The 68,813-nt window shown below is 35.9% G+C and overlaps 7 protein-coding genes and 1 pseudogene across 11 annotated transcripts; 4 read left to right on the top strand and 4 right to left on the bottom strand.

Moving 5' to 3' along the window:
- LOC109505339 (pentatricopeptide repeat-containing protein At1g07590, mitochondrial-like) overlaps positions 1 to 8,586 on the top strand; it is a 17,010-nt pseudogene extending 8,424 nt beyond the window's left edge.
- A 7,561-nt stretch (positions 8,587 to 16,147) lies between these two features.
- On the bottom strand, positions 16,148 to 24,160 carry LOC105034810 (uncharacterized). Its single transcript, XM_010910108.3, is given in 6 exon segments — positions 16,148 to 16,619; positions 18,272 to 18,348; positions 19,973 to 20,068; positions 20,071 to 20,200; positions 22,988 to 23,080; positions 23,919 to 24,160. Coding segments are annotated over 6 exon segments (729 nt in total). The 5' UTR covers positions 23,982 to 24,160; the 3' UTR covers positions 16,148 to 16,349.
- Positions 24,161 to 25,674: 1,514 nt separating this feature from the next.
- LOC109505272 (mitochondrial protein pet191 homolog) lies at positions 25,675 to 29,469 on the top strand. Of its 2 annotated transcripts, none has more exons than XM_073259611.1 (3): positions 25,675 to 25,882; positions 28,514 to 28,622; positions 29,201 to 29,469. In XM_073259611.1, the coding sequence occupies exons 1-3, from the start codon at positions 25,814 to 25,816 to the stop codon at positions 29,203 to 29,205; spliced, it is 183 nt and encodes a 60-aa protein (XP_073115712.1). In that variant the 5' UTR covers positions 25,675 to 25,813; the 3' UTR covers positions 29,206 to 29,469. The 2 variants fall into 2 exon arrangements, with proteins under 2 accessions (XP_073115712.1, XP_073115677.1); XM_073259576.1 differs by having other exon boundaries at positions 25,677 to 25,882; positions 28,514 to 28,618.
- LOC105037367 (thioredoxin-like fold domain-containing protein MRL7L homolog, chloroplastic) lies at positions 29,391 to 31,126 on the bottom strand. The gene is given in 7 exon segments (XM_073259635.1): positions 29,391 to 29,632; positions 29,701 to 29,779; positions 29,782 to 29,821; positions 29,908 to 29,989; positions 30,077 to 30,521; positions 30,524 to 30,581; positions 30,675 to 31,126. Coding segments are annotated over 7 exon segments (1,002 nt in total). The 5' UTR covers positions 30,852 to 31,126; the 3' UTR covers positions 29,391 to 29,511.
- Positions 31,127 to 33,116: 1,990 nt separating this feature from the next.
- Positions 33,117 to 46,202, bottom strand: LOC105034802 (poly(ADP-ribose) glycohydrolase 1). Of its 2 annotated transcripts, XR_002163654.3 has the most exons (13): positions 45,845 to 46,194; positions 45,410 to 45,595; positions 45,051 to 45,154; positions 43,357 to 43,561; positions 42,890 to 42,994; positions 40,170 to 40,288; positions 36,823 to 36,966; positions 35,610 to 35,733; positions 35,017 to 35,232; positions 34,490 to 34,552; positions 33,953 to 34,149; positions 33,543 to 33,869; positions 33,117 to 33,436 (listed from the first exon to the last, which is right to left on the bottom strand). XR_002163654.3 is itself a non-coding variant. In XM_010910097.4 (12 exons), exons 1-11 carry the CDS (start codon positions 46,091 to 46,093, stop codon positions 33,985 to 33,987), a joined length of 1,680 nt encoding a protein of 559 aa, XP_010908399.1. In that variant the 5' UTR covers positions 46,094 to 46,202; the 3' UTR covers positions 33,117 to 33,869; positions 33,953 to 33,984. The 2 variants fall into 2 exon arrangements, 1 of the variants encoding a protein (XP_010908399.1); XM_010910097.4 differs by having other exon boundaries at positions 33,117 to 33,869; positions 45,845 to 46,202.
- Positions 46,203 to 48,299: 2,097 nt separating this feature from the next.
- On the top strand, positions 48,300 to 51,535 carry LOC105034772 (uncharacterized). 3 transcript variants are annotated; one of them, XM_010910058.4, is made up of 4 exons: positions 48,300 to 48,523; positions 48,619 to 48,734; positions 50,297 to 50,677; positions 50,769 to 51,535. In XM_010910058.4, exons 1-4 carry the CDS (start codon positions 48,385 to 48,387, stop codon positions 51,342 to 51,344), a joined length of 1,212 nt encoding a protein of 403 aa, XP_010908360.1. In that variant the 5' UTR covers positions 48,300 to 48,384; the 3' UTR covers positions 51,345 to 51,535. The 3 variants fall into 3 exon arrangements, with proteins under 3 accessions (XP_010908360.1, XP_010908369.1, XP_010908352.1); XM_010910067.4 differs by having other exon boundaries at positions 50,294 to 50,671; XM_010910050.4 differs by having other exon boundaries at positions 50,294 to 50,677.
- A 445-nt stretch (positions 51,536 to 51,980) lies between these two features.
- On the bottom strand, positions 51,981 to 55,497 carry LOC105034789 (pentatricopeptide repeat-containing protein At4g14170). Its single transcript, XM_010910079.3, has 2 exons — positions 55,099 to 55,497; positions 51,981 to 54,413 (listed from the first exon to the last, which is right to left on the bottom strand). Exons 1-2 carry the CDS (start codon positions 55,108 to 55,110, stop codon positions 52,959 to 52,961), a joined length of 1,467 nt encoding a protein of 488 aa, XP_010908381.1. The 5' UTR covers positions 55,111 to 55,497; the 3' UTR covers positions 51,981 to 52,958.
- A 6,781-nt stretch (positions 55,498 to 62,278) lies between these two features.
- LOC105035803 (inactive glucose-1-phosphate adenylyltransferase small subunit 2, chloroplastic) lies at positions 62,279 to 67,585 on the top strand. The gene is made up of 9 exons (XM_073250919.1): positions 62,279 to 62,287; positions 62,447 to 62,737; positions 63,584 to 63,853; positions 64,111 to 64,269; positions 64,465 to 64,568; positions 64,687 to 64,798; positions 66,147 to 66,245; positions 66,683 to 66,799; positions 67,336 to 67,585. The coding sequence occupies exons 1-9, from the start codon at positions 62,279 to 62,281 to the stop codon at positions 67,450 to 67,452; spliced, it is 1,278 nt and encodes a 425-aa protein (XP_073107020.1). The 3' UTR covers positions 67,453 to 67,585.
- Positions 67,586 to 68,813: the final 1,228 nt, after the last annotated feature.

The following is a 68,813-nucleotide window of genomic DNA, read 5'->3' as shown; positions in this document are numbered from 1 at the left end:
GCTAAAAGAGCTGGATTACCCCTATCAAAAAAAAAAGAGCTGGATTACTCTTATCTTCTTATTTCACAACTTGGCTTCATGGCATTTCACATAGTGAGAGTCTTTTGTTAGATAATTTTAATTTTTGTTATACTTGGATCATGCTCTTATATTCATGCAAAAAAAATTAAATCATAAATAAACCATACCTTACGCCATTGTTTATGCAATGCAACGATCATGTAGACTATACGATGCTTGGTCTTCTTCCATGGGGCGTCTAATCTTCTCTTTCCTCACCCTTCTCTTTAACGTAGATGATTGATAGGAATCATTACATCTTTCTGAGAGTTGGAGAAAGAGAACAAGGCACTTCTATTTATACATGCACTTGTCTTGTCCCATCAAAAGACTAACTTTTAATTAGAGTCAAACTTCCAGTTCAAATCTTATTAAGAATAGATCTTTTAATTAATTGGGCTCACCATAATTGATTCAGTATATATGACTGACCCAAGAAATTAAATCTGACTAAGTGATAATTAGGCCACACATTAGGAGTCAAATCCAACATTCTTCCACTTAGCCTATATTATTACTTAAAATAACTCTTTAGTTTTTAAAAATATTTTAAAAATAAAATATTTTAATTTTCAAAACAACAATCCTGAATCAAATTTGAAAATGAACTGACGAGTGCGCACTTATTTTTAAAAAAATTATTCAATTATCTATTCCTTAAAAGATCTTTTATACTTTGATTAAGTAAAAACTATTAATGTAGATTATGGTAGTTATGCATCTCAATTGACATATTTCTTTTCATTTATCATGATATTAATAATTTTTACTAACCTAATCTTATATACAAGAGTACATAGACTATCAAAAATCATAATATCTATGATAATAGTCCCACTGTTATGTCATATGAATGATACTTCTGTTTACTTTAATTTTGATAAAAAATAATCATAATATATGTAAATAATAATTAAACAGAAGAATAGCAGTAATTAAATTATTAAAAGATCTCAAAATAAGTATCTATTATAAATTAAATATCCCAATGACAAATGTCCATAACTTTTACATGCTCTTGAAATTTTTAGGCACAAATCTTTAGTCAAAGGATCAACTATCATATAAGCAGTATCAATAAAATCAATAATATCTGATGATTACTAATTCTCTCATTTACAACAAGATATTTAACATCAATGTGCTTATTTGTATTGATCATCTTGTTACTATTAGAGAAAGAAATTGCAGTAGAATTGTCATAATAAATTCTCATGACTTAAAAATAGAATCCATAACTCTGAGTCCTAAGATGAATTTTTTCAACCATAGAGCATGTGAGGAAGCCTCGTAGCAGCTTATATATTCAGCTTCCATAGTAGAGCAGACAATAATGCACTATTTTATGCTTCTCCATGAAATTACTCCACCAACTAATAGAAAGATGTAACCTATAATGGACTTCCTACTATCGAGGCAACCAGCATAATCCGCATCTGAATAACTGATCATGTCCAATTGATCAGTCATCCTATAAGTAAGTATATAGTCCTTAGTCTCTTGAAGATAACGTATCACCTTCTTGAAGCTTTTCAGTGGTCCATATTTAGATCACTCTGATATCTACCAAGCATTTTCAAAGTAAAATAATATCAGGATGAGTACATACTTGAGCATACATCGACTATCCACTGCAGATACATAGGATATATCCTTCATCTGATTTCTCTCAATCTCATTTCTGAGATACTGAAATTTACTGAATTTATCATCTTTAACAATTGGTCCTCCACTTGATGAGCAGCTAGACATTCCAAACCTTTTTAGATCCTAATAATGAAAGTCCTTTGAGATAAACCAAGCAAGAGATCTAAATCATTGTAAAAGATCTAAATCACTGCTAATAATAAGATATCATCCATATATTGAACCAAAAATATAAACTTACTCCACTCACCTTCAGATATATACATTGATCAGCAATGCTTTTCTTAAATTTGAAAGAAACAATAATATGATTAAACTTTAAATATCATTGCTTAGAAGCTTGTTTAAGATCATATATGAATTTCTTTAATTTACATATCAATTTTTTATTTTCTTGCACTGAAAATCCTTCAGGCTTTTTATATACATCTCTTTTTTAAATCCCTATTCAAGAACACTGTCTTGACATCTATTTGATGTAGCTCTAAATCAAAATAAGCTATTAATGCTATGATGATTTTGAATAATTCTTTCTAAAATAGAAAAAAATATTTATAATAATCAATGCCCTCTTTTTGAGTGAATCCCTTTGCTATAAGTCTAGCATTATATCTTTTGATATTATCTTTGGAGTTCGTTTGGTTTTAAAAATCTATTTACAACCTACAGGTTTAAATTTTCAGATAATTCGATAAGTTTTCAAACTTTATTTTTAATTATGGATTCTATCTCATCTTTCATGGTATCTAACAAAAGTTCAGAATCATTGTCATTCATGGCATCCTTAAAAGAGACTGAATCATCTTTTATCCCAATATCATAATCAATTCTTATAGGTATCGATCTTCTATTTTTAGTAGATCTCCATAATATTCTAGATTTAGTATAATTATTTAATTATCTTCAATCAAATTAGGTTCATTGGCAATCTGTTCAGGAAGTAGTGTATCAACCACATATTGATGTTCCACAATCTCAGGTTGAACATATTCATGTGGAATATCTTTAAGTGTTACTGTAGTAGAAAAAGATTTCTTATTTCTTCTAACACATATTACGTAGTTCACCACTCTCACTATTTTCACTATCCTCATGAACTAGCTGTTCCAGTTTCAATAACTCTAATGGTGTGCAATGGACAATAAAATCTAAAACCTTTGATCTTTTTGGATATCCTATAAAATAACAACTAACAATTTTAGGATCTATTTTTTTTTGTTGTGAGTTATATAATTGAGCCTCTGTAGGATAACCCCAAATATATAAATGCCCTAAACTTAGTTTTCATCCGTCCATAACTCAAAAAAATTTTAGGAACGATCTTACTAGGTATCTGATTTAGGATATATATAGCGATTTTTAAGGCTTCTCCCCACAAATTCAAAGGTAATGAGGAATTACCAATCATACTCATCATCATATCCATCAAGATGCGATTATGCCTTTCAGCCATACCATTTTGTTGAAGATATTTTTATAAAATATACTTTGCTACAATGCCATGCTGTTCAAAAATTTGACAAAAGATTTGGGATTACGACTAGATTCATCGTATCTACCGTAGTATTCACCACCCCTATCTTACAACTTAATTTTTCTATCCAATTGATTTTCTATTTCAGTACACTTTAACGATTTTCAAAGCTTCAGACTTTTCATGCAACAGAAAAATATAATCATAACGTGAAAATCATTAATAAAGGTGATAAAATATCTTTGCCCTTCGAAGCAAGATGAAAAATAGCAACAAATATCGATATGTATCAATTCTAAAAGTCCTTGATTTCTAGTGGTATATTTTTTATGATTTTAATTTATTTTTTTAATGTAATCTATATACATATCAAAATCATTAAAATCTAGATTTGGTAAAATATCTTCTTTAATCAATCTAGTCATCATTTTTTTTGATATGTGACCTATTCGTCTATGCCATAATATTGAAGAACTCTCATTTACAATACCACATTTCATTCCAATATTGACATTCAAAATAAGTAAAGATTATGCAAAAGAAGAATCCAAATTTATTTTATATAATCCATTACACAATGTTTTAGTACCAACCAAAATAAATTTTTTTATTAATTTAAAATTTAAATTTATAAAAATAAATAAAAAACCTTCTAAATCAAATTTTGATAAAATAATTAGATTTTTAGATACTGAAGAAATATAAAAGACATCATGTAATCTAATTGAAATTCGATGTTTGTAATAAGTTTGTAATAAGTAAATGAAAAAATTTTAAACCTTGAACTTCATCTGATTTCCCATAAAGATCCATCACTCTCTATCATTTGATTTCTGACTTGAAAGAAATTCTTGGAATGAATTAGAAATATAAATTGCAGCACCCGAATCAATCCACCAGATATTAAAAGGAATATCAATGAAATTGATTTCGAAATAAACAAGTGATAAGAAAATATCCTTCTTTTGGATCATTTTCTTCTTTTCTTACATCCTTCTTGATATGTCCCTTCTTGTTATAGAAGAAACATTTCAATTTATGAGAATTTTTTTTGGTGTATTGCAAGATTTTTATTTTCTTTCTTCATTTTCTTTCTTTTAGGATGCTCCTCTAAAATTACGTGAACAATTGGAACCCTTCCTGTTTCAATCTCTCTTCCTCTTGCACACACTGGGAGTTGAGTTCATTTATTGACCATGATTCCTTATGTGTGTTGTAGTAAATCTTAAATTCAATAAGCTAGAATGAAAGAGAATTAAAAAAAATTGGATAAGAAAGCTTTCAGATATTGTCATACCCAAGTCATTCAATTTTTTAGCTATATCACTCATTTCATACTGTGCTTTCATACTCCAGAAAATCTATTATATTTCATAGAGGTTAGCTTGTTTATTAGAATACTAGCTAAAGCTTTATTAGATTTAGTAAATTACTGTTCTATAGAGAAAAAATATTCAGAGGTCAATTCATTATCAGAAATAGATTTCTTAATATCTCTCGCTATGAAGCTCTTAATGATCATGAGAGACAATCTATTAGAATACTTCTACTTTTTATATAATTCTTTCTGATCAGGAGAACTAGTGGGAGTAGGTGGATCAGGCTGAAGCTTATGAAGGGCCAAATCTAAGTCTAGGCATTCTAAGATAATGAGAAGCTATTTGTATCAATCAAAATAATTAGATCCATTGCAGAGCTCATAGCTGTAAATTTAAGGACATGTTTACAATTACGATTATGAGACAGATTCTATAACACAAGTCCGTTAATAATACTTATTATACAACTATAAAACATCTTTGGACAAGAATCATAGCATATAATAAGTGTCGCAACTAATTTAATCATAATTTTAAACATAATAAACAATACCAAAATATGCACTACATAATTTTTATAATCAATAATAATATAAAATATGTAAGTAAGAACAATAATTATAGTATGAATACATAATTTATGTTTAAACTGTGATCCATTATATTAGTTATACTTTCAGTGGTTTAGCTAACTATAATTACAAAAATCCGAGGTTATTCCCATCTTTGGGTGTAGAACTCTCTGTTTAGCTAAATGTTAATTTTGTATCTTATTACAATTACCTTTGGATCAATTATAATAGACACATCTTTATATAATTTTAAATTTATAATGAGAGAGAAAATCATTATTGATCCGTAGACTGCTCTGAGCTTTTTGGGGCTATGCAAAAATATGCTTGAACATTGCAATAATGAGCGAAATTATTAAATAAATAAATTATTTAAATATTTTATTATTATGAAGAATTGAACCAAAATGTTCTCAAGCTATCACACATCTAACGGTTCAAAAAACACTCAAATCGGATGAAAAACGAATAAGTTACAGCGATTTTATCAAAAACCTTAACAAGAAAAGACTCAACCGTAAATCCCAAACGAAAAGGGGGTTTTCTATAAAACGGTTATTTTAAAACTAAGTCTGTCAAAAAAAAAGGCATCTGTCTGTAATCAACTATTCGTCGGGGGTTTTATTGCAAAACTGGTTAAATTAACTCACATTAACGGGTTCGAGTCTGATCCAAAACCTTAACGGATCAAAACCCGAAACATGAAACCCGATAGCCATAATGGGTTTGGATCTTGAATGGGTTCGGTCAGACCTGTTAGGATCCGAACCCGTATCCATCATCCCTTCCAGCCCGATCAAGAGGGTTCTCCCATGCGCCGTACGGGCGGCCGAACGGCCGCCCCTTGCTGCCCCGGCTGCCGGAGATAACACCGGGGAGGGCAACGGACTGCCGCCGTCGCTGGAGCGGCAGCCAAAGGTCCGCCGTCTTCCACCGAGGTGGCAGAAGCCGCTGGTTTCCGTGGCCATACGATGGCGTGCGGGCGGTGGATCCCACCGTCGGGAAGCTGGATGCTCCCCCACCCCCACCCCCCCGCCCCGCCAGCGATCCGCCGCCGTCGCCGGCATGGCAGCGTGGCCGCTGCCCCATTCGCCGGACGGCGTGGGTCGTTCTCTGCGGCCGTCCCAAAGAAAAACTTTTATTTTTTCAGAAAATTAATAAAATCTTAATTTAATTTTTAAGCTTGATTTAATTCGAAAATTTAAAAAAAAATAATTTTAATATTTCGAAAATAAGTCATAAATTTTTTAAAAAAATTTTGCATCAATACGAAGCATGAAATCGAGATTATGATATTTAGATAATTTTAATTTTTATTATGCTTAGATTGTACCCTTATATTTATGTAAAAAAATTAAATTATAAATAAATCATATTTTGCGTGTTTATGCAATGCAACGATCATATAGCATGTAGGATGTTTGATCTTCTTTCGTGGGGCATCGATAGAAATCGTTCATATTCTTTTGAGAGTTGAAGGAAGAGACGAAGGCATCTTTATTTATACCTGTATTTGTCTTGTTCCATCAAAATATTAATTTGTAATTAGAATCAAATTTTCAGTCCAAATTTTATTAGAAATAAATTTTTTTAATTAATTGAACTCATCGTAATTAATTAAGTACATATGATCGATCCAATGAGTTAAATCTGACTAAGTGGTTATTAGACCACACATTAGCAATCGAATCCAACGTCTCTTCCTCAGCATTCCCCATGTGCATCACTAGCCTACGTGAGAAAGATGATGGAATTGGCCTTCCCCACCTCCCCAGATGCTTGCGACTGCTTGATACCCCATCTCCTCATATGTTTACAACTGATTGGTAACTCTCCATTCCTCTTCAGGCCGCAAGAAAAGTTTATCTGGAATTGTCGCTCAAATGAAGGCTGATGTGGTCTCCCGCGCACATCCACATACAACACTCTCTTAAAGATAGAAGCTGATGACCATATTATTGAAGGGTTGTGAAAGGTACATATTCCATGAAAGAAACTAGCTAAAGTTGAGCCAAATGTAATCACTTATAAGGCGTCCTCGCTATTGGACATGATGTGGCAGGACTACAGTGTCTGAGACATTTGCTGAAGCCATGGAAAGTCAAAAACTGGTGATAACCCTGGATATCCTGCTTATCTTGTATGGTTACTTGGGAAAAAAGGAGAGAGAGATAGAGATATAGAGAGAGAGAGGGAGGAGCTGGAAGTTTTCAATTCCACTATATTAGTCTACTGCAGGCATGGACCTGTGGAAAAGGCATCTGAGGCTTTCAAGAAATGGAAGCAAATGAATGCGAGCCAAATGCTTTAACCTATCACCACCTTGCATTAGATTGCTTAAAAGCTGGTTTGATAAAGGAAGCACTGAAGACTATGAATATGGGAAAGGCGTGAGTTTTCATGTAAGAAGATCTAACCCATGGTTGGAGACTACTCGCATGCTACTTGCACAATTTGGGTGACTTGGAAGATGCAAAAATATTATTTGAAGACTAAAAGGAAACAAAGTATCGGAGTTAGACCTTTGTGTATGATAACCTTCTAATGGCTCATATAAGAGCAAAAGTTTATGATCCAGGAACTGTTGAGGAAGATGCAAAGATTCTTGTGGATGTGTATTTAGATCCACATTGATTATTTATTAGAAAGATATTAGATACTTACAAATGGCTAAAAGATCCAAATAATATCTTTCAGTTATCCTTTTTCAATGAGGTCTTGAATTTTTTCAAATGATATCAAAGTTGACCTAGCCCATAGTCTATACGGATTAGAGGATATTGTAGCATGGATTTATTAGGATTGATCATGAGCTGATCATGGCATTTATGAAATAGATTTACATACATTTATTTGACTACACTTAGCATGGCGAGAATGTCAAGAGTTAGATGATGGGAGTATATGAGAATCCATGTGGGAGTGCATTTAGTCTTATATTGATTATCTATGTTGGAAAGATCTTGAATGTTTATATAGGCCAATGAATCTAAATAATATCTTTTAGCTAGTCTTTTGGGACGAGGTTCTAGATTGTTACAAATAGTATCAGAGCAAACGTAATCCACAGCTCATTTGGACTAGGAGACACTGTAGTACAGTTTCATTGGGGCTAGTCATGAGTCGATTATGATGTTTATGAATAGATTTGTATGGATTTGGACGATCCTTAGCTTAGGAAAGATGTCAGAGCTCAAACAAGAAGAGTATATGAGCATCAGTATGGATGTTTATTTAATTCTATATTTATTATTTATGTGAGGATTTTGGACATTATATATGATCAAAAAATTTAAATAATACATTCTGACCGGTCTTTTTGAATGAGGCCAAGCATTCTTATAAGATGATTTAATTTGGGAGGAGAAAGGCCAAATGCTGAACCATGGTCTTCTGAGATTCATAGAATAGTACAAGAGCTGATCAAATCATACAAGGGCAGATGCATTGAGGTTTAGAAGGAATAATAGATAATGATTTGAAAGTGGTTGCTTCTCCCAGAATCAGTCTGTAAATTTTGCGAACATTGAGACAGAGAAAAAAAGAATCGGTAAACGTCTCAAATTTTATAGGTGTTGCTTTGGTATTTTTCCTTGAAGGCAGTAAAAACAATATATCAATGGGAGCAAGCCTATTAGAAGGTGAACCCGGACAACCAGAATCTTAGCTTTGGCTTGTTTGCAGCCCTATGTTAAAGGGTCAAAACCTCTTATTGCCGCAAACCTAATTGTGATCATTCACCTCTTCTATATCTGGTTTCGTAGGTTGTATCTATCTTTTGGACCAACATGTACACACACACACACAAATATAAATATATATATATATATATATATATATATATAAGTTTCAACTTTGGTAAAAAAAGTTCAATATCATGCTTTCATCAGCAAAGGAAACATCATGAGAGATCGTCCATTTCAAAATTCTTTTCATCAGCATAATCATGAGGATCGTCATTTGTAAATCTTTGTCCTTGTCTGTTTTCAGAGGAAAGACCCATATGACATAAATTACCAAAGTCCAAATATTTAAGGATTCACCTGCAAGATCTAGGAAGGTGCAACCACTATCTTAGTAAATAAAGAAGTTGTTGGCGCAACTTCCATCATATAATGACAACAACATAGTTAGACTATGGATATAATATATGTTCACAGCATTAGTGCTAAAAGCATGATAATTTCTTTAATAAAGATAGAGCGCTTCCTTCTTTCTAACCTTTCATGCAAAACTCTTCAAAAATATCATAGAGTTCTTGAATAGAACTTGAACTTAGCCAATCTTGAGCCAAGAAAATGGTTTTACCAATCGGCCTTTACTTTGAACAAGAAGACCAAATGATGAGAAGAAAATTAAGCAAAGCTCGGATATATTTCCAATTATCCACCTTTCCAATCTTAGCTCAATTTGTTATGTAAGCAATAGCATAAGCTCTATGCCATAAATCATCAAGATTATTGTAAGTATTTGAAATCAAGAAAACTGAGAAATACAAAATATACTGAGACATTCAGGAAACTTAATTACAAGCTTTTCAGAAAAATGAAAACTGATAAAAATTAACTGACATCTTGTTTGCTTTAGTTGCTATGTCTACCATATATTCTCCTTGCCTCTCACTCTCTTTATATTCTAGTGTCTTAAAGAACATATTAGCCAATATTATAACACAAGAAGCTTTTGTATAATTTAAAAAATTCACACAATACCCTGAACTACCGATTTAGTGGTTATGGTCAATAAATCAGAGAATAACATGCCTGAACAAATATGTGCACATAGCACTATGTGAAAATTACTTGTGCAGCTCCACAAACAACTCATCTTTTTCTGTAATATTTTGGTAAGAATTGAAACTTCATTCGTACCCAGAGGAAAAAGGAAGAAACTAGTTCTTCCTCCATGGTGAAAAAATTAGTCCTTTTCCTTGTCTAAAAAATACTTCATAGTATTTTTTTCTTCCCTTTCTCAGGGAGAACTATTATTTCTTATCTACAATTCAGACACAGAGACTGGCAGGGCAGCCACCTTCTCTTTCAATAGAGGATAAATTAAGGAACACTTAATAGAAAGAAACTACATTAACATAAAGACTTGCATCACAAACTATATCTAAAAACCAGTCTTATCTACATCTAATTACCTCTTCCCTTCCCTCAACAATCACATATAATCTATCGTTCTATGCACCGCTGATGCATGCAAACAACCGACGACTCCCAAACCTTACATCCTTAGCTAAACGGGGACGATGATCTCCATATTTCTCTGGCGAGTAGAGATCACTAGAGAACTCTTCCATTGACCGATACCGCCTATGTCTCTTGTCGTCTTCATGGAAGCCTTCAAGCTTGTCTGGTACTACTGGTGGCAGCAACTTGTGGCCGTTGGCATGGAAATTGCTCTCAGAGTCGAACCTCTGCGCCATGCCGGAGGAGAGGCACTTGTAGTACCTCCGGGTCCTTCTTCTCTTGATTGTCCTACAGATGAATGGGATTAATCCTTCCATGTTTTGCAGGGAAGGTAGATGGGAAAGTTTGGAGACTTGGAGGAGTCTTTTTGTTTGGTTGGCAATGGAAGTCTTGCCAGACTTTTCTTATAGGGAGCTCTTGAAATGTATAGGTTGACTTGTGTTGGTTAATTACTTGAAGGTTGAAGCCTCTTTTGGGCATTATCTTTTGTAAATGTATTTATATCTCATATATGGTGGGAATATGCATGTGAGGATGATATAAAAAATACTGAAAGGGAATAGAAAGAGATCTCTTTGCTTGTGGATAGCTCCGGAGATAGACCATTCTACAAGAAAACTAAGTTGAAACATGAGAAGTTTTATATTGGTAATTGGCATTGCAGTTATTTGTAAAGTGATAAAGAAATTTTATTAGGATGAGAATATAGAATTTTATCAGAAGCTGTGGAAAAATAAAAAGGAGACATATGAACAAAATCAAGAACTACAGCTATATATAATCTGGTTTGGCTCTCCATTAAGCTCTTCTTCATGACATGACAAAGTTCTTCTAGAGCTAGCTGAGTTATCAAATATTTCCTTAGTCTGAATATATATTTCAAAATTTTTGTTCCAGATCGATTTAATTCTACAAAATTAGTACGCCAACTAATAAATTAATTTGTTCATCCTAATTTGGTATGTGTAAAATGACTAGATGCAAGCACTTGTTTTGTTGACACCTTCCACGCATGTGATCTAAGCTGGTCCAACTTGAGCGCAGGAAACGAACTGTTGGACAGAGGGCATTTTAGTTCTTGTATGACATTAATTTAGTCCTGCAAAGTACGGATGCCAACTAATGAGCTTTTTTTTTTTTTCCTACGTCTACAGATCTAGAAATTAACATGATCATATTTTATAGACAACTTCCATGGGACGTAACTCAAATTTTTTGTTCTTTTGGTTTAGAATAAAGTGAAGCCCACAGAAGGTCTATCAAACCAGCGCAGAAACTGGGGCCTCCTTTGAATTGGAGAAGGCAACAACTTCTCAAGCATGATTGAACGATAAAAACTTAAAGATACACGTAGAAACAGTAATTAAGACTGCTGAGTCATTTATTAATTTTTCATTAACAAGGCTTCAGGGGATAAAATTTTTTGTGTTTTTTAAGTGGTCACTATTTACGTATCTATTCCTTTCATCACAGGGACCATCATGCCATTATGGTAGCACTATTTTTCTACATCGTGAGGAGGTTGTTATTGAAAATTTGGGGTTGGTTGCCCATGACTTTGGCTTGGCACGCTACGTTTCTAGAGAGCCTTTGTAGAAAGAGTCGTGCATGAATAGACCTCCTTCGTTTACCTAACCCGTTTGGAAGTTATCATTGACTACGTGTGATACCTTCTTCCCTACACTCCAACTCTTGTCTAACAATACATAATATACGGCACATAATTGTACAAGCCACTTAAGATTAATAAAAAAATCTTCACACTTTTTAAATTTTTCTCAATAATGGGATGATCTAGGATTCCCACTTCTTCTTCTTTTTTTTCAATCAAGTGGATTAAGAAAGGTTAGCGAATCCCTTAATTATCATCAATAAACACTACAAAAAAAAAGGTGTTTTTGCAACGAACTTATTTGCGACGGTTAATTTACCATCGCAAAAAAATTTATTTGTGACGGTAAAAATTCTTCGTAAATAAGATATAAATTTTAATTACTATTTGTAACGACAATCAAATTTTGTAGTAAAAAATAGAGTTTTTACGATGGCAATACACCGTGATAAATAATCTACGATTTTTACCACGACAGTGGATCGTGGTAAATAATTTATAATTTATATATATATATATTATATATTTGAGACTGTATTTTACAGTAGTAAAAAATCGAACCATTATTTTTATATTTTGTTTGTGACGGCATTTTGTCGTGATAAAAAATCTCCCGCCTACACTTTTTAACATGGCGCCTAATTTTTTTTTTGCGACGGCATTGTACCGTGGTAAAAATAAAATAAAATCCCATCCCACCGCCCGCGCTCACCTCTCAGCTTCCCCTCTCCTACCGTAGTCTCCTCTTCTCCTCTCCAAACCCTACTGCGCCTCCTCCCCTTCTTCCGCTCCAAACCTCGGCGTGCCCCCCGATCTCTTCATCGTGCCGCTCCAAACCTCGACGTCCCCCCCGATCTCTTCATCGTGCCTCTCCCCACGGCATGCCCCCCAATCTCTTTGGCGTGCCCCAGCCCGGTCAGGTACGATCCCTCCCTCTCCTTCTCGATCTCTCCCTCTTCGATGTCAACCGAATAGAGAGAACAAATGAGGAATATATAGTTTGTTCCATCTTCCAGTCTTGATCTCTGTTTAACCCTTAATTTTTTCTTCCGATTATTGTTCTGATTTTTCGATCATTGCAAGTCCTCATTAGGTTCTTTTTAGTTGGAATTCTGATAATTTTGTGCTGTTTTACAGCCTCAAAAAAAGATATATCTAATTGATTTTTTGTTATCCATCCTGTCAGAATTTTTGAAGGTAAGCAGGGAGGAAGTGAGGAGGTTCCCCTTTGCATATAATATTATATAATAATTATTGTCACAGGCTGAGGAATGTGTACAGGATTATAGGATTTACATTTGTATCGATGAGGGAGACAGAGTTTGGAAAGAACTGGATTGTATTAAGAGGCTGTCTCTCACCTGCTTCCGATACTAGCAAAGAGGCTGCATATTATCCTGTCCTCGTCATCTGAGAACTCTCCATGCTTTATGTTAGGCCTCAGGTAGTTGAGCCATCTCAGCCTGCAACTCTTCCCGCATCTCTTTAGCCCTGTCAACAATCAAACCAGCCAAATTACCATCATCCACATAATGACACCAAATCTCTCTCTCCTATTAAAAGAAGATCATGTCTGTTCCCTCTTAAACAGGTAGAGAAGAAACGTATAGAAAAGGAAAAGAGATAAGGATCTCAATCACTCTCTTACCAACCTTGTGAGAGAGGGCAATCCAATTGCCACCAGTCCCATATTTCTCTATGAACTCCTTAAGCTTGGAGTCCTCCTCAGGAGACCAAGGACCCTTCTTCACGTTGGCCTCTACTATGGATAAAAGTTGGATTGATTTGCGAGAAAAGACTTCACCTACATACATTGAGGGGGTCAATAAATTTTTAGACTTTGCATATGTTAATCAGACAGACGATGCAAAGATTTATTGTCCGTGTAAGAAGTGTAAAAATCGTTTTCTTGAAGACCGACATATAGTGAAACAACATATTATTACAAAAGATTTTTTGACGACATATAAGATTTGGACTTATCATGGAGAGACGTACTATTCTACTAGGTCTAACCAAGACTGTAGAAGTAGAGATTTTTTTTATACGAAAGATGATATGGTTGGAATGATACAAGAGGCAACTGGAATCTTAATATCAAATGACAATATGGAATTTAATCATTTAATGGAGAATGAGGGTCACGGGGGTCTATCGCAAAAAGTTATTTACAACGGTATCTTCTATCGCAAATAAATGTCACAAATACATCTTATATGATGCTTTTTTATGATGCAAGCAATTACTGTCGTAAAAAGTTATCGCAAAAATTTTTTGCGATGATATTCCACCGTCGCGAAGTTTTTACTGCGGCCGAAATGATGACAGTTAAAATGCCATCGTAAATATGCTTTTGCGATAATAAGTCATTATTAGCGACGGTAAAATACCATCGCAAAAAATATACTTTCTTGTAGTGAAATAGAGAGAGTTGGCTTGTGTTTCATGTGACTTGTGTGAAATGCATGAGGACAAAGAGCCATAGCAAGAGGAGCTGTTTAGAAGCAGCCAAAACCAGCAGGTCCACAACCATCCTCATTCCATCAAAACCTTTTCGCATGTTTGATCATTAGACCATAAACGGACAAAGCAGTATGGCAAACCTACTAAAAGATTAGATGAATTTTTCAGGGAAAAATAGCTGTATGGAACTCAGTCAAAACCTTCCCAAAACTCTTCTGCGATTCGGTCGAGTCATTCAACTGGAACTCAATCAAATTCTCTGAACTAGATTGAATTTTGAGCCCAGTTAAACTCATCCATTGTGGAAGTCAAGTCAATTTGAAAGCTCTGTTTATTTGCAAGTTTAATTGAGTACATGAATAATTGTAGTTTTTTTGGTTTTTTTTTTTCTTTCTTTCTTTTAAGTACTTCTCAATAAACATCACTGTTGATATTACTTATCATTTTTTTGGTATTTAACTAAAATTCTATGTTGCCTAAATTCAGAGTCAATCGAGACTTGGCCAACTTAGACCAGTGAAGGAACCAGTCAAACTGCACCTTGAGATTATCAAAATTAGGCCTTCCTCATCTAATATAAGACTTGGATCTATTTGATGATCTGGAAAAATTTTATGATTGGCTCCCAACTTAACATCAATCTATTTGTTTTTTATTTCTATATTCCTTGACAAATGCTACTAGGCAGGTAAGAAGGCTCCATCTTGATGACCTTGGTGTCTAGGATCTGCAGTTTGTTCAACGCTGTCTCCCACTAATGTCGTCCTGGATATTCTAAGATAAAGACGAACAAATGGATAGTGCCAATTGGAATTTGGAAGTATTCCAAAATAAAGTTGCACATGATTTTTATCTATAGTCCTAATAAAGTTTATATAAACTTTCTAATCCAACGAATCATGCCTCTACATCACGCTGACAGAGTCATCTGAGGACAAAAATCATATGGTTTTGGAACATTTAGTCATCCTGGTCCACCCACTGAGACAGCTAATGGTCTTATGCTGTGGGCACTGGATTATTGTTCTTGAAGCACTTGACCGGGGGGATTGGTATCCAATCCAAAATCCAGCATGGATGACAGAAGAAAGGGGGTCCCATCTTACCTACCTTAAGAAGGAAAATTATATGGTAGGCTTCCATGGAGAATTTTCTCAAGCAACCAATACCTCTGTTTTTTAATTCCCTTGGTTATTGATTCCCAGAAGCAAATTCATTCAATCCACAGACTCAAAAAGATAAAGAGGCATAAGTTGCAGGTCACAATATCTTAAGCGACAAACTTTGCCGTATATACATAGACAATGCTAGTCAGTATTATAATAGTTCAGGCCCTTGACTTCATCTTAGTCCGACATCAGTTTGTTCATTAATTCCTCAATTTATGAAAATGAGTTAAGATTAAGTCCACCATAAACCCTAAGGCTAATTCTAATTGATAGGTGATTAAATTCACCCGTCCAAAATCCAATCTTCTGTTCAACTACATGAAAGTAAATAGACAAATGATCCATGCATGTCAACCCTCTGGAACCAACTTACTGCACCAAATCCACCCCTTGCAGGGTTAGGCAAAGAAAATTTGGGGATCATAGGAGGTAATATCAGTGAAATCCTCATCACCCAAACCCAATGGCCTGCTGCTTTTATCAGTCCGATTCATCCATCTCTTGCACTGATATCTACCACTGAAACCATGTCTCCACTGCCATAACTGGCGCACTTTATAAATGTGGCGCACGCTCCACAGGAAATGAAAAAAGAGCAAACCATAGGATTCAGATACATGAACTACTTAAGCTGCATTTCGTAAAATCCATCAACTATATTGAAAGAGGAAGAGATTCTACATCAAACCACAGGGAAATACCGCCAATCTTAATTTTAAAGAATCACTACTTTCCATTACAATGCACAATGACCAGCATCAAATACACATTTATCCTTCGGTGAGTTAATGCATGCTGCTTCCTTTCTTTAATTCACTTCTTCACATTGGCATTTGAGTTATACTACAATTTCAAATGTGTTACATGCTCGGCACTGGATGTACAAAGCAGTCATATTAAACATAGTCTGCATACAGAAATTTGGTGCCGCTCTGCATCCTCTGTCAAGATGTTCTGCATGTACTTCACCCAATCGATCTCGCAGGAAGTCCAGGGTTACCTTATCATTTTCAAGGTCAAGTCGCAGCTTGCAACAAGTACAGTAGATGAGATGAAGGGCCTCTCGTAGCTCTCCTTGTTTGCAGATCGGGCACCATACTCTGTCATTCTTGACATGATAGCATCCAAATATTGTTAGCAAGCAAAAGGTGACAAAAAATTGAAACTACACCATAACCCAAGAGAGAGTAAATGCAGAACTCTGAAGTACATGATAGGAAGTGGTTTTTGAGGATCAGTATGTGTGGCAGAAAAAAAAAGGAGAGGCAATGACAGAGAGAAATGATTTTCATTCAATATAAAGTTCCCCTCGATTGGTAACAGTTGTTCAGAGGTGGCCAACGGCCAACCCACTACTTCATACATCATTTAGGGCCTCTTAAGATTTGTAATTTTGTCATGACTTCAACAGTTCAGTACATTTTCTTTTTGCAGACAATATGACAACACACAAGCCAATGAATCCTTCTGTCACATCAAGATGTACATAATCCTTTTTCTTGCAGACAATATGACAACATTAAAGTCCTTGTCTGCATCAGAATGTACATAATCCCCATTAGAAACAAACGACCGCACGTCAGTGTGGGCAGAATTTGCATCAGGGAAACACACATTAGGCATGAGGTCATTCAAAATTGTGCATCATCATAGCTTAGTCATAGTTTAGCTTCAATGGACCCAATGAGGTCTTTATACATAGCATGTCAAAAGAATTCTTGATTGAAGCTTAAAGATTCATAGTGCTGGGCAGGTGTATCCTGATCCACCCTCTTCTTTTCTGGCAACCTATGGCCAGGGAGAGAGATACATATTTCCTTCAAGCCTTTTAAGGTGATGAGTTGCCTTCTTTTCTTGAAAATTTTGGGAGGTAAGCAACAGAGAGGAGCCCAGCTAGAGGAGCTATTTCCCAAAGGAGCAATTATAACTTGTTGCCTGCTAAAGGAATCTGAGAAGAAACAATGCCGCCTTAGGATTGGGGATAAATAATAGTGTTTAATTTCGCAGAGGTATTCTCTACCCCCCACCAAAAAACCGAAGCAGGTAATAACAGGGTGTCGTGCCCATTGGATTGAAATCCTGGAAACTTTCTGCATGACCGTCATGACATATGGAGTAAGGTATTAACCCTGAAAATTGCATCCTATGTTCCAAGAATGATGAGTGAATTTAGAAAAGCTGACTCCTAAGGGCCTATTTGGATGTTTGAGCCCAAAATCCCAGGGAATTCATTGGCTGGGCCAACATAGGTAGAAAAAATCAGCCTAGACTAGACTTGTATTCATAAATATTGAGAGGCTTTTGGAGTGGGCCAGCCCGAATCTCATAGGGAGATATTTGTGAATACAAGCCTAGCCCAAGCTCATTTTTCTTAGCTAAGCTGGCCCAACCCATGAATCTCATGGGATTTTGGGCCCAGACATCCAAACAATCTCTAAATGTCTTGGACAATATGGCATCAAACCTGTGAAAGTGAGCCTACTCTTCATGCCATCAACAGCAAGCAATGTATTTTTTTTAAGAAAAAAAATGAATATGCACATCAGCATGCATAGGTTTTACATGAGATACAAAATGAAAAGGCCACAAGTTTGAGCAGAGTCCATTTAACTCACATTTTTGCCACATGAGCATGCCCAAGTAAAATATAAAAAAATAATGCATTGGTTTCTGTACATAGCATTGTTTGAAAGAAGTGACATCGCGATGTAGTTGCTCATAATTTAATAAAGACCCAGATTGCTTATAAGCTGTTCGTACCTGGTCATCGTTAAGTTGCATGTGTTCAAAAACTGCTCGAGCTAAGTATTCATCTTCTTCTTCAAGAACCTCTAACTCTGTACATGATTAATTAGCCACCCATTAAGAGATAGGGATGAATCATCAAAAAATTATAATCAAACAAGAAATTGAACTGCTCACTGTTGCTGCAATTAGAAAATGATTATTGAAAGAAACTGCATGAACAGTACAGATTTGCTTGAGTTAAGACCATAGGTTAAGTGCTGGTTGGCACAGAATGGTAAGTACTAGCGCCAATGCCATATTGATGCGAGGCACTGGCAAGACACTGGTGCACTCCAGTGGTTGGTACACTGAAGTGCCATTGCGTGTCAAGTAATGATATGATACAGCACAAGCCAGGACATGACAACATATGGTACCTCAATCCTTGTGCTTAACATATATCCAGTTCTATAATGACACCAAACTAAGTGTAATAGTAGCAATCATTGAAGAGGCTACAATTATGACCCAATATACTGATAGACCTGTACAGTTGCGTGGAAAAGCTATCATACAGATATTCTAATATTCATTATCTTATCAAGTAATATGGAAGGATGTGTCTACATGTGATCTAAAACTACAATACTATAAAGCATACAACTTAAATTAAAATACTACCAGAGTCTGAGTAGTCTGGTCCTATTTGCACTTAACAATAACAGAAGTGCACTGAAAAGGAAAAAAAAATGCTGTTCCAATTTTTCAAGGCTCAGAAAACATTTGAACAACATATTCAAATAGGTGCAAATACAGTGTTATAAATAAATAGTGGATTATTTAGCTTGAATTAAAACCTGCAGTTGATCGAAGAGAGTGAAGTAACAAGTAATAGATCAAGCAGTTGCTGCATAAAATGATTGCCCTGTGACAAATATGATTTTGTACATGATTACCAATTACATGAAAGAATAGTCCTGGTTGCTAGATGATATTCAAGCCATTTGAGAGCACCATGCTAACTTTTGATATCATCTCACTGGCCTCACCATTTTATTTAGTTAACAAACTATATTGAGTTGGCAAGATATGTAGTTCCACAAATTCATACTCACAATATTGTGATTCAGATTTATCGCTCAAGTCTTTTCAACAAGTTACACACAAATTCATTTGAATGAATTATCATTGCTTCATAAAAAGAAAGAGCTTGTTGCTTATTCTTTTAGTGGCCATTGACATTTTTGTCATACAAAAGAACCACCGAGAAGAACAATAAGTAATATCTCAAGAAATCTAGAATGGGGAATCTAAAATCTCTAAAGAGAAACTAAGAAACAAGGTCTAACAGGTATTTTGAAGGAAAGAAATAAGATAAGCTGCAAAGGTGCAAGTCACTGTTATGAATGAATTAGAAGATGAGCTTACAAAGCACAATATTATATACAGAGTACCAAGCATGTAAAGCTCGAATTAGGCTTCTACACATTAAATGCTCCATAATCTTCCCTGAAACATGACCTCATCATCCTACAAAGTCTGGTATGTTTCTTGAGCCATGATTATGTCAGCATACATGATTAAATAGCAATGCTGTTTGTCAGCATACATGATTAAATAGCAATGCTGTTTGTAATTCCCTCTAAAGCAAACATGTGTAGAACACTATGTATACTTCAGCATACTCTAATAAACAATGTAAATTGAATAATAGGAGCATGTTGCTAGATTTACCTCTCCTGATCAATTCCTCTCGCAGATCTTCATAAAGTACTCTCTCCATTTCTAACATTAGCTCTTCACTTTCAGTTTCCGTTGAGCTACTTGTAGCAGACCATCAAATTCCCATATTAGATCACTATTATTCGGAACAAAGGTTATCTGGTTTTTGCTTGAAGATGACTGCTTAATCTTCTGCAGCTCATCAGAAACTATATTCCTGAATGCAGTTTCCGCAATCTCCTGTCAAATTTCACAGAAGTATAGCACATAATAAGAAAAGAGTTAAAAGTAACAAAATTTCATGGAAAAAAATATTTGAACAGATTAATGAACTGATAATGCACCGATTTAGCTTCCGAAGACAGCTCAGTGAAACAAGTGACAGTATAAAGATCAATATACAAGTGCAACAAACTCAGATTTTCAAAGCAAACCTATTCATACCACCATTTAACTATGACCTCTTGAATATGCTTCCAGAAAACTCACCAAACAAAAAAAACCTTTGTACCTCAAAGCACTTTAGAGCCTTCAAACCTACCACTATGGATGAAAGCTAGTCACAATGTCATCACCCACATTACACTGAGTTTCGTTTATATGCACTTCAAGTACATAAGTATACATATTTATATCAAATTATAGCATAAATACTGATCCAATGCCAGTCATCCCCCATAAAGGCCCTCCCTTTTTTGTTATTTCACTGTCCTGAATATGGATTAAATCACCATAATTACCCAAATATCATGCCTTCACTGGCTAAAAGCTAGTTCAACAAAAAGAATCTCAAGACTTCCACTAGTGCCCACAAATGACCTTGCTGGACAATCCTGATAGCTACGGGCTACAGTATTTTCCAACAAAAGGAATTCATCCATAACCTCCATATAATTGAAATACAAAATCATTTTTGTGATGCAAGTAAACATACATACAAAGCATGACCTGAAGGATTAAAATAACACTCATATTCTTCTTCCTGTTGTCTTCTTCAGCCACCTATGACCATATATAAGATTATTGCTACTATAGGCTGATATTAAGTCCCACTAACTATCAAAATCATGGACACTGCCTCAATATAGTACCCTCTAATGCCCTCTCATATAACCTGAATGTGCTTCCAGCAACACCCAGTTCTCACCTTCTGATCCAACCTGCAATATGACCTTTCTACTTTTTTTATCATATTTCCAGGTTATATCCAACATCACTATTAAGCAACCAAATTGTTTAATACACATGGACTTGGGGTGGGGGGGTGACTGGAGTTCTTATGGCTTCTTCAGCACTAACACTCAATTTCATGACCATTCTCTCTTCAATCAAACTCTGCATACATCATGTTCATCCCAATCTTGACTCAGCCATTATCTTAGGGTGCATCAACTTAGCTCTTGCCCATGATTGGCACACACTGGCACTCTTGCATGCCAAGTACTGGCAGGCAGCCAGTGTTATGCCAAACAGAATGCTAGCAAGGCATTTAGTAAGTTCTGCATCTTGCATGCTACACCATGCTTACCACACTTAAAACCATAAGCAAGAGTCATCCACCTTCTTCCTGTGCAGCATCCGCTGGTAGTTTATCTCCCTCAGCATGGCATCATTGAGACTAAAATGTCTTTTGCATGAATGGCAGATCCATCACTGGCTGCTGCTAACTATTAGCAATGCATGCCTGAAGATCTCTACAATCAACTGCCGATTTGAGCTGCAATTTCTATTGCGCGCCAGCTTTCATTGTTTCCAATTGTCTCTATCAGCTGAGGTATTTTGTTTACAAACTTCATTAGCCAGCAATTTTTTAACATCACTTCATCAACCTCCTTATTTTTTCCCATATATCTCACAAAGGTCGCAGTTTTCAATAAATCTAGGAAAAATTTGTATTAACCATACATTTAGGCTCCTTGCGATGTTTACAACATGCTTGCAAGAACATCTATTGAGTTGCCTATTTCAGCAAGTGGCATTGCATGATTACCAGTTTGGTCTCTCCCAGCTTCTTTTGACATAAACTAAGCTTGCCTCATGGCCAACATTTGCACAGCATCAGCTAAATTGACATATCATACAGGTAATTACCCCTCATCTGCGGCAATTGCCATTGAGGATTGAGAATTATCTCGTAACCCTTATATTGGCACTCAGGCCAACCCTTGTTCAGTCCACTCATGCTTTAATTACTATGCTATCTTTCCTGTTTTATCCCTTTGTCTTAGTGGATCCACTATTTATTGCATTGCTGGTCTGTTTTTCTTCATACCAACTCTTGGCGCACCATCCAATGTAAAGGATGATGTTAGAAGTATTTATATCATAATACACAGACACTGTGACATGTTTCCTCCAGTATACTGTCCACATATGTATTCAATTACTTTGTATGCATGCCCATGAATTGTATGTACACTTTTCTCTACATATATGAAACCCTGGTTTTTTGTGACGAGCTTACTGTAAGTAAATACATTAAGCATGTAGCTTTGACTTCATGTGCTACTAGAATTGCACCCACTTGAATGCTTGCTTCTCAAATCTTAATATGTTGGAGGAAAATTGCTCATTGATATAAGCTGAAAAACAACTAATGAAATGGATATACACGTAATGGCAACAAACTACCCTGCCAAGGAGAACGAATTTTGGAGTTAAAGACTGAAATACTTATGCATGACTTGTGACTATCTGTATACAGTTTTTTTTTCACAAAATGTCAGTTGTGTGATTGGCTCATCTAACTCATCAATTAAATGTAAATGAAGATGATCATCTATGTCAGCAGAACAATTATCATAACATCAAAGTATTTGTTTTTTTTTAAAAAAAAAAAATCCACCCTTCACTGAATGATAGTCTTATTGATATTAGTAAACCGTTCAACATGAAAACAATCTTAATAACTCATCAGGAGGATGAAACCTATATGAAGCTGCTTTTATGCCCACCTCAACAACAAGATATAAACAAAAGTAGAATTAAGTGGCATAAGTTAAGCATAACAGCAATTGCATAACAAACCTTCTTATTCAGAGATTGCTGCCCACTTGATCTGATTTTCCAAAGCAACTGGGCTCTCTCCTCTTGAACTCTTCTCAGGCAATTTTGCCTAAGCTGCATGAGATACAATTAGATATTATACATCAATGCGATTAAAATAGCTTTTAGGAATTCCCAGTAAAAAAAAAAGCTGAAATAGATAGAATATGCAAGCAAAATGAGAAAGACAGTGATAAGAAGCAGCATGAAAATTATGGTGAGGGTCTGCTGAGAAAGTCATATATGCATCACCCATAAACTATAATTGGTTACCAAATGTGAACAAATTCAAATAACATGGACTGGTAACAATGCCACTGTTTGAAAGAATAAGTTTGTAATTTAAAAGTTGGTTAGCTGTTAAAATGAAATAATAATGGCTTTTAGAATGCACCAACTGCAACAGCACAATCTATCATCCTGACTTAGATGCAAGAAGAGTTTGTCGTTTTCAGGGAGACATGATTTGTTTAACTGTCTTTCATCTTTTTTTTCCTTTTCTGTGACAATTGTTTAACCTAATTCGAGAATAACAACAGTTAGATCATCCAGAAACTATGAAATGACTCGTCCATGAGTTTGAATCTTAGAATTTGGTGAAGGGATGATGCAGTATTTGAGAAAGCTTACTCAAAACAAAGAATAACCGAAGACTGGATGACCAAAAAGCAGCCCACAAGTAGCATTTGACTCAAAAAAGAAAACAAAAAAAAAAAGGCACAGATTCATGTATATAATGGCATCCTATCAGATTAAAATAACTAGGATATCATTTTTCGGGAAAAAAAAATCATGTCATGGAAAATTAATGGACCTGATGATAACAAACAAACTATTAAAAATTACAAAACCCTAAATTCCTAGAGTAAAAGTAATTAACCAAAGCTCTCGAAATGGTGCAGAAGATCAATACCTTCTCCTTCCAATTGGGGTGTTGGGTTTTTATAGATGCTCTTTTGGATCGATTCCCATCCATGAAATTGGACTCCTTCGGCACTTAAATCGAGACCCCTTCCTTTTAGATCGAGGGGGAGGGGGAGCGCTTCCCTCTTCCCGCGCTTTAATTTGCTGGTGGGAAAGCGGGAGACGGGGAGAAGATGTAAACCTAGTTCGGGGCCTCGAGGAGGGAGCCGACCTCTGGAAGACGACCACCGTAGGTGTGCTTACCGCCTTACCCCGAAGTAGCAACATAGCAACAGCTCGAAGCCCACGGGTGGCTAGGTTGAATGATGGGCTTCTCCAGAACGGCCTACCACAAGTGTAGGCCCAGATCGGTTTACCAATTAACATATAAAATATAAAATTATATATATATATATATATATATATATATATATATATATATATATATATATATATATATATATATATATATATATGCATGCTATCATGGAAGAGACACTGATTGGGACCAATTGTTTATTGAGACGCACTCATGATGACGTGGTTAGGTCACCAAATATGAACTCGAACCACCGATCTATTGGCCGTGTCGGAAAAACTGCATCTCACAACGAAGACTAATAGTTTTGATTCAAAAAAATGAAAAAGTTTCTTCCTCAATCAAAGGTCAAAACATGGTCCAACAACTTGCAAAATTAGATCTAATAATTTACAAATTTTGATTAATGGTTTACAGACTTAACTTTCATATAAAAAAAAATTCTAAATAAGTAAGTAAGTACTAGCAATTTGAGAAAAAAGATAAATCTTAAAGAAGAAAAAGGCATCTCTCCGCTCTCCTAGCTCGCATTCAATATCTAAATGTATTCGGTACAAAACTTAGCTCACAAAAGGCTCATTTGATGAGTAACAAGGTAACCATATCTTTGAGATCAAAATTGAATAAATCAAACATAAAAATTTTGGGTTTGCTTTTATTTATTTATTTATTGTTTGGATAATGGGGTCCAATTTTGTACATCTTGACGTATAGATATAAATTCATCAAAAAAAATATAGATATAAAAATAATTAATATTTTATTTTTATCGTAAAGTTATAAAATAAAGTCAGTTGTAATATATAGAGGAAAAAAAAATCCAGCATAGCAATCAAAAATTATTAAAAAAAAAGTCTGAGCCTATGCATTCCGATCCTTGAACGAACGTCCAACGACAAAAGACTGGATATAGATTTCGAGATAGAAGTAAAAGTAGTACAGATAATATCCGTCTAAATCCATTTTCGTATCCGATCAATTCGGATATGAATAGAAATTTTAGGATCCAATTAATATCCGTATTCGTATCTATATTCGTAAAAAAAATATAGATATGAATATGGATAAACAATTATCTGATCCGTATTTGAATCTAAATGTAATCCTATATAATTTTATATATTACTTATTAACTTTTTAAAAAAATATATAATATATAAATATATTATTAATTTAATTTATTATATATTTAATAATATCTTTGATTCTGTAGTTATAAAATTTAATTATCTAAGTTATATTCATAATTATATTATATTTCAGTATCGAATTATATCTATATCTATTTAAATAAATATGAATATAATTTTTTATTTAAATAATATTATATTATATTATATTTATTTAAAATAAATATGAATATAATATTTAGCATTTATCATGTACCATATACTTCAGCCTATTGAGATGCTCCGATGTTCGCAGTTATTCTCCCCGGATGATGATCGCACCGTGGCCCGGCCCAATTGCGCTCGAGCCTGGAAGCTTCGCTTCTCCTAGTTTGGTTTCTCTTCTCGCTCCCTCTCTCTGGCATCAATCTTTTGGTGGCAAGTAGAAGGAGAAGCGAATCGAAGCAAAGCAAAAAGATGTCTAAGTCTTGCAAGGGTCTGGCCATGGAACTCGTCAAATGCCTCAGCGAATCCGACTGTGTCAAGGTATCCATTACGAAATCGTTGGCCTTTGCTCTTTTGTTTAGCTTGGTATTGTCTATTAATATATTTTGAGAGAGCGAACTTTTTGGAATCGATAACACAAAGTAGTCTATTGGGAGACGTGAATGATGCTTTCCCTTCTCTGCTGATAAGGGCCAGATCATTTTCGTGGAAGAATAGTTTACCTGGAGTGGGGAATTCTAACATCTCATATCAGGTGCATCAAACTGGTTTGTTTAGTGGTTTATGAATGCATAAACTCATATCAGAAACGAGGAAATCTTTAATTTCCTATAAAAGATCTGATTTTGGGGCGTTTGGGGGAGGATACCTACCACAATATGTCATATTTCCCTCTTCCATTTATTGCTCTACAAATGTCCGATAAAATGTGCCTGAAGATAGGGTTGAGATATACTTGACTTTCTAAGTGCTAAATTGATCATCTGCAGTATGTTAATGATATTAAAATGTTTGGAGAGGTCGCCTTGATGGATAATTCGATGGAGGTTCTTGATTTACTTGGATGGCTGGTCTTGAGCAAAGTATCCTAGAGATATTGCAAATTGCAAGGTCGCATTGAGTAACTGGATGGTGTTGTTACATGAAAGGACAAGAACTTAATTGTTGGAAGTGTGTATTGATGTTTGCTAAGGTAGAGAGCAGTCTTTTGTCATTTAGCGGAAGGTCTACTTTTGTCCGAGCTGCTATTTTCCGTCCTTTGATGGATGATGTCCTCTCAAGATCCTGGCTTTAGTGAGAGAATACAAAGCGATTATTGTTGGTGGTTGGAAATGGAGCATCTGTATTTTGTTTAGACTACAGAGATATTGATGAAATTAATCAGCCTAATAATTTAGTTGATGCAGTGGCTGAGGAATGAGGAGGAACTGTGGTAAATGGTGACTAAAGTTATAAATTATAAAGGAATCGGGGACTTGAATTTTTGGATCCAAACTTCTTGTGTTTTTGCACTGTCCTGGAATCTTGGGGTATTATGATAAGAATTTGGCTAAGGATAGCTAATGGGGACGTACTAGGTTTAAGGAAGGAAATTCAGATGCGAGATATTGAGTTGTCCTGATGTTTGTTATATATGGTTGTAAATGATGCCTGACAATCTGATAAAACAGCCCGGTCATTAGAAATAATCAGATCTTACAAATTCCAGATGAAAAGAAGATATGCCTATATATATATATATATATATATATATATATATATTAATAAACAACAATTTTTTTTTTTTGGGTACTTCTCTTATTGCCATGGTAACCATTCTATTAGATGGCTCATTTTGGCAGTTGCATACTTTTAAAGCATCAAAGATCTCTCTCTCTCTCTGTGTGTGTCACACACCCACACACACACACACAAAATCCATCTAGCATCTTTTTTTTTTTTGGGGTAGAATTGAAAGAATTGAAGCATCAATTCTAAATGCAAGCTTGATGAAGGCCTTCAAAGATCCCCAGGCTGTTGATCATGATATATAATATTTTGTATATCTAAAAGTAAAACTTGTGTCTGGAGCTCTTTTACCTTGCATCAGATGGAAACTATGAATGGTACCAACGGAGTTAGTGAACTAAAATTTTTCTATCCCATGTAAATTAAGAATTCAAACTGCTGATAATATCTAAACATCTTAAAATTCAAACTGCTGATATTGATCTAAACATCTTAAAATGCATACTGAAGAAAATTCATTTAATTTATATGCTTCTAGACCATAAGTAAGATGAATACATTGTATCATGCCATTTTTTTGGTGGGGAAGCATTTCATGCATAAATATGGAATTGTCAAACAAATTAGCTTTTGATTGTGATTTATTTATTTTTTCAAAAGATGTTGTCAATCATGGTTAATGGTGTGGATTTCCAATTTAGACATTTCACCACTAATTTGACATCTGTGTAGAGCTAAGGCTTTAATTCTGTCTGAAGAATATTAGCTTATATCTGTGTGTGCTCTCATGGATGAGCATGCCTCCCTTTGTCAGCACAACTTGCCTCCATGGTAACACACATCATAGATGAGTACATCACTCTCATGTTTTGTTTGCAGGCTATATGTACGAGTGGGTAGACAACTGATATTTTAGTGGATTTGTCTGTGAGAGCAAATGTTCTTTAGGAAAACAAAAAATGTTAAAGTGGAGTTTTTGAAAGGGCAGAGAACATGAAATGATGTGATCTGTGGAGTAGAGACAATAAGCTTTTTTGGTTGTGGATTTGTTGCATATTTGTGTAGTATTACTAGTCAAGGTGGCCCAAAAACAAGGGATGCGAAACTGAACACATGGACACATGAACCTATCATGAACACCAAGTGTTATCATTACAAAATATGATAGTTGATAAACGCATTCTTATTTTTTGCTTTTCTAAAAACTGAATGTATTTTCAATAGTTTGATGAACATGTTTTTCCTTTAAAATCTTCAACTATAATACTGGAAGCATTGAAATGGCTTTGCCAACATTAAGTAGTAATTACAACAGTTCTTTTGGTTTGGTTGCTTGGTTGGCTCTGTATTCCTTTTCTAATATTAGTTTGCTATTATGTCTCTTCTTTCTAAATCAGTATGGTGGAACCTATGTTTACTCTTTGCTTCATTGTGCTTATTCAGGTTGAGAAGCGACCATACAGGGAATGTGCAGGTGAGAAGGTGCCTTCTATACCAAGCGAATGTGTAGGCTTAAGGGAAACATACTTCAACTGCAAGAGAGGCCAGGCATGTAAGCAAGTCCCACGGACTACTTTAACAAAATCATAGTGAATACTGGAATGCCTTTGCATTGTAGTTATACAAAGTCCATCGTCCCAGAAACTTTCACAATCTACTTTTTAGCTTATTTTCCTTTTTCTGTTATATTCAAAAGAAAAACAAAAAAGTTTGACTGGTTGCTCAGTGGGCAATGATTGTCAATATGCAGTTTAATCATTATATCTGGGTAAAATTTGTGATTAGTGCCTATGAAATGAAGAAATCAAAAGTGACTGGAAAAGAGAGAGAACCCCCCCCCCCCTCCCTTCTCTCTCTCTCTCTCTATATATATATATATATATATAGATCTCTAGAGTGCAGAGCTAAGCTATTCAATGAATTGCATTTGCAACATTTTTTGGGATTTTATGCATGCACTTGTCCTCTTTAAGTTTTTATTGCATTGATCATCATCCTACTTATATGCACCACCATGCTTATTAATGGGGCAGCGAAGATAAATTAACTGATCTTTTACTATTTTTTTTGGCTTGTTTGATATCTTATTTCCCATTCTTGAATTCTAAAAACATGTTTGATGCAATTCAGGTTGACATGAGAGCAAGGATACGTGGGAATAAGGGCTACTAGGTGGAGCTGGTCTATGCACACACATGCACCGTGACTTGAAATTTTGTACACTTAATTCACCTGGAGGAACATTTCTGTTTGAGGGGAAAAAAAAGACATTTCCATTTGAGGAAGCTAACTACTGTATCAATTGATGTGCTCCAAGATCTGATCCAAGAGTTCGTTTGTTTTACAGTAAATTGGTCTTTCAACATTACAATTTTTATACAGCATAGTTTGTAATCTAATAGCAGAAACAAAAAGCTATAATTCAGCAATTCTTGCTCCTCCTATTTAAGAGTTGGGATCTTCTCTCGATTCTGGCCTACTGATTTATCCAGGAATGATGGCCTGACTGCTTTGTAGAAGAAAAACGCCATTACCTTCGACCATTCATCTGCCGTCCGAACACTGAAACAACAGAAAAGGGGATCACTTTCAGAATCATTTCAACTATCTATTGCAGGGCTTTAAGATGCTCTTGTATACCTTTATCGCGGTGCAGTATCTTCCCTGCATGTGTGAAGAGGATTTCAGGGAAGCCCGACACCTGCAGGCATCTACCAGATCATGCTCAGCACAAGCATCTACAGCTACACACTGCCACCATATAATTCTCGTTAGAATGTGAAAGATGATCACTTTCTCTAGTCTCACACTGGGAGACAAGCATTTGGATGTCTTACTCTTGGTGAAGGCAACCCAGATTCCCAGAACATCTGCACTGCCCTCTCCAGCTCGTTCCTTGCCCTCTCATTCTCTTCAGGCCTGTATATGATATCGAAATGATTTCAATGAGATACATTTGTTGATACCACAATGTAGGAATGTGGATTTAAGAGAACAAGAACTGACTCTTTATATCGATGATGAACTAGTATTATCAGAGGATTGAAGTCCTTGAACACAGTATCCTCCCACTCCCTTGCAGTTATGTCGCGGATTGGTCGAATGTAGTTATCATCCTGCCACACAATCTCCTTGTCACTGTCATAATCTTCATCGTCATCCTTCCTTGCATTCTTGATTGTGATCTTATTGAAGAATTGATCGAAATTGAACCCCCACCCATCGGCGTCTTCGGGCCAGGCAGGATCATCCTCTTCGACAACTAGAGGGTAGTCAGCTAAAAGCTTTTGCATTTTTATCTTCCTCTGGACTGGCTCGGTCTCCTCTTCCACATCCGGTGCATTGTCGAGCACCTCCCTGATCCTTCTCCTCATCTCCTTTCTCTCCTCCTCGGTCATTAGAAACGGGCCATCATCATTACCAGGGTTCTGTTCTTCCTCGTCGGAGTCAGGTCTTCTTCATCTTTCCCATCGCCGAGGACTACGTCAATTGCTTTGGAAGCTCTCACCTTCTTCGCAGTAGTAGTGGCATGTAAAAAGTTTGATGAGTTCTGAGCTAATGTTTGAAACGACATGTAACACAATGGGAACCAGAATTTTTTTACCGGTTTTGGGGACCTGGGAACGAAACCACCAGCAACTGTTGAAGAGAGTTTAAAGCTCCCGTAACTCTTTGGGTGCGGAGGAACGAAGCGAGCGGATAGAAGTGGGACTTGGGGATGGGTCTCTTCTCTTGGAACAGGCGTCGAACAGTTGAGGAGCAATGGACATTGTAACGCCATTCTGCGAGCAAAGAGATAATTATGGATACTATGAACTTCGTTTTGATCTCTTGGCTAGCTTCAGTTGAGGGGAAGAAAGAAGTAATGCCTGCTTGCCTTCTGGTAGAGCTTGAGTTAAATCAAGAAGAGAGCACTCTCGGTGGCTTTTGTGGGATAAACGAAGGGTAAGCAAGCGTCCACGGCTTTCCAAACGGAAGTTCACTTCTCAGTACCCCAGATACCGCGACAATGATTGGATAAGGATGCCAAGTGGGCCGAACGTAGACGGACTTGACCCACTCCTGACCTAACTTGGACCTTGGCCTGCTCTCTCTCAAGCCCAATACTCGTCTCTCTTGCCCACCGCCGGGAGACAATACCACACTCAACCTAAGCACGAAATCCGCTGGAGCATTGCACCGCCCCCTGTTTAACGGCACGGTGGTTTTTTTTTTTTTGCGCTACTCTACAAATTTTTGTGAAATACTGATCGCATTTGCACAAAAATTTTCTGCTATTTTTAATTTTACTCTTCATCTAAAAGAGTAATAAATCTTTGCTATGAAAAATCTCTGTAAATTTCTGAATCAAATTTAAAAATAAAAAATCTTCGATATTTCCAATTTAATTGAAAAATAAAAACAATGTCAAACATCCGCAAACACCGATACATATTTTGTGTACCAAACAAACAAAAAAAAAAAAAGCACCAATGCGTTTCACCAGAGTCGGATACCGTATTTCTTTTCCGGTCGGATAAGGAGTTTCCATCCATTTGCTTTACTTATAGCTTGAACGAGGAAATTAAAGCCTCTTGAATTCATTTAGTCCACCATAACGCCAAAATGATAGAAAATCACAAACGTAATAAAAGAAGAAAGTATATGTTATCAAAAATTGATGAACGATTCTTCGACTTGGGATAAATTTGATTCCAAGGAAACCTATAAAACACAAGAAGGCAAAGGAGGACCTTTTCATGAGAAAAGTTTAAAGGAAAATAAACATGATTTTTCATATTCATTATTTTCTAATTAAGCAAATAATCAGAAGATTAGTTTTTTCAACAAAGGTTACTTTGCAGGCAATTCCCTTTGCAACCAAACGAACCCCAACTCCTTATCAAATAATTTTTTTAAAAATTTTTTACATACATATCTTTCAAAATATTCAAATTTAATATTTACATAAAATGAACGTAGCTATGAATTTAAATATTATATAACAATAAAAATTTATAATTTTATTATATTTTATTTTAAAAATATTTATCAAAAATATTTTTGTGAAATATATAAGGTAGATTATGTTATTATAAGATGGACATAATTATTTCATCTTACATAAAAATAAAATATAATATAATATTTTAATATATAAATATTATATAATATTATCATCATATTGTTATATTGTATAATATTTACTATATTTTAGAGTAAGAGGGTTTGAATCCATCTAGATGAAATAAATAAAAATTAAATTAATTTTTTTTCATATATATCTTTCTAAATATTAAAATTTACATAAATATCCATATAAAATTACTATTTATATATATACTCTTAAATTTTTTTAAAAAAATATATTATTATATATTAGAAGAAATATGGATAGTTATGATTTATTTGATTTCTAGATAAAATAATTTTGATCTATCATTTGGTAAAAAAATTATATTATATATATAAATTAATAAATTTATTATTTTAGTTGTATATATTAATTTTTTTTATTAGAATAATAAAAAAATTAACAAATCAAAAAAAATATATTTATGTTAAAGATTTATTATACACACATCCTTCTAAATATTCAAATTTACGTAAATATCCTCATAAAATTACTATTTAGATAAATATCTTTATAAATTTTTCTTTTTGCACGTCTATCTATTAAAATATTTTAATCATTTTAATTTTAAACCGTTAATTTTTAACAATATTAGATGATATAGATACATATACCAAAAAAATATATTTTATAAAAATATACATACAGATATCAATTTTAAAAAAATATTGATGTAAATTTAAATATTTAAAATATATATATATATATAATTTATTTTTTTTATCAAATTGATCAGAAATAAATCTACCATTTACTCAAGGTCAACTTATTCCGCAACCAAACATAGTTTCTCTTCTCTATTATCTGGAGCACATCACTTCCACATGGAGATAGTAGGTCTTAACAGAATCTTTTATCTCGTTCAGAATTGACAAACCAAAAAGTTGATGGGAGCCTTCCAACATCACAAAATGCTGCAAGAAGCCAGGAACATTATGAATAGCTATTCCATTCTCTGCTTCTTGTTAAGTACACGGTTCTTGGACATACATATCTACTGAATCTACATATCAACTTAAAGAAAATGTAACTTCATGGCATCACATGCCCCTGCTAATGTTTGCACTTGCTGCCCGATTTTCTACCGACCAAATGGCATCACTTCTGGCTGTAAAAACAAGCAACCCAGCAATCAAACAGCACACCACAGCATTGTCCATACAAATGAGGAGACCACAAACCCCACACCTTCCACAGAATGCATGCCAATCGCAATATCCACCAGCAGTCTGGACAATTCAGCACTTGCAATCCTATTAGCAAGCAAGATTTCTTCTCGTAAGCTTTTAAAAACATAGAAAAGATTCATGCAAAATTACTCTCATCATCTTTACATTATCCATCATTTGCTTGAGATACCTCTCCAGCACACATATCAAGCCACCGATGTCGAAGATGAGCACCATATTTCCATGCCAGCAGGAAAACAAAAGCACGCATCTTATGACTGCCCCAACAATTAGAGGAATCCTTCTAAGCAGGTTCTTTTAAATTTGGCAGAATTTAGACAAAAGAATATACATATCCCCCCCCACCCTCCCTCCTATCCAGTTCTCCTTCATCCTCCCAAAAAAAAAAAAAGAAAGAAAGGAAAAGAAAAAACCCAACAACTTTCACTCCTGGCAGAGTGCAATGAGACTACTGATGGCTATCAGAAAGTGATACAGCCAAATTATAGTTTAGCACCTGAAAAAAGAAAAAGAGCTAAATGAGTCACGCCTTAGAAGAAATATAAATATTAAAACTAGAAAATTTTAAAAAACAATTACATTTGCTTCTGAAGACCAGCTGAAGAATGACACTACTCAGACATACATTGCACGTCATTTGATGTGCTGTGATCAGGTAAGAGCCAAGTTAAAAACCCAGCATTAGTCTCCCCTCTTAACCTTTGGAATGAGTATTCAACTACCATGCTCCACAAGTCACCCACTGTCCATCCATGCACCAAGGTCCATTGAGTCACCTGATTAAATCATCATAATGAAATCAGCCACTACAATTATTTTTCTTGCAATTTTAATCAGATAGAAATATAAACCGCATCTGCGATCTTCTAGACCACATTCAGTAGTCCAACAGTTATGGAAGACATATTCGAACAAAGGAATGAGTTGAATCACCATGGTCTTAAGCTCACAATATAGGGAGGAAAAAGAGCTGTCATTCATGCTGAGAACAAACATTTTTCCAAGTACATGCAAGATTTACATCATAAAAATATGAATTTATCCACTGTACATGTTCAGATTTTCATAATGTCAAACTAACATACTGTATAATAACAATAAAAGCAGGAAGCATACCTGTTCTAATCTCTGCAATGCTGCTTCTCCAAATGTGTAATAGTGGATGAAAGGTCTTAAAGCCTGCAGCAAGAGGAAAGAAAAAGGAGAGAGGGGGAAATCATAATCTCATGATCTACATAATCTTTGCTTCAAAAATACATGATAACTAAGACAGTCTAAAGACATCTGAAGCCACACGAATACAAGAATTAGGTCATACTTGGACTTCAAATGGAAAAGAAAATGTACTAGAAAAGAAGTTTAGTGATTTATACTCGTAACTCTTACTGTTCTAACCCTTTATAAAAGAATGCATAGTGTGTGAATGGCTAGGACTTTAAATGTTATCAAGTCCATACTGAACAATATGAAGAACTATGCAGTGTCATCAGCCACCAGATTATACCAAGGGGAGAAATGAAAAGCCATTCCCGCTAGAAGATGCATGGTTCAGGCCCATATTCCACCATTTACAACATTCCCCAATAATACAGACTCAAATGAGATTATCAATGGACAGCGGCAGAATCTCACAAAGAGAATACCTGTGATGCAGCTAGCCACTGGATCATACTCTTAATTTCAGGGTCTCCACCAAAAGCTCCACAGCCCCAGTTTCCAGTTGCAATCCCAATATCCACTTGAGAGTCTATTACCTGACAGCTTTTATTTTCAGTCTTACCAATCAAGTCCAAGTTACTTGCACCTTTGTTTTCAGAATTGTCAGGATCTTTGGCTTGCTTGGCATTAGCTTCACAAACCTGTTTATGAAGTATATCAAGGCTTGAGGCAGTTACTACAGGCAATCAACATCAAATTAATCAAGTCCACAATAAGCAACTGCATCATCTAAGCAAGAATAGACTTCTATACATAAAATATGCAGGCATTTAAGATATCAAGGTTAAGTTTTGTTTTGTTAAGTGCAGAAACTAAAAAAAGCATTAATGATGGACAGGAAAAGGCAAAATTTGGCCAAAATGTGTAGGAACAAGGAAACCTAATCAGACAGACCGTGCAGGATCAAGAAAGCAGAAAAGGAGAAAAGGGACTTGGCCCAATTAAATCACTTTATGGAGTCCCTTCATCAGGATATTTGCTGATTAACCAAAGTAAGCATCTTATTGATAATTCTTACCAGAAAAATGTTGCAGTTAGCAGTAGAAACTTCATTATTGTTCTCATCAGCATCTTGAAAAATCTTTGAGCAGTGTTGATATTTTGAAGCATCCAAAAATCCACAAAATGCTTTATTAGTCTCCCTGTACAACAAAATAAAAAGAATAGAGAAAAAGCTTGAAGTAACGAAAGCAATTAACAAAAGTTCTACTTAGGGATACAAACGACACACACTCAAAAGACATGTTGATGTATCAAGTAAACAGCAACATGGAGTCTGAAATAGGAACAAAACTAACCTAGTTCTCACCTAAGCATATAATTTATATAAGCACCATGAAGACATGCCAAATATGATGTCAAACACTTGATGTTTCAGGAGTGTCAGGAAGGAGGAACTACAGAGCAAAAATAAAGAAAGGACAGAGTAAAGAGTTATTACAAAAAAAAACATGTAACTATTTTGGCCTTCTCTGCCAGGGAAATGTATAAATTTAAGCACAATAATACATGCAGTCCTTGCAGTCCTTTCCTGCATGAATCATAAAAATACGTTCAAGGCTGATGATTTTTTAGATACAACTTGGTTATGTTTTATCCTAAGCATATAGGAACAAAAGTAAGCCAAGGAACTGAGCTTCATCGATCCAATTGTTGATGCTTTGCACCTTGACATTTTTCTATTCATTAACTTCTAGGTTTAAAATTCCGAATCTCTTCTCCATAACCAAAATTTTATGATTTTACCATATTCTTTGCTATTACCTTGATGCTTCCTTTCCTAATGCTTATTAAGATTTCCTTTTCTTTTCTACATTATCTTAGATTAGATGGATATGGAAGTGAGTTCAGAAATCAGCATTTGACCGTGCATGTAATTAATGGTTTGTGGATGTTGAATTGATTGTTTATGCATTTTCTTTTATTGATTCAGGATGACTCAATTATGTTACACTTACGAAATCTAAATGCTGAGATCATTTTTTTTTTTAATGAACAACGGTCAAATGTCATATTAAAGAGATGAAAGCATAAACGTTATAGATCTTCATGCTAGAAACCATTTGATGACAACAAATGTCCTGAAGACAGAAAACATACTAAAGCATGACTAAACCAGTGCTAAAAGGGCTTCTTTAAGTTGGTATATCTTAGCAATTTCTTAGCTGATGCTTTTTTCCAAAAAATTGTCCTGAAAAAGCTATTATACCGAGAATAAAGGCTTGGCATACCTAACCAGACAATCGACTTCGTACTGCATAATTCCTGGACTGCATACAGCATCTATTGCTACAATCCTTGTCTTTCTCCTGCCCATTGAATCACATGGCTTCTTATCCAGGTAGTCACCCACAAAACAGAATGAAGAACCATACCTATAAAACAATACCATGACAATGGGCAGAATTTCAGTCAAAAAATCACTACACAGCTGTAATATTGAATAAATCTTAAACTCAAGATAAAAAATATAACAATACAAAATAAGATTAAATTCATGTGTGAACACACCAAATAATCCATATCACATTCCATATAATGAAAGAGTTTTGGCTAAAATCAAATGATTAATGTTTTAGAAAGATCATGATCCTTGCATATCTGACCAACATTTGTTATCCTACTCCACCATTCATGCTTACAATAAAGTCACTTTAATCTGAAGCCATATCTTAGATAAATTAGTGTTATTTTAAAGCATCCCTTTTTTGAAGCACAGCTGGTGAGAATCAACTAAAGAAGGATATTCTCAGTATTGTGGGTGAGGGAGAGTAAAGGGTCAGACTTGACATAAGTGCTCTGGCACAATAAGGACTCTCATAAATCAGATATAGGCAAATAACTGGGAAAACAACTTCAAACCTGGAAGGCTTCTTTCATTACAAGCAACTCAAGGGGCCAGACAAATGATGTTTCACCAGTCACACATGCATAGTGTCAGACTGCAGATAACAAGAGTAACACATTACAGCCGAATGCAGGGCTCATTTAATATCCATCTTGAGATTCTTGCCTTTTCTGAGGAAGGTGAGCAGAGCATTCCAGTTTCTCAAAGGGCAGTTAATATGATCTGAAGGCTACTCTGGAATGATCAACAATCACTACATCCAAAGGCCGGTGCCTTATTTTTCTTCAAGATGCAGATTTCAATTCAAGCATAATGTCACGTTCATATCATGAGATATTAATCACTGTCCTTTGTTCCCGTAAAAAAGGGAGAGGGATTGATCATGGAGTCATGTTAGCCAGTAGCCACAATGCCATAAGGTCGTAAGGCAAAAAAAGGTCTAAGAAAATGTTTAAGCCAATTATGGAGGCACTAGAGCTCAATATAACTGAATATCAGAGGCGGAACTGCAAACAACAACCTATTCTATTTGTCTTGGTTCTGCGAATTAGATCAGAGGATGAAATATCTTTAGCAATAAATTGTTCATGCAGAGCAGAACTACTTAAAAAACTCTGTGAGAGCATAATTGAAATAATACATGGAAAGTTGACATCTTTTGAATTGTTTAAGTGTTCCTTTGGAAATAGAGATAGCTGATCTCCAATTATCATTCAAAACCTCCACTGCTTATCCTCCATAAAATTTATCTAAGGCACATTCTATTTTGAGCATAGTTCTCCAAACTGTCCGATTTAGAACTGCTCAGTTCGGGGTGTGTCGAACCGTACCGATGGCCGACCAGGATGATTCTGACATTCATAATGAAAAACCGACAAGGAGGAGAAGAGGGAGAAGGACCACCGGAGGACAATGAAGAGCAATTGAGCTCGCTGCGCCACTATCGAGCTCGATGAAGGCAGTGGGAGGAAAGGAAAAGGAGGTTCCCCGAAGGCCTTTGGAGGGCTAGCAAGGCCACCGCCCACTCCGAGGCCAATGAAGGCCAGAGGAGGGGCTCCGCCCTCTTGATCAAAATAGGGGCTTCGGTCTCTGTTTCATAATTTTTTTTAGATTTACCACAACAAGGACTTTACTGACTTCATATGATAAATCCAAAAAAAATTACAAAATAGGGGCTGAAATTCTTATTTCGATCGGGAGGAGGGTGGAGCCCCTCCAATCTTCACTGAACACGATAGCAGTGCAGCAGCCTCATCGGCCCCACCGAAGGCCTCCAGTAGTCTCTTGTCCCTTTACCTCTTCTTCCCTTCCTCCCTCCTCCGACTTCCACCGAGCTCAATAGTGGTGCAGCAAGCTCAACTGCCCTCCGGAGTCCCTCTCTCCTTCTCTCTCTCTCCTTCCCCCTCTCTCTTCCTCTCTCATTCTCCCTTCACCCTCTCTCTGTGTCGACTGGGCCCGATCAGAACGGCACCGAGGTGTACCAAACTGTATCATCGGCTGACTAGTCCAAGCTCCGGTAGCAACACAGTCAACCTTGATTTTAAGCTTAACTACATTTAAGGCTTTGTAATGATAAGTGTCATTCCAATAACAACTTAAAATTTCAAACTCTATTTTCATAGGCGCTTTTGACATCTAAGAAAACAGAAAATGCATATCATCAATAAGATACAAGTTGCAAAAAATGGCATCAGAGGTTCTCAAAATGAGAATAGTCCACACTCCCAAAATACACTATCAGAGTCATATTCCTTTCAAATCCATTTGCGACACTAGCAAGCTCAACAATGGGAACTAAACATTGCAACCATTATCCCTCTATGCAGACATTTCCTCAGTAATAGGGGAAAAAAAAATCCTTTAACACAATACATGAAATGGCAAAAGATTTGCAGCTCAATCAACCCAAAATACCTTCAGAAGTAGAGGAGACCAACGAAGATCCTTCATCAGGAGGCAAACACAACACAATCATAATTCCCCTAGTCTGGCTATCAAACATGCAATAAGACACAAGTGCAATAGAACTAAGAAGGAACTCTATAAGCTGCTGAGTTTGCTACAAGAGATGCATACAGTTCCTCCACTCAAAGTTCTAGGATTATGCATGCTACAAGAAAAGGTGATGCCAGTAAACATAAAGATTACCACCTGAACAAGGTGTAGAAAAGAGGTGTATAGATAAACATCATTAAACCAGGAAAATTAAGTTATTGTGGAGCCTGGAAAAACAAAATGTTATAAGCACAAGGTTTAAGTTACTCAACAGCAGAAAAATTAAAACAATATGAAATAATTCTAGAAGTAACAATATCTTTGAAATCAGTCCTATGGTCAAAGCAAAGGCGGTCAATGGCATAATTTAAGCCACCTGTTTTCCTTTGCCATAGATCAATCTAACATCATTCCTCTGCTTAATCAGATGAAGCCTAGAAACAACAAGCAGTTTTAGTTAGCAATCCAAGGAAAGAAACACCTCATTATTGAACATACATCAGCATTATGCACTAAAAGAACTCTGCATAAAGATCTAAATTTTTGGAAATGAATGAGAATATTTTAAGCACAAAAAGAATTGTGGTCATTTGCAAAAACAGTTTATTCAATTAAACCACCAATACACCAACTCTATACAGGACCATGTCAATTTTATGTTTAGTTCTCAGCCAAACAGTCATCCAACAACATATATCCTTGGTGCTTTTACAAAATTAAATAAAAATAACTTACCCCGCATAACATGAAAATCTTTCTGCACCAACAATTTCTATTGCCTCATTACAACCCATGGAAGCCATGAAAAGCATGCCAACAATTAATTCTGGGTTGACCATAAATCGAATCTCTTCCTGCATAAACATGACAGTGAAAGAATATTTAATTTAAAAGAAAAGAAAACCAATGGCACATTTATACGAAACATTAACAGCATCAGTCTTCGACGAGATCAAACCATGGAAATAAAGAAAAATGCTTGGTCATATTTGCTAGGAAAAGGAACATCAATCCTCCAAGGAATTTTATTTTCTTTTATTTTTTTGTTTTCACATTTTTGAGTGGGTAGGAAGAACATTTGACAGGCCATATTTGGGTTGGATCCAAGCAACATCTGAAAACAATCCTAATAATATAATAGAGTTCTGATTCGGATTCGGATTTTCTTACGACATTCAGGTTGAGTTCACATTCATTATAGGATATCCATTAGCTCTACAACAAGTTTCTGTAATTATGTTTTTATCAAAATTTTCCCCAAAACTTAAAATTTTTAACCTAAAACAGCCTCATAATGGTACATCTATTAACTCAGTAAAATTTTCAATTTCTCAATGTCATTTGTTTACTTTCTATGACACTAAGAGAAACCAATGATAATAGCCATTTTATACCAATTCTAAGCTTTAATCATCTCATATTTCATGCTTTGTATCTAAATCAAAAAATGGATTTTATAAAAAAATAGCATGCTATAAAGTGCATACATTGGCCTGCATGATACCAATCAATATCTGCATATTTATCGTAAATTATAGTCAGATTAGCCACCTAGGGAACATTAGTTTTATAAATTCCACGCCCAAAATTGATCCAGTAAGCTTATAGGTTCTAGAAACTTGATTTTTCTGATTATTTCTTCATGATTGGGTGTCCAGCAATTGTGTCTAACTTCTACAATGTAATTATGATGATGTCATATCAGTGGCACCTAGTCTCATGCATCCTAAAGTCCTACTGGAGATATTTTTTATGTGCACATTCAACACAAATTAAACCTGCTGTCTGAAAGAAAAATATTGAAATTAATGCATGAATTTTAATATAATGGGACATCATGACAGTCTAGGGCAACATGGCAAATGAAATTTCCTGAACTTTTAAGAGCAAAAAGTAACTAGCTAGACTTTCTCATTGCTTTCATGATAGTTAGTTCATAACCCTAAGTTGAAAATTTTGTGTGCATGACTCAAACAAATGCCCATATTGATCTTCACATCCAGGAAATCTATAACAAGAAAGCAAGATAACATGATACAAGTAATACAACAGAGAGAGACTTTCAAATATGCTTAAGACAATCGCTACAAAACAAGCATCTAACAACAAGTCAAAAGCAATCAGAAAAAACCCCTCCAGTTCTTGAAACATTAGCATCTTTGACATATCAAGATATCTATGTAAAAGTACAGACACAAGGGGACATCTCAAAGGATCAAGTCACTGTACAGTACCAGCCCATACCATATGATACACACTATGCTGGACAAGTGCAGGTAAAATACAGACATTTGTACCTCTATATTGCATGCTAATCCATGTTGATTCACGTAAGCCTGTGCAGGACTAGCACGGACTGATATGGACCAGCATAAACCCATTTTCTTCACCATTAGCCATGAAACATGACTGAACATGTGATTAGCAAAGATGACACTGTATGATATGATACCTCAACATGCAAACCATGACTGGCACAAGTTTAGCATATAAGATACTTTAGTTCTAGCTCCTCTCCAATCCCTACCCAACAACTGTTAGACACCATCAGGCTGTCATCCAACCACTTGGCCACCATCCTTCTACCTAGAAATCATATTGCAATGATGCTATCATTATACTCCAGACTTCACACCCCTATTATTGTTTTTTTTCTACCCTCTCACTCAACCAGTTAGGCATAATTCGTGCTAGGCTCGTGCTTGAGCCTCATAATAGAAGGATGGGCCAACCCGTGCTTGACTGGAATTTTTATATTGTTCATGATACAACTATGGGCAAAAAACAATTATTCCAGTCTAAGACCAAGCTACGAATGAATTGGCCCAAGGCCGGGATGTTGCTAGGCCTTGTCATTAGTATGACTTGTATAATATAAGTCAAGGATGATCTTATAACAATAGGTAACATTCTTATGCCAAAATTATGTTTGAAAGCTTGTGAGAGCAAATAAACCTTGCAACTAGCACATGGCTAGGAAAGTACTTAAGAATGTAAGAATGAAATATACGTGTCCACATATAAATCTCTAATTCTATTTCTTCACTTGATCGAGCCCATAAAATTAATTTAAAGAAAAAATAAGTAAGAATACTAAAGTTTATTGCTTAAGGATACATTAATCCTTTTTTGGGGGTACATAAGGATATATTATTCAGCAGTGAAAAGTTTAAATGATGACTACCATGTTAGCTTAAAATCAATAAAAGACTACTAACACCCTTAAGTAAACATAAAAACTGAAGTTCGGTCATTTCTACCAAACAATGTTTTATTTGCATTATTGCACTTGAATATTTGTTCCAATCTATGTACTAATCAAATTGGTTAGCAGAATTTGAATGCCTTTCATTGGTTAAAACAAATTTGCAATAGCAAATCTCCCTCATTTTGTAAAAGAGTATAAAGATAGAGCAAAGTGGCATCTACCTATTTAAAAAGTTCAGAAGGAAAACCTGCACACAGCCCCTGCCAAGAGCACCTCCTCCCAAAAATTCATTTGCAAAATCTACTTCAAGAGCTTCATATTGTTGGTCTTCGATCAAGCCAGAAGAAAAGACCTGACAAGAAAAGGAAATCATTATGGTGGTCAATTTTTGAAGGAAAAATCATTTTATTTCACAAAATTTGAGCAACAAGATCATGGTGTAGATGCCTAAACAAAAAGCAGGTGTCTCAAGTCTAACAAGCAGGAAAAAGGGGAATGGAGCATCTGAAAATAATTGTGTCCCATGGAAAAAGGAATTTCCCAAAGAATTACAAGAGACCTCCACAAATACTTGTTCAACTTGCAGTTGCCTTCAAAACTGTTTCCAATTGTTTTGCACACTCAGGAGACTAAATTTAATTGTTTAAGAAAGTCAGGGAAAATGATAACATAATTTCTTGGTAGATTTGTTTGAAATACAATTTTCAATTTTACCTCAAACGGGCAAAGAGAAACAGTAGATTTCCTCCAAAAAGCAGCCTCAGGATATGATATGCCATCGCAACTTTGTTTCAGAGGAAGGACTTTCCGTTCAAAGGAAACAGAACCCATAGGCATGCACAGGCATATCCTCTCAAAATAGTGAACAATGCACTTTATTTTCTGTTCCTGGCTCCGTTTAGCATGGGAATGAAGGGCCCTGGAAAGTGTGATAATGGAGTCAATTATAGCTTTGGCAAAAAATATTGTTTCGTCAATCTGCCAACAATAAATGAGGCATATCATGTAATAACCAAAATGAGATTACCATGTCTCCACAAGCTTTGCAAATTTCAACTTAAAAAAGTGCCAGTTACAGAAAGCAAACAACTCAAGGCTCAGCTATACAACCTTTTAGCACATAATACAATTCAGTAACTCATAACATTGACAATAACAACTATTTTTTGACAATGTAAGCAATTATGCCATATCAGCATGGATGTGCAAAAATATATGCCATCAATCCAATGATGTCAAAAGTGCCAAAAGGCGCACCTCAGACGCTCAAGTGAGGTGCCAGAAGGGGTCACCACCCCTTGATACTTCAAGCGATGCCCTTTCACTCATGCGCATGCCTTTAGCACCTTTTAGAGCCTTTCTTAGTGAGACGAGGTACTTGCCTTTAACGCCTCAATGAACTCTATGATTTTTTTTTAATGACTGAAAAGTGTAAAAAACCTAAAAGACCGCCCATTTAATTTCTCAGCTCCATTACTAACAGGGGATAAAGTAGTCAATTAGTATGATAAAGTTAGTTTTGAAGAGATAGAGGCTGATTCAGATAAGACAGAAGAAGATGTTGAAGGATATAAATCCAATGAAGGAAGAGAAGACGAAACTGATGACAACTTCGCAAGTGAAACTAAATCTGATGATTTCATTAATGAACTTTAGACTTTAGGGCTGTTTATCTTTTTTATTTCATTTATATGATTCCACTTTAGGGCTGTTTATGTTTTCTATTTTATTTATAAGATTCTATTGATGAATTTTAGGACTTGTTATGTTTTTTGTTTCATTCATAAATTTAGAACTGCCTATGGCTTGTTATCATATACTTTATCTTAAACTAGTTGAGCATTTTACTGTTTTATATATATGTTTTATGCTTAAATTGTTATTATATGGTAATTCATGTTACAATAGTTATCACTAGTTGTTATTTATTTATATATCATACTTTCTGCTTTTTTCCTCAATTTTAGTGCCTTACTTCACTCAGGCGAGCGCTTTTCTGACGCCCCTCGCTTCAAGGTGCTAGACCCCCCAAGCGCCTTAAGGGCGTCTTAAGGGCACCTTTCGTCTTTGACTACCTTGCATCAATCTCTACTACCAAGCCTGAAATAAGCCAATGAAATCAGGTTTCAGGAAACATAACTAATCAGCTAAATATCAACCACCATTTCCTTTCATTTTCTAATAGTGGGAAAGGCTGTCACGGCAGACTCTTTCTTAATTACATAAATCGACATACACAAGCCTCTGCAAGTTCTAACCAAGATAGAGCATGTTTTATTTTTTATTTAGAGAGAGAGAGAAAGAACTGCATAATGTCAGAACCTTTCTAGCTGGCGAGCATGTTCGCATAATATTATAAACATCCAAAGAAAAACAACAACTGCAAGAGTTGGTGAGAAATGGCCTACGCAAATAAGCGATCAAAGTTAATGAGTGGAAGATATCTGACACTCCTTTCACTGGTGGCAAACAAGCAAAACAGTGCGCATGCAAGCAGAGCAGCTATCAATTCCTGAAATAAATAACAAAATGTGTCAGCATAATGGGAGCCCATAAAACTTTTAAACAATTCCAAACAACGTTAATTTTTTTTTTTAAAAAAAAAAGACAGGTAAAAATTCAAGCAAAGAGGACATACTAAACCATCAAGAAAAACAAACCAACTGATACAAAACACATGAACACAATGAGTAAATGGGCTAGACACATCTAAAGCAATTAAGTTCTTGCAAAACATTGATAGATTGATCATAACGAGAAAGCTCACCTGACTTAGAAATACGATTCCTGCTTCTTGTTGGGCCATTATACGCAGCCCAGCTTTTCGTCCACCAAATACTTCATCGGCATTCCGGTAATGAGTTTCCAGAAGAGAAGGCAACCGCAGCAACAACCTTGCAAGGCCCGGAATGACCTCTCCAAACCACACCCTTGAATCCACCCTAGACATCAGCTGCTCAAACAAAAGAAAAACAACTCCTAAATTTACTCCCAAACTACAAACTTTTCCATAATTCAGACCGTGATCATTTTCCTCTTTTTGATATTTTTCACTAAAACTAATCGAATCTCAATCTTTAATTCACGAGAAAGCACATTGCTCGATCTAATATTTCTTCGGATTATCGATTCCCAGCACCAAAAAATGAAATGAAAAAAAAAAACACAGAAAAAGAGGAGTTGACCGAGAGAGGGGAGAAACCTCGTCGAAGAAGAGGGCGTATCCATCGGCGGTTCTGGAGGCGAGCCGTTCGGAGGAGAGGCCGATGGAGTCCCTAAGATCGAGGATGGCGTCGAAGAGGACCTCTCCGGAATCGACGTGGCTGACGTCCGGGCCGAGGGCTAGGGCTTTAAGAGATTCTAGGGCTTTGGAGGGCCAGAAGAGGGAGGAGGAGCGGAGGATTAGGGGAAGAAAGGGGAGGATGGAATTCAGATCCTCCCTCTGCTCCATCTCTCGCGACGAAGACAAGGGGAGTAGAAACTTAGGAAATACATTCAAGGCTTCCGCGGGAGGAGTACAGGGAGTCTGGGAAAATAGTGGAAGACTGGAGGGATGCTGGGGCGGGGGAATATTCCTTGGTGAAAGACGGCCGTCAGGCTCCGTCAAGGAATGTGGTTTAAGTAACGGCCACCATAACAGTTTCGGAGATGAACCGTTACGTTATATCATGTTAAAAAATTATTAAATAAACAATAATTTGGATAGAAAGATGGTTGTTCTCCCATTTTTGTCCATTATTTTTCGTGATAACATCACTGTCATGATAGCAATTGCAATTTTATTTAAACACTAAAAATATTTTGAATAGCATTTGACCTCCTGCAAATGTTAAATGATAGTGTTTACTACAACACTTCTTTAATAATATTTTATTATAAAAAATATTTAAAATATTATATTATAATTATTTTTTATATTTTATTTTTAAAAAATAAAATTTATTATTTTTTAATCCTCTTCTTTTTTCTTCTTTGTAGCTTCTTACTATTGCTCGATTTTCGCTGTCTTTGCTTTTTTGCTGCTTAGATCAGTTGCCCCCTTCCTCCTTCACCTCTGTCGCTCAGGCTTGCCACCCCCTTCTCCACCTGTCGCTCGCCTTCCCATAGCTACATGCCACCCCTCTTCCTCTTCCTCCTTCACCGCTAGCTTCTCTATTTTTTTTTCTCTTCTGCGGTTTGGGCCCACCACCCCCTTCCTTCTCCTCCTCCGTCACTCGCCTCCCCTCCACCCCCTTCCTTCACCTCTATTGCTCGGGCTTGCCGTCCCCTTCTCCATCTCTGTCGCTCATCTTCTCGTAGCCACATGCCATCCCTCTTCCTCTTCCTCCTTCGCCGCTCGCTTTTCTCATCTTTTTGCCTCTTTTGCGGCTTGAGCCCACCATCCCCTTTCTTCTCCTCCTTCGACACTCGACTTCTGTCACTCGCCTCCCCTCAACCATACCTTGACTCCGCATGGGAAGGGATGGTGGCTTATCACGACGGAGGAAGAAGAGAAGAGGAAGGAGGAAAAAAATGGAGCACTACTTTCAAAATATCCCGCCAGCTGTTTGGTTTTTGGAGTGCACTTAAAATTTAAGTTATTTATCACAACGGCCATACATAAAGCTGATTGCTAATAAATAGATCAGTGCCATCTTTTTTTAAAATAGATGGCTAGAAAAAGTCAATAGTAAAATGACTAAAAGAGATTTTGAAGTATCATGGCAAAATCTCAAAAAAAACAATTTCTGATATATTCTGAAAGGTTAAAATAGACAACAGCAATATTGGTATCTAGCATAGGCCCCAGATACATCAAAATTATAAAACCCACCTTCAGGATAAATCCCTTCCAATGCATGATCCAAACCTTCTCTTGCTGTAATTGGTTAACGGTTAATAATAAATTTGGTGGTTGTCTTCCACAGTCAAATACCGCTAATCAAATCCTGGTCAAAGTGGACCAAGGACAAAGCTCTAAGCTCCAAGCGTTTCATCGCATTGGAGAAATATATGGTAAAGATGTGATGTTGAAAATTTTATGAGGCATGGCAATGAAGCTTTTGTAGATATATGCATATGCAAAAGATGCATGTTTTATGCAATAGCATGATGGCACCACATCAATGCATGATTAAAAGGGATAGACTGAGTAAACAATGTTGGTCTTCTCTATTTTTGTCATCACTCTTTCATCTACTATTTATTCAATGGATGAATGGTTCATAACATTACAGAAACTCCAACACCAGAGGGCCCTTCTCTCCTCCATCTCAAGCTAGTTGTAGATTAAAAATCTTTTAAAAATTAAATAGAGGCATGCTTTGAGTCTAGCCTAGCCCAACATCGTACCTGAATTAAGTTGATTCAAGCCTGATATCCTTGGGCTAGGTTTAGGCTAGCCCACTCATGCTTGGGATTTAGAACCTAACTTGGTTTTAGGCCTAGGGCCTATTAATAACCTAAACTCATTTTTATTCTCTTTTACACATACAGACAAGCACATTCCATGTGCTAAATGTTAGATGATATAATAATATTCAACACTGGAACCAAGCAGTATCATGTTTGAGTTTGAGTCTATACAGCTAATCCTTAAGGGCTTAACGAAGAAGACCAACTTCTTGCGGGGGTATAATGTAAAGCCTTCTAATTTAAAATCCAGCGCCCTCCCTCTCTTCAACGGTATGCTTGGCCACGATCAGTTGCCCTCCCGACTGCCAATATAAGCGGTCATCGGAGGGAGAGACGGAACGAAGAAGCATGGCCTTATTTGCAGCAACCCAGCTCGGCCATCTCATTCCATTGCCTTCGCCGGCACCAAGGAACCCTCGATCTACTCTTTTTCTCTGCTGCCATTCTCCCGAGAGTTCCCTCATCTCGTTCTCTTCTTCCACTCGAGGTGCGCTTTCGCCCTCCTTAGCTCTTTATCTCCCGATTTATGTTAGTTTTCCACTGTTCTTTTCCCCCAATTTTTTTTTGTTGCGATCCATCCAGCTCCTTCCGCCACCGTGGGCTGTGCTACGAACGGCCGACCGAGGTGCCTAAGTGCGATGGCGGCCCCGAACTTGGCAGAATCATTGTCGGGAGCTGAAAGGCTGCACCTTGGAGTGGTGAGGCTTTTGTTCCTGCGGTTTTAATTTCCAATGCGGTGTTTCGGCTTAATTTTTTGGGTAGGGAGTTTAGGAACATAATTTGTTTGCTGAAATGCCGCACCAAATCAAACTCATGACTTTTAGCCGCTGCTTGGATGCTGGTTAAATGGTGGGTCATATGAAGTTATCCTGCTAACCAGTCAAAACGCTGCTCAGAAAGTGATAAATAAACTTATTCCGTCAATGTGCGAAAAAGATACTTAACCAGGTTAAAATTATTTCAGGGGAACACATATCTTTATTTACTTTTTCACTTTTTTCACAATTTTATTCCACTAATTATGGGAGTACCAACTAAACAGTGAATAAAATTGTTCTCTGGATAGTTTGTTATGGGGCAAGTACCAATAGATAAAGTTATTCAAGAGGTGGTTAGCTATTGGGCATCTAAACACAATCTAGATTTAAGGTGAAATGTCTTCGTGAAAAAGTGGTTGGGAAGATTCTGCAGATATATTTAGATTACATGTCTCTGAAATTTTAGATTCTGGTCGATGGTTTCTAAACTAGTTTTTCACATTACATGTTTAACCCCTCCATTTTCTTCTCACATTCACTTACAGATACACTTAAAAGGCTATAGGATGTTCACGATGCATGCGAAGACTTAGATTGCAACATGACACTGAGTGTATCTGATGGGTCATGTGAGAGAAGTGGAAATGCATGCGGAGCAAATTGAGCTTAGGGGTTTATGGAAGAGGAAATCCAAGTTGGATCTAGGGCAAGAAACTAACCTGTGTTTAAGCACACAATAGGACTTGAAAGTTCTCTTCATTTAATAAAGGGATCAAGTAGAAATTAAGCATAATACGAATGAAGAGTGATAATTATCGAACTGTTTATGGATAAGGAGGTTGGAGGATAGGTACTGATAAATCAACACCACCACTGAAGAACTGCTTCTTGATTGATATGAACTTGCTTCTTGATTGATATGTGATGCATAATGAACCGTTGGTTCATTTCTTCACGTCCTGTTGGTCTACATTACCACTTGAAAATTCCACCCAAGAAAATCAGGCTGGGAATGCAAAAGAAATATCCAATTTATGGGCACTCCATTAATTATCATTGTGTTTTTGTTTGAGATGTTGAAACCACATTTGAAATCTTAGAATGCTTGCTTCTTTTCCCTTATTGGACCTGAGTTGCTATAATTTCAGCATGTTATCAGTTGCATATTCTGATAATGGCGGTGCCACCAAGAGATTATGTCATGAGAGCTGTGAGAGGAAAATCACATTAGTTATGGGATCAACTGCTCATTAGATTGTTGAGAGAACATGGAGATGAGAACTTGTTTATTTTGAGAATTTGCGTAATTGAGATTTGACAGATTAATCATGCTTCTCGTTTCTATTATTTTTTATTTGTTGGATATGAGTTTTTAATATCTATCCTTTTGATTTTACTGAATAATTTCAGTTGTAGTTGGGATTTTATTTTTTATTAATGGAATGATTGTGTTAGTTAACTTTCTAAATAACTTATAGCAAATGGTACTGTTTTCGTAGCAGAATATAATGGAAGAACTCGATGCATCACAAACAGCTTGCGACCAGCAAACTTCCCCAAGTAGTGGAAGTCAACAAACTTGCAAAAAATTTAAATGGAAATCGGAAATGTCCAAGTTTCTTCTAAGATTCTTAGTCGATCAGGTGGCAGTTGGCATGAAAGTGGACATGTCATTTAAGAGAAATGCTCTAGTAGCTGCTGCAGAAGCTGTATCTCAAAAATTTAAAATAAAATGTGATGAAACTGATGTAGAAAAAAGATTGAAAACTCTGAAGACCCGGTGGAACAAAATACAAAGGCTGAAATGTCTAAGTGGAGCCAGTTGGGATCCTGTTGCCAGGATGATTAGTTTGGGAACCAGTGCTTACCAAGATCATGTGCGTGTAAGCAACAATCTTTGCTATTAGAGTGCTACACTTCTATTATCAGGACAGCTAGTTTATTTTGATCTTTTTTTAATATGTTGCTTTGCAGGCTCATCCTAGGGATGCTTGTTTGCTGAATAATCCTATAGATAACTATGATGAGCTAGCTATCATTTGTGGTGATGATCAAGCCAACGGAAAGTTCACTGAAGATAAAAATCAATATATTGGATCTATTGATAGAGAAATTAAGGGGCAACATCAGAAGAATATGCAGGGGCTAGTTGATATTGAACAGGTTGCAAAGTCTTCAAGCAATCAGGTTAGAGGTCACTGTCAGCAAGAGCCAGCCATTTCTCCAGCTGCTGCATCTCCCAATCCCTCACTTGACTCATGTAGGAGGGCCACATCCTCCAGGACCAAGAGGCAAGAGGTTGCAGATGTTGACATCCAGAGCTTGGTTATGAAGATAGGAGAGTTGATCGATGCGATAAAGACATTAAAACCTAGAAATTATAGTGAGGAAATATGGGAAGCAATAAAAGCATGCGATTACAATGAGCGACTGTCGGTAACAGCCCTTGAATACTTATTAAAGAATGAGATCGAGGGAAAGATCTTTCTAGTCCGTAGTTCAGAATCGCGCAAGGAGTGGTTATCTAAATTCTTCTCCAGTTTTCTATGATCTTTTCACTGGTTTTATTGTGCATTTGATTTCCTTGTAATTTTTCCCCTCTTGTATTTATTTGCATGATGCAATTTCATCGTCTTGCTTTTTGATGTTAACTTGACCATTAAAAAATTATGGCAGTTTTTGGGAGACTCGATTTATGTTTTGATTTATTAACCTTGATTGTACGTCATTCTCTCTTTTCATATCATATTCTCTCTTTTACCATGTTTATGCTTGTTTGTTTTGTAGTTGATCACCATGTATGGCCACATGGAATGCAATGCTGACCTAGAGTTTTATATTAATCTCAAACTGGAATAAAAAAAAAAAAAGATGATGGTAAATGTCAGAAAGTGATTTTGTGACAAGCATGATCTTGGCTGAATTCATGGCTTGATGATGCTTTACCTAACATTGTCATCTGGAAAGAAATACCAGCAAATGATGTCTGCTCATTTTGTGGAAATGATTGGATGGAGGGTGCTAAACAAGCATATAAAAAGCTATTGCAAAATGCAATTGATTCTTTTTTTTTTCTCTCTCTAGATATTGTGCTTATATCATTTCCATGTCAGATGACGTGAAATAGAGTTGAAGCTCTATTTTAAACGGACGACAAGCATATCAGGAATTTGCTTTATATGATCATACAGGCAACTGCAGATATTTAATTTGAACTATATTTAGAATAACCTAAAGATTAATTGTTATTCAGTATATGAACAAAATGATTTGTGCAAATTAATTGGCTTGCAGAAAGTCACAAGGAATCAATCTCATGATTATTTGGAGTTAAAGGAAAATGGTAGGGCAAATTCAATGGACTTCCAAAAATTTTCATGGCTTGTTAACTTGTTTCCAAGAAGATGGCTGTAGCAGTTCTGCAGCAATACGGCAATCCATTTAGACTTCTGATGCTTTAAACATCATCTAGTTGACAATCCATCATCAAGGTGGAGTAAAGCTTCCACCTACTCATCACAGTTGACTAAAACTTTAACAGAAAGAATTCACATACTTCCCAAGCTTGATCCACATCCAATGCACAATCCAGAGAAAAGCATCTCATGATTAAAGAGGTCCTGCCCACTAAAAATTCCAGTTTGACACCCAAAGGGCTACCCTCCTAATATCTGTAAAGTTTAGATTCAAGTAAGTCGCCATCCGTCTCTTTTAATTGCTCCGGATCATAAATAATGTTCTTGGTCAGAGACACTTAAATATTCTATCAGGCCCAAGACCCATTAGAATATCTTTTCCATTAACTTACATAGATTTTCAATGCATATACCCATTTCAACTTCTTAACAGTCCCAACTTACCATCTATATCACACATAATGGCTCATGATGGATACCTTGTACTACATGCTTGTGTTCTTAACCGCTCGCTCTGCTTGCTGGGTGTTGACATCAGTTATTTTCATTCATCTTGCTTTGTTTACATCATGCTGCCTTGACCAATCTTTAACAGTGTCCCTCAAGATCCCAACACCAGAGTTAACTTCCTGTATCCCTTCATTCATATTCTAGGTATCACCACCAAGCAGATATCCAAAATTCCATGCACGCACATGAGTTCATTAAGAAGATAGGTAGAAATGTGATTGTATCACATATAAACAGTCTACTCTAATGTTGACAATGATGGAAAATCCAATTCAATTAAGCTACACCCAGGCAGCTTGCCCACATTCTTCTGCTTCATGAACTCCCTCACTATCTCTGCATCGACAAATCTACCAGCATCCACATACATGTTTGCTAAACTCATGTAGTAACCGCTCTTACTTGGACTCATCCCCATTAATCTCCTTGAAACTCTTTCCCCCATCTCCACATTGCCATGCATTCGGCAACCTGCCAATAAGGCTCCCAGTACAGCCTCATCAGGCACCATAGGCATCGCCTCGATGAACATCTCAGCCTCCACCAATTGCCCTGCTCTTCCCAATGCATCAGCCATGCAAGCATAGTGTTTCAATTCAGGCTCAATCCCACATTGCTTCATCCTATCAAAGAAAGCCCAGGCCTTTTCCACCATGCCTGCATGCGCACATGCCGACAACACACCGAGAAAGGTAACAGAGTTTGGCTCCATCCCTTCCTCACTCATCTCGTCAAAAAGCTTTAGAGCAGCACTAGCATGCCCATTCAACCCATGACCCAAAATCAAAGCACTCCATGAAATCACATCTGTAGCTGGCATCATACTAAACACCGTCTCAGCATAGCCAAATGCACCACATTTAACATACATGTCTATGAGAGCATTCCCTAAACTCAAAGGGAGCCCCAAGAACCTACGAATGCTACACCCATGCACGCTCCTCCCATGCCTTAGCCACCCTAGTTGCCCACAAGCCAATAGCAAGCTGACCATGACCACTCCATCTAACTGAATTCCCTCACTCACCATCTCCCTGAAGAACCCCAAAGCCAACTCTGGCTCTCCACTCTGGGCATAGACTGACAGCATCGATGTCCACAGGGCTGCATCTCTTTCAGGCATTTCATCAAACAGCTTTCGTGCCAGAGAGATTTCAGACAAACCATTGTAGCAAAGGACCAGCGCCGAGCCAACATAAAGATTATGGTCTAGACCCAACTTCACTGCCAGGGCATGGACAGACATGCTGGCAGGAGAGGAGCCCAAAAGGGCACAAGACCGGAGGACTGGTGGAAGGGTAAATTCATCAACCGGTATGCTAGAAGACTGCATCCTAAGGAAGAAGTCCATGGATTTATGGGGAAGGCCAAACCTGGCAAGCTCAGTGATCAGGATGTTCCAGGAGTAGGATGTGCGGCAAGGCATATGGAGGAAGATGGAGAGGGCGGTGGGGAGGAGGCAATAGCGCTGGGAGTAGGTGAGGAGGAGTTTGGTGGAGAGGATGGCGTCGGTGTAGAGGCCAGTGCGGAGGAGGCGGGCATGGAGGTGGCAGAGGTGGTGGAGGGATGGGGAGGAATGGAGGAAGTGGAAGTAGAGGGAGTGGAGGTTAGAGTTGGGCTGGTGTGGGGTTGTGGTGATGGTGTTGTGGCATCTCTTTGTTAGATGATGGTAATGACAATATTTGATCCAAACCTACAATAAATTGAAGTATGTTTTGAGTGAAGTAGTAAAAACTCATGTATAAATGCATGTAACTAAAGCTAAAAATTGATAAGAACGAAATAATAAAGGATAAAAGTAGATGATTGTGGAAGTATTGCAGTAGGAGATGTTTGCATGAAGCAATCTTATTGTCCTGTTCTCTTGAATTCTCTTCTCTCACAAAAAATCCTTCTATCAAAACTTCTACCACAGCATGGAGCCTACCATTGCATTATAGAAGTTGACTCCTTATTGGGGTTTCTTATTTTCCTTCCTTTGCTACTCGAGTATGCTACTCGAGTATGCATAAGTTTTATTAATAAGATGAAGGACTCTTACAAGAAATCCAATTCAAAGTATGGTAGCTTTAAGCCGAGATTTGGGTGAGTCCTTCTATAAGATCAGTGTGTGGGAAGATGACAATGTTGGATAAAATGCATCAAAAGCCGTAAGCAACGCATTAAGTTTGAAAACGGCAACATATGGCAATCTTCATCCTCATTTATTCAAAAAATCGAGGTACATGAATTATGATTTTTTTTTTTTGAAAGATAATTTCTTACTCATTGGAAACTGAAAATATTCGAGTTTTCATGATTTTGAAAACATAAATAAATAAATAATGAGAGAAAACAGCAAGCATACCAAATTATGTTGCTAAAAAAAAATAAGCTACCTTCTGAAACATATCATCAAACACTTCGACTGCATGCCCCGCTATGTTTGCAGCCGCAGATGAAGCCCGATGCGGGACTTGCTGTCAGCATCTGGGCCAACATAACGTTGTCGGAGGACAACGAGGGCCGAAGCTATGGGGACTGTGGGGAGCCATGCAGGGAGGGGATGATGGCTTAAATACCTCAGCCCGTCTCTCCACTGCCACTCTCGTCTCCCGGACGTAGTGGGTGGTCGCTCTTTCAATCTTTCTTACCTGCTACCTCGTTTGGGAATTGGGATGGGCAATGTGAACATGACCGATTCGCGAGCTCACCCAGCCCGAGTTTCGAAGACCCCTGGACCCAAATCCGAGGTCAGTTCGTCAAACCTGACCTGCTTTGACCCGACTCATTCTTGCCCTGCTTTGGGATCTTGCCTAATTGTAATCCGGCCTGTCTTATATTTATAACAAAAAAAAAAAAAAAAAAGGCCAATTTGTCTTGAGCCACACCAACTCTAATTTGGTGTATCATTTTTTTTTTTTTTGGTAAATCTAATTTGGTGTACCTTGCTATCCTCCATTTAGGGTTGGCTTGATTTACTGGGAAAGGTGTTAAAAATATTTGTTAAACAAATTAAGACCAGTTTTCTAATTATTTGGGTTAGTGCATAGTAATTTGAAATTTCGGAGAAAGCTGCTCGATTTGCTACATCCAGTGTGGTTGAACTGTTTGACCCAGCCAAGTGAAGATTAAAATCTAAAAAGATAACTAAAACTCGTATATGTTGTGTTCCAAACTAATGCAATTTAACATAACAACCCCTTCTCCTAACTATTAGAGCACTCGAGCCATTGGATATAAGAATTTATTATACATATATAACTTTTGAATTTACTATTTATAATATTTATATATTTAATTTATAATTTTATGAGGGTGTTCAGTGATCTATCCAAAATTAAGAATAATGTGAGTGAAGGTGATGAGATCAGCACTTTATATTACATCATGGTGATTCTACGTAGCAATAATCTCAAATCATCCATACTCCTCAAATTCATTTTTGAGGTCAGAAATTTAAGATCACACTCGGATAGTGATCTTGGACTGAAATTTAAGGAAAAAATTATGCCTTAGTCTAGTGAAAAAAGAATATATCAACATACTATTCATATATTATATCAAAATTATATATCTAATATTATATTATACGTATATTATATATTATATTTATGATATATGTTATTACAATACATTATTAGTCATATTATTGTCATATTATAATTTAATGATAATTTTAAATTAAAATAGAAATATCTTATTGTACCTAATTTTTATATAATAAAGTATTTAATATGTTACTTTTATTTGCCTTAGTTTTTAATGAAAATAAATATTTGTATTTATAAATAAAAATATTAATTCTATGATAACAATCAATATATTTTTATGGGATTAATAATTTATAAGACTAATAAATATATTTTTATAGACTATATTAATTATTAATATATTAATAAATATATTTAATATATTACTATAATATATTTTATATGATTGATAAATATATTTTTATAGAGTATATCATGGATAGTTTTGATATTATATGGTCAATGATTTTGAATTTTTATGAAATACCAAATAGAGTACTTATAGATATCTGGAGATCTTTAATTACTAAATTATAGCCTATCAAATATCATGATTTTAGATCATTGGGGATTAGATCACCATCGGAATTTATATCATCGATAATTTTAGATTACTGTAATGATCCATTTAGATACTAAATGCTACCTACGGCATTACTATTAGGCTAATCCCTCTTTTTGGGGAAGGAGATGGGTCATTTGGATGGTAGAAAAATTAAAATAAAACAGAATAAGATTTTCTAGATTTGACTAGAATTTTTCTTTGACCTTGGATTTCTTCTTCTTTTTTCTATATTTTCTAGACACCCCAAAATACTCTTAGTAGATGCTAGAATCCAACATGTAAAATATAAGCACAAAAAAAGACTTAATTACGCCAAAAACTCTAAACTTTTTAGGATTTTTATGTTTATTCTAAATTTCAATTAATTATAATCAAACCATATAACTAAAAATATTTCTATTCGACAGTCATGACAGAAATGATCACATATCATCATACGATATATGATAGACGCTAATGTAGCATGTAACTAGTTGATGTAGAAAAGATTGTCTTAAACTTCTCCCCTTTTTTTTGCCTCTTTCGACCAGTATTTTTGCTTTCTATTTTCTTCCTTCCAATCTGATGATTAGAGACCGACGATGCTGCAAAGTCTTTGTTAATGGTCTTCATGTATCATAATAGAACTCAAAACACCAATTAATCTAGAAGATTTTTTCAATCTTTGATTTTGCTCGAATCACCAACTAAGCCACATATTTAACATATGAAGACTGGGAAGAGGGTAAATGATCAGAAACCCATCCTAGTCATCTTTATATATTGTCCATACCAAACTAATGAATAAATTTTTGAGGAAAACCTGTTCTGATTTAGTACACACCCCTATTTATATGGAAAACAAGATTACCTAAACAGAGCCTATACATGGATGCTTTAGCATTTTTAAAGTTTCTAGCAGCAAAACACAAGGAAAGGCAACTTTCTCAACATTAACAGTAGAATTCGTCTAGGCCTGTTAAAAGTCCAATAGGTTGTTTCTTCAGCAAAGGAGAGATGGGGCAAAATTCATGCATCATGCATGAGCTAACAAGAAGAGGGACAGTTTTGAAAATTTAACATCAAGAAGTTATAGACTATTTTATTTTCATTCTAATTTAGAAGTTTGTGAGTGATGTCTGTCATGGATCTCTAGTCACCGAAAAAGAAGGAGGGAAATGGAGAAAGATGGGAAGTAAAAACCTTAGCTTGAAGAGAGGGAAAAGAAGAGAATGAGTTTAGAACAACCTTTTCTCATAATTCATTACTTGTCAAATGACAGCGTCAGATGGAAGTAACATCTAGGAAAATAATTGCAATGTTTAGATAACCTAATTACAATAAATTGAAGTTTAAGATAAAAACTAAAACCTCCAAAAAAAAAAAATTGGCATGATTAAGCTTATAAAAAACTCAATAATTTTAAATTCTACCAAACGAAGGTAGGGGAAGAAAAGTTTTTTAGGGAGAAAACATCAGAAAGCAACACTAACCTTTATCCAAGCAAGCTCCAAAACAACCGATCCATTTATTTCTTGGGTTAATAAAAATCTACTCCAACCCGGTCAAAATTGTAAACCCCTGAACCAACCTTGGCCGAACAGGGCTTAGTTAGATCAATGTTGCCATACCTTATTTTAGGGCTTTTATAGGCCCTCAATGTTTTGAGCCTGCAGTACATGCAATAATTGCCTAAGCTTTGAACCAATATCATAGCTATCACGCTTCAAACCCAAAGCATAACAAATGCCACGTACCTGCAAGGTAGACGAAACAAGCATACAAGGCTACTGATTAAATAACAATAATTTTAGAGCAATAATAAAAGTCTTTAATCCTTGAAAGTTAATTTAATAAAAATTCAATCAATTATTCTCATCAATGAATAATTTAAGATAATCTGAGTCATTAAATTCTAAAATATTACTAATATTTAATTCTGATAAAATTCTTTAAATCTAAGCTAAACCAAAAAGAAGAATAATTGACATAAATGACCAGGACAACTAGATCCACTAATTGCTCTAAATAATCTAGTATGCTCCCTAAGTACCGAGGAAGTTATAATTCAAGATCTAAAAAATGAAAAAAAATAATAGTTACACCAGTCCAATGAGCAACATAACACATCTAAGTATGCTAGCAGATGATAATCAAACATAATTTATATTGTGTCATTGGCCGGACATATCAAGACTTAAAGAATAATATTTTTTTATTTTTCAAAAATAAATATTTAAAAATAAATATTAATTGCAACATCAGACTATGGCCATATAATTCAGTGACATAGTTCAGATAATAGATATAGAGTGTACGAAATATCAGATAACAAATATCATTATTTTAACCATTGGTGATTCGATATCAAAATTAATTTCTTATATTATAAATCGACAAATCTAACATATAATCCCTATCGGCAGATCCATATCATAGCCATGCTATAAATATAGATAAAAATAATTTTAGAAACTGTCCAGTTAAATTTTCTATTTTGTCAAATAGAAAACAAAGATCATAAACAAATACAATAAACTAATTATAATTTTCAAAAAATTATTAGAAAATATATTATGAAGTGTTAGGTTAATTACTCTCCTCGCTTCAAATTTTCACTCTAATCCAGTAGATTAGATACTCCTATTCAAAGTTATTAAAATATAATTAATTTTATAGTCAATATTTTAGAAGCTAAATACATAAAAAAAAATTTTGAAAAGCACAATCGGCTAAGTGATCGAAATAACTTGCTAGGGGTATGATTAGGGGCAGCTTCATACTCGAATCAAGATAGACCAGGCATTTGCCAATTAAATTGTAAAGCTCAATGGTTCGAATCAATCAATCAATCCGAATAATCTTTTTATCAAAGATCAAATTAAGAAACAAGTCAGTCATCACTATCGAGGATTGCCAAATATGGTAGGATCCGATGAAGGTCAAGATGGAGGTTAGTGCATTGCCCAACAGTCATGGTCAGGACCCCTTCATCAGGATTAACCCAAATCGTAAGGGTGGGACTCTTTGGTCCATCCAAAAATTAGAGTGAGAGAATAACAAAGAAAGAGAAACTATATTTATTTTTATTTTATTTTTTTTTCCTTCTTCTTATTCTTGGAAAAATAGGGGAAATAGGAGGGTGATGGTCAATGGCCGAAGGACCAAAAATTGCCAAAAATAGGGTTGAATGACGGCCCTTTGCTTGATCGTTCTCAACTCCTAGCTTGCTTAGCAATAGCTAGGGCCCTGACTCAGGCCGAGGACCGATCAGGGGGAAGGCCGAGGGCATCGATTGCCTATAAAGAAAATGATCGAAAAAAAAGGTGAAATAGGCTAATAATTAGATCTAAAACAGGTGATCAAATAGGGTCATTTTTCCTAACATGATTCCAACAATTCATGGTAAGATCTCGATCATGATGATTACATGAGGTAGGAACAAGGGTAGACAGGGTGTCAACAAAGTGGGGGGGGGGGGCAACGATGCCTTACCTCTGATGGGGCTTTGGTAATGGCATGATAAGCCCAAGTATAGAGCACCGGCAAAAAAGAGAGAGAGGAGACGATGGAGAGAGAGGGGTGGGCTTGGGATAAATGCTTTTCGAGTGGCCATCAGGATCATTTATAGCAGGCAAAATCCTTCTATTGGTTGGAGTTTGAGGAGGCAAAATCCACCCCCCTCCTCCATGGGGCTCTACCCCTTCTCGAGTGGCCATTAGGATCATTTATAGCAAGCAAAATCCTTCTATTGGTTGGAGTTTGAGGAGGCAAAATCTACCTCCTCCTCCATGGGGCTCTATCCTGATTCCATAATGGAAGCAGGCCTTTGGGCTTTTTTCTTCACACCAGGTCCGGCCAATGGGCCGGGCCAGCTAATCATGAGGTTGGACCTCACAGGAGGTCCCATTCATTCTTTTCATTTGTTGATGAGAAATACTTTCTGCACTGCAGACGGTGCAGCTCACGTGCACTGCCTACAGTGATTAGTTTATGCACAGGACCGGACGCAATGTAAAAATTAATTTTTTTCGTCAACCCTGTGTGTGGGAGTCAATCACCACGGACAGTATGCATGGAGCTGCACCACCCGTGGTGCACAAAGTACTTTTCTTTCTTGATAGGATCTGTTCTTTGCGTAGCCTGCATCCTTAAAGATGCTTCTAAAGGACAGGCGTAGGAAAAAACGAAAATGGAGAGAGAGAGAGAGAGAGGATTAATTAATATTGAGATATTGTTAAAGCTGTAACCTTTGAGAGCCTACAAAGACATGCTTAACTTGGTGAACACCCCATTCTGACCGCCGCAACGTCATGTCAAAGAGTGGTCATCCTCTTTGCAGTTGAGCACATCATTACCATGGTCGCTTTTCCCCATAAAGTTGGCACAATTTTTTTTTTTTTTTCCTTTATTCTTGGACTAATGAAAGAAGCTAGGGCTGAGAGAGAAGAATAAACACCCTCTTTTCCCCTTCTCTGTGAAACATCACGTGCTTCTCACTGCAAGGTTGGCCTACACTGGAGAGAGAGAAACCAACCGTGATGCTTTTTTTGGTATGTTTTTCTTTTGGTAAGATTTTGTTTTGGTACGTTAATAATCGTAAAGGTGGTGCAGTCCAAACGGTGTTGATGAAGAAGAAGGAAAGCAACATATTCTCTGGCACCTTTTCTAGCTTGAAGCATTGCACCGCACAGTGCGGGATAAATCAAAGAAGAACGCAGAGTGAATCATATTGTCCTCACCAACTAGTTTGCCATGGTGTTGCTGCATGTAGCTCTTTCCTCTCCTTTGATATCTCCTGCTAGAACACTCCCCATTCGCCCATCAGAACTTAACTTCCTTAGAACATCACTGAAGCAGCCACGCACTTTCCATGGTCTTAACATTTCCAACTCATACCACTCTCAGAAAGAAATGCCATTGAATCCACCACTAAGTCAGGCACGTACCTGTATTCTCTGTTCTATCTCTGCTTTCTAAATATTGGGTTCTTTGGTCAGCCACTCAATTAGCTTCTGCACTGCTGTCTCATAACTGGAATTATCAGATATGATTAGGTTAAATTTGAATCATTTTTGTTTTGTCCTCCTTTTTTTTTTTTTCGCGGGGGGGGGGGTGAGGGATTCTATACATTCATAAGTTGACATACACAAGATATGAAAAAAAAAAAAAAACATTCGCAAATAATGCAAATTATGAACTCTGTGTTGACCTCAAACATATTAGATAAAACTGCTGGTTACAATTATTAATTTAATTATCGAAAAAGGTCAAGGATGATGAATTGTAAAGTTATAACCACGGTGTCCAAAAGTTTGATGAACTGGAATTCCAAGCATATGTTTCAGTTGAATTAAGACACAATATGGAACAGGGTTTGAGTTTTGCATCAAATATTTTCGGACACTTGAAATATACTAAATATAGTTCAGTCAACATACAAAGCAGTCAGCATTTATTTTCATGTCAACAGCAAGGACTTTAACCATAGGAGTAAAGAAAATGCACATAGTTAGAGGTTGACCGATATCAACAATCCTTCCATAAAGTAATTGGAACAAAATTAAGGATACATAATTTGTTTCACAATCCCATTCATCTTACAATATGCAGCTAAGACTCTTTCACATGTTGAAATATGAGCTACTTCTATAAGAAATTTGGTTACAGAGTGTTCTGGCAATCATCCTTGATGATGGCTCGGAGACAAAGTTGTATCCCCTGACAAAGAGAATATCAAAAGGGGCCATTCCAATAGCAGCAAACTACAGGCTGATTGACATTGTGGTGAGCAACTGCATCAACAGTAACATTATCAGGATATATGCTCTAACTCAGTTCAACTCCACCTCCCTAAATTCTCATCTGTCAAGAGCCTATTCTAACATTGGGCTCGGAAAGGATGGTTTTGTAGAAATTTTGACAGCATACCAAAGCCCTGAAGAGCAAGGTTGGTTTAAGGTCTGTACCATCATCAGGCTCAATACTTCTCTTTTTCCCCTTCTATTTTAAAGCAGTAAGATTGACTTATTCCCCTAAAAATCTGTAAAATTTTATCTGGCACTTGTGATTTTGCATGTCAATAGTTGTAATTTGCTAATAAGAACCATAATTGTAAATATCATCTCTCAAGACCTACATGATTCAATAAAGTTGCACCATCTTACAATTTTTATCATTTTCGAGATCCCTGTATCATGATTTCTTACAATTTCCAAGAACTCAATCTGCTGCAATACCAGCTGCTGCTATTCAAGCTACTGAGGTACTAGGATTTCAAAAATCTTTGATTCAAACTGATGCATCAAATCATCGTTCCTTTTCATAACACGGAATATCTTGTTGAAATTTGTACTTCCATTTCAAATCTCTCTATTTTCACAAAGCACTTCAGAATGTCTTTGCCAAATTTTGAGCACTAGCAGCGTGATTCTTATACAGCAGTTTAGGCACAATTTTCATATCTAATTCATGAAAAGTTTACAATTTGTACCAAGGAATAGCAAGATACCAACATCCCTTTTATGTTTCAATATCTGTATAGTAATATTCTTGAACAAGACCATGTCCCTATGTCTTTGCCGAGACAATTTTTTAAAATAACTCTTGGACAGCTCCTTTTAATCTCAGCTTGCATCTAAAAGTGCTTAGGAAATAATAATAACATCTAGAGTTGAATTGTTTTTTGCAGTGTAGTAGTTACACCCATACTCAATGGAAAAAGAAGTTTTTATTATCATTTTTCATATACTTCTATGACTTTTCTATGTTCTTAAAAATTACTGAAATGGATGTATGGCGTTTTAGGGAAATGCAGATGCTGTTAGGAGATGGTTGTGGGTAATAAAAGATCATCCAGTGGAGGAGTTTCTGGTTCTTTCCAGTCACCATATTTATGAAATGGACTATGCAAAACTTATTAAAGGACATAGAGATAGCGGAGCAGATATCACAGTTGCTGTTTCATGTAACAGAAGGAACAATAATCCCAGTTATGATTTCTTAATACAGAATCACAGAAATAAATTTTCTGAAGTCAAACATGCACCAGATAGGGATCGAGATAATTATGCAGCAGTAAGTTTTCCATTCTTACTTTCATAAAAAGAGGCAAACTTAAGATCACTCTAGTTATAATTTACGGACAAGAAGTACAATGAATCCTTTTTTTGTTATCCACATCCTATTAAAAAGAAATAATTCTTCAGCTTTAGAACTGCATGCATGGAGCTAGATTGGAACCATTCTGAATTTTTCTTTAATAACAAGTAGACAAAGCTGACAGTCTAGTTCCTACAAGTTACATCATTTGGATCATTATGCATGGAATTCAGATAGGAAATTCTACAAAAGAAGAAGTTTGTGGTGGCAGAAGCATGGGAATCTATGTCATCAAGAGAGACATCATGATCAAACTCTTAGAAAAGCTCCTACCTAAGGCCAATGATTTCAGAAGTGAAGTTATACAACGTGCAATTTCCATGGGAATGAAGGTCAGAATATTATTTGTTTATCTGCAGCTGAATTTCCTATCCAGATTTCTCTCCCTCTTTACTTTTATAGGAAAACATTCCAATTTTTTTATTATTCATGTGGTCCTATAGCATTATTCTTTTTTTGTTTTTCCCTTTTATTGACTATGTCAAGAGGGCCAGTAGTACCATTATTCTAAGTTTCTCATGTATCAGGTTCATGCTTATATGTTTGATGGACAATGGGAAGACGTTGAAACCATTGAAGCCTTCTACCGTGCCAACATTGAAAGTGCAAGGAGAACATCTCATGGCTTCAAGTCAGTACACAACTTAGATGAATGAACAGCATCATTCAGTAACAAATTTAGGTCTACATTCAATGACAAATTTAGATATCTCTCTCTCTACCAAATAACACCTACGCCTTTGCTGTAGTTTCCATGACAGAAACTCTCCTATCTACACCATGCCACATTGCCTACCACCTACTGTACTTACCAATGCTCTCATAAGGGAGAGCATTATTGGTGATGGTTGCATTCTACATGTAGGTAACTTGATACTATCATCATTTAAAATTTTGAACCAACATGACATGCGTTTACGGATATTATATACATAGAATGCACTTAATTCATTTTCTGATTTATTTTATGTCCCATGTAAAAAGAAAGAAGAAGATAAAATAACTGGTATGATTACATAAATGACATACTCAAATTTGAAATATATAACATTGTGCTACATGCAATTGACATGTTCTCCAGTAAGCATGCATAGATGTATGTCATTGAAGACATATAATTTAACAGAGGGTTGACATAATGCATGTCCCTTAGGTAAGAGATGGTCTTCTATATACATTGGTATGTAAATCCATCAATCATAGACCAAAATATCATCTGCACAATACCTACAAATATGTTACCAAAGCTAAAGGTGAAGTTAATTGAAGATAATACCCCAAAAGTAAACCTGATTTGTCTCATAATCTGCGTGACATGGTGGGGGAATTAGATAAAGAAAGAAAAGAAGCTTTTTGTCTTGTGGCCGCTTTAACTTTAGAGGCCTACAAAAGAAGCAGATTTTACTCGTAACAAATAATAATCTAGCTTGTTCTGCCTGATGAGTTACAAAAGTCAGATTGATGGATGTCTGAAAATGGGTTAGCTTTTGCGAAATTTGAACCACTTTCTTTAACTAGAATGAGAAAATTTGGCAAGGAAAGAAGAAAGAACATTTTTACAAAAAAATAAATTGGAACAAAGACTGGATATGTTTTTCTTTCTTTTTTCTGAAATAGTTATTAGAGGACCTAAAGAGCATCAAGAAACACAGGAGAGCTAAGATAATGAATAGAATTTTAGTCTACAGTAAAAACGATTTTGCAATGAAATCTGTATGCCTGGCCTTGACACTAGAAAGAAAAAAGACTGCAGAGGAGATGGAGGCAGCTGAGCTGGTTGGCTGACCAAGCATCCAGGTATAAAGTGGTCAAGGGGGGTGAAGTTACTTGATGACAGTCAGGTAGCACGATATGATCTTTCTATCCTAGTTCTGCACTGCTTAAATAGCAATACACAATGCAGGTATTTTATCGTGATGCAAAATCCTAGCAGTATGATTTTATTAAATGAAATTGTCATAATGCTAAAAAGTTTCAGACCTCTGCTTGAGTTTAAGTAGCCATCCACATCATGGATAATTGGTACATATTCATGCATTGTCTAAGCAATCTGATATTTTTAAAATAAATTACAATCATGCTCTGTCTTTATAAATTTTCCATTACATCATCTATGATAATTGAATGTTGACTAAGTACCATAATTTCATATTCATCCATCTATTCGATGCTAAGTAGGCTCTGTTTCTATTCTTTATATTAAGAGTAGAGGTGCGAGATCACTGATTCCGTGATTGGTATGCGAACATATATCGGAGAAGAAGCAGTGATTGAGGATTCTGTGATCATGGGTAGTGATTATTACCAAGTATGAAGCATTCACAAATCATTTCTTATTTCTTTTTTATTTCTTGTGATGTATACAAGAAACATGATTGCTTTGGTCCAGCACATGACCACTCTTGAAACTATATTCCATGAGTTGTATTTGCATTTATCCATTATCTATGCTGATGCCCAACATATATTGTGTCATATTGATTACACCTGGGATGCTTCAAATAGGGCTTTTATACCATGCACTTTTAAAGCTCCACCTAGTGTGGAATGGTTTTGCAGTTTTTATCAATACACACCTATAGTTTGGTAACTTTACCAGTTAATCATGTCCTTCAGCTTATATAGACAAATGTGAAATGTAGAGAATTGTTGTCTGATATTAATGATGTTTACTAGACTTCAACCATCTTCACATGCTCTTGCTTTCTCTTTCTAAGTTTTCCTTTTGTCATCAAATAGACAGAGGTGCAACAGAACTGGACAAAATTGCAAGGCTTCAATGTCCCAGTTGGGATTGGAGAACAGACTCATATTCGAAAGGCTATAGTTGATAAGAATGCAAGGATAGGAAGAAATGTCAGGGTACTGAAATATTTGAAAAATTATACAATGCATATTATTCAAGTTCTTAGTATTCTCCATGTTGCACTAATCAATTTGATCATATTCACATTATTTCTTGTAACTTCCAGGTGAAGCTTGTTGCAGTTAACATTGACATAGACCAAAGTTTAGTGGCAACATTTTTAACTCATCTGTTGTACTTAATAGAAATTATCTTACTCGTTGTCTTAACTTCATAATTATTACAAAATGGTGTTCTCACTTTATGGATGAACAAACATTATCTGAAAATTAAAAAAAAAAAAAGTAGAATTTTAGAAGGTAGCAAATACATAGTTACAGTTCGATCGATAGCATATTAAAACTAGACTGTTCACACAAAAAATGCCAAAATAAATGCATGGACATATTTAATTGACAATAGAAGCACAAAACTCAGAGCTAGTCACGAGAAAATGGCAAAAGTTACATAAATGGTTGCTATAAATGGCAATACATCTCATTGTGTCTCTCTGATTTATTGGTTTTTTTTTTTTTTTTTTTGATGATTGCAGATTGTTAACACAGATGGGGTCCAAGAATGTAACAGAGAGGAGCATGGATACATCATTTCTGGGGGCATAGTTGTTGTTTTGAGTAATGCAGTAATTCCAGATGGCAGCATCCTCTAACTGAGCCATGATGCAGGGTCGGATTCTGTATTTATTTCATTTATTACAAGGAAGAATAAAAAACATGATTTGAAGATGATGTGAACAAGAGATTTATATACAGCATTACAATTTTCATCCATGTTTCTTTTTTTTTTCATCTACTTTTCCTTTTCTCTTTTTAAAGAATAGGCACAAGCACCAGATCAACTCTTACAAGGACACGCATCTTGCAGCTAGCCCCATCGCCATCCCTTGCATCCAATGGAGTGTTACCATGCCCATAGTCCCCTAAAAATATTTCCAACTAAATCAAACTACTTGGATCATGAATGAGTTGATGCCATAAATACAATTACTGTTCATGCCAAATTAATCCCTGCTCTCGGCATTACAAAACTCCAATCACAACCAACCCTAAAGCCCTCTCTCTGTCTGTCACCTGACCAGCAACTGCCCTCTTATTTCAACACCATTAAATGACAATAATAATAATAATTATAATCGAAGAAGAATCAACTACAGAAGGCCCCGAGATAAAAGAACAGATCAAACGGTAATGCAAACAAAAAAAAAAAAACTCTACAAAAAAAAAAAAAAAAATCAAATCGGCGATTTTAAGTACTAAAACGAGAAGAAAGCAAAACATACCCTTACCAATGCCGCCCGATTTCCGATCTCCGATCTATATTTTCCTGAAAAATTGGGAAGAAGAAGGGGAAAAAAGAATTTTCCAGAGGAAAGGAATGAATCAAAAGAGGGAAATATGTACAGAAACCAATCGAAGATCGTACCGAGCTCCAAATGAGAAGTGGACGAGGCCTCGAGAGATCTCTCGCGAGCTCTCTTCTGGCGAACACAAGAAAAATAGGAAAGGATCGAGGAAAAATAGAAGGGAGCAGTGGATACGACTGACGACGGGCAACCAAAGGAGGGTTGAATTTTGAATTACTTGCGCCACCTGAGATCCCGCAACTATTTAATTATAAATAAATAAATAAATAATGCCCGCTGCTAGAATCTAGCAATAGTGTGCTAACCAACATTAGGCAAGGTTGGGCCTATTTCTAAGCGAATTACGGGGAGGAACAAAAAAAAAAAAAAAAAAAAAAAAAAAAAAATCAAAATATTTAATATTTTTAAGAAAAAATTATTTATAATTTTTTAGATGAATTTAAAATTATTTTTAAATTTTTAAATTTTTTAAATTAAATAATTTTTTTTAAAATATTAAAAAATTATTTCTGTATAACTAAGATACATATATAATCAGATATTAAAAATAAGCAACTTGTGTAACTTGAACATAAATCTGTGTAACTTGAGCATAAATTCGTGTAACCTAAACATAGACCTATGTAATCAATCTATGTAGACGACAG

The sequence above is a fragment of the Elaeis guineensis genome, chromosome 1 (genome assembly GCF_000442705.2).
Source record: "Elaeis guineensis isolate ETL-2024a chromosome 1, EG11, whole genome shotgun sequence".
Taxonomy (NCBI): Eukaryota; Viridiplantae; Streptophyta; class Magnoliopsida; order Arecales; family Arecaceae; genus Elaeis; species Elaeis guineensis.
Note: the sequence above shows the minus strand (reverse complement) of the source record. Positions and strands in the feature narration are given on the sequence as shown.

Excerpts from the sequence above, each read along its gene's own strand:
- LOC105034802 (XM_010910097.4), bottom strand. The coding sequence starts at position 46,093 with ATGGAGCAGAGGGAGGATCTGAATTCCATCCTCCCCTTTCTTCCCCTA. Across the intron at positions 45,596-45,844 it reads ACGCCCTCTTCTTCGACGAG|CTGATGTCTAGGGTGGATTC; the intron begins GTTTCTCCCCTC and ends TTGTTTGAGCAG. Across the intron at positions 34,150-34,489 it reads CATTGCAGAGATTAGAACAG|GTGACTCAATGGACCTTGGT; the intron begins GTATGCTTCCTG and ends TGATTTAATCAG.
- LOC105034772 (XM_010910050.4), top strand. The coding sequence starts at position 48,385 with ATGGCCTTATTTGCAGCAACCCAGCTCGGCCATCTCATTCCATTGCCT. Across the intron at positions 48,735-50,293 it reads AAAGGCTGCACCTTGGAGTG|CAGAATATAATGGAAGAACT; the intron begins GTGAGGCTTTTG and ends CTGTTTTCGTAG. Across the intron at positions 50,678-50,768 it reads CTTACCAAGATCATGTGCGT|GCTCATCCTAGGGATGCTTG; the intron begins GTAAGCAACAAT and ends GTTGCTTTGCAG.
- LOC105035803 (XM_073250919.1), top strand. Across the intron at positions 63,854-64,110 it reads ATCGAGATAATTATGCAGCA|ATAGGAAATTCTACAAAAGA; the intron begins GTAAGTTTTCCA and ends CATGGAATTCAG. Across the intron at positions 64,270-64,464 it reads CAATTTCCATGGGAATGAAG|GTTCATGCTTATATGTTTGA; the intron begins GTCAGAATATTA and ends CTCATGTATCAG.
- LOC109505272 (XM_073259576.1), top strand. The coding sequence starts at position 25,814 with ATGTCTAAGTCTTGCAAGGGTCTGGCCATGGAACTCGTCAAATGCCTC. Across the intron at positions 25,883-28,513 it reads GCGAATCCGACTGTGTCAAG|GTTGAGAAGCGACCATACAG; the intron begins GTATCCATTACG and ends GTGCTTATTCAG. Across the intron at positions 28,619-29,200 it reads TCAACTGCAAGAGAGGCCAG|GTTGACATGAGAGCAAGGAT; the intron begins GCATGTAAGCAA and ends GATGCAATTCAG.